The 60948-nt window shown below is 35.7% G+C and overlaps 1 pseudogene; it reads right to left on the bottom strand.

Moving 5' to 3' along the window:
• Window positions 1-33878: 33878 nt before the first annotated feature.
• LOC101322266 (large ribosomal subunit protein uL6 pseudogene) lies at window positions 33879-55663 on the bottom strand (annotated as a pseudogene).
• Between the last annotated feature and the right edge of the window lie 5285 nt (window positions 55664-60948).

Here is a 60948-nt window from a genome sequence, read left to right on the forward strand (position 1 = left end):
TGAGAACAGCAATAGCTTGAGGTTCACTTTGCCTCACGCTGTTAGTTGTGACTTTGAGACTTTGCCCCATGCTGTCACTTTCCTGATTCTCTCAATCTGGTTGTTAGCTTTAATTTCTAAAATCAAGATTGGATGGCAACAAGGGGCTTTAATGAAGAGTGAAAAAGTCATTTGTTAAACAGCATTAAGAATTCTTATTTGCACTGCTGTATAGTGTGGTCAAGCTGAACACTTTCTGTGTTTATGAATCATTCAATTTTCCTTAACACATAATTAATGTTAATAAGGAGAAGGCATTGTACAGGAACTTAATTCATCATCATAAATGCTGACTCTAGGTGTAGGTTCCTGGGGTGCCACCATTTTCATTGTAAGGTATTGTGAGTACCATGTATTATAAGGAAGGACATGAAGAACAAATCACATATGGTCATTTGATTGTTGACCAAGTTCACACAATGGAAGTACTTAGTTTCCCTTAAAAGTTGCATTTTGCAGTGAAAAGATAGTAAAAAGATAACTAGTAATGCCATATTAGTGAACCTTTCTGAAGACTATCATTTCTAAAGAACATTTTTAAGCTACTCTGTGCCTTGGACCATTGAATGTAATAAAGGGAGATTGCCCATGCAATTCTCTTCAGTGCATCAAGTCAATTGACAGGAGCTTTATTCCCCTTTCATAAAATGTAAAGGTACAGATTTCACAAAACATCTTGAACCAATCAAGATGGCAGCAGCCAAGTGTTGCAGGAAAGATATAAAAGTGGTTATAGCATCTCTGTTAAACTCATGTTTCATATTCAAAAGTGAATCATTTGCAGGATTCAACAAATTTCCTTTAAAGATAATGTGGCTACAATTTTTACTTCAAACTCATAATTTAGAACAGTCAAATTTACTTGTTATGAACAAGTAAATATTTCAATTTAACAAGAACTTACTGAGGACTTATTAAATTGGTAACACTATACTAAGAAGTAGAAATACACAGTCATATAGACACAAAAATACCACATAATGCCCAATTTGTGGAAATTATTTATCCTTGATAAAGAAAATTCTTTTGAAAACTTAAATAAAAATGCAGGCTACATATATGTGCTAAATTTTAAGCAATGTAGACAATAAATTGGCATAATATTACAGAAGGGGAAATGTGGATAGAACAGCACGCCAGGCTATGTTCCTCTTAGCTTCTGTAATCCTGCTAGCTCGTGCAATAACAGGAGTCCTAGACCCATTCAAAACTTAAGTAAGAATCAAGTCCACTTTCACTATAGTCACACTCTGATGGGTTCCTTGGTATTTTCTTTTGTATCTGAGTCCCTGCCTTGATGAACTGCCATTTACTTGAGTTCTGAAATTTCTTTCCTACCATAGTCTCAGTCTTGCCTTTAATCCTGTTCTTAAGGCATACATGTTTCTGTCTCTTGAACAACCGTATTAATAGCAAACACCTGTCTGCTTCAGCATTCTTTTCACTTGTCAAGATTCCTGTCTGCTTTCTTGCCATACTGCCTTCTGCCCTCCATCCAGTTGACTGTCTTTCATTGCTTATAAATGCCATTTCCTGGTTAAGCATCAAACCTATCTGACTTACTACCAATAAAAATCTGTAATGAATATGACCCACTCCCCACAGTACATGTATGTTCTGGCTATTACACTATCAACTTACCTGAAAAGGTCAATCTATGGTATATTTCTTCTAATATATTATTCCTCAGTGTTTTCCCTCTAAGACAGGACATGAGGAAGAACCACTTGGGATAAAGGGAGTTTCAATGAGAGCACCTCACTTGACATTATTCTATTTTTTTCTCCAAGAAAATAGATTTCTCTGTGGCTTACCCACTTCAATACCAGTCTCTGTGTAATGACCACTGTTTTTGACATCTATTCCATTATCTAGCTTCTCATCTACACTTACTTAATTTTTGGTATTAAACTATCCATTTGGAATTTCAGTACAATTCATCAAACACTGAGTGAACACCTACCATTCGCAGGCACCGGGCTAAGTGCTGGAAATACAAAGGTAAAAACACTGTTCCTGATTCTGCAAAAGTTGTCATCTAATGAATACAACTCTGTCACTACCTCAAAACTGGAATTAACTCACTTTCTACAGTCAAAAGTGATCTCAACAATCACTTTTGTTCTACTTACTAGTAGCAAATTGCCACCTTCACTGGTAGATAACGCAAGATTCAACTTCCAGGAAGGCAATTCCAGACTACTGTCTTGAGTATTTCCAGGACTAACTCCCTGAGTTGGAGCTTGAAAGATTAAGATTCATTTTAACCAACTAGTGGGTGTGATATTTAGAGATTATAAAAATGATACAAAAACTAAGGACAGCATAATACTCACCCATCTTAAAAATTTTTTTTTTCTATACAATGCAGGATTTTACTTCCCAAATGTACCCAACTGAAGTAAGACATGGTAGCTGAAATCTAGTCTGTATTCTCCTCTCCAATATATACACCCTGGCTTGTAACTGCATATGACCACACAGGACATTTTTTCTAATTTATCTACCAAAAACTTGTTTCCCAATTTGTCCAAAGGGGCATAAAAGCAAGCAGCAGACTGAGCCTACTGACTACTCTTTAATTCTTTAGTATTCTTAACAATCAAAATTCTCAAAAAGGTGTATGACACCTACTATATCCATTTTCTCACTTCCTATTTATTTATAACCCATTCCACCTGGGGTTTTATGCCCATCTTTTTGCAAGACCCATCACTGATTTTCATGTTGCAAGATTTAATGGACACTCTTCTATGTGCATCTAACTTAAAATTCTTAGCAATGGGCACAGTTGGCCATTCTCTTAAAAAAAAAAAAAAGTATTCTCTCTAATCTTCTGGGAGATCATATTTTCCTGGTTTTCCTTCTACCTCCCTGAATCCCCTTTCTTAGTCTCCTTGTTGGCTATTTTTCCCTGTACTTATCTTCAAAATATTTTATTTATTTAGTGAGCATCTCAGGAGCTGTTCTTTTTTCCATTTACACATCCTCTTTAGGCAATAAAATTTTGTGGCTTTTAAGCAGCATCTATATGTTCTATATGTTCCAAATTTATAACTGTAGTTGTACAGCTCCAAATTTAACTTTATAACTCTAGTTACAAAGCTCCAAATTTATATCTCTAGGTAAGGCCTCTCTTCGCTCCATTCTCCCATCTTCAACTAATTAGGATTATGGCAAGTGAAGATGGTTTCTGTCTTCCATGCTTGTCAGCGCTACAACCCAAGGGAAGAGAGTTTTTTCTCCCTCTGTGCTGACACAATGTAAGGTTTCAAAAAGATCAGCAATACACTTATACAGAAACTGCTGAGGACTGTGCTAAATTAAAATATATCACCCAGATTTGCACTTTATTACCCAGCCAATTGTTTTCAAAGTGACTTTTTTACAAAGAGGCTTTGAGTGTAGTTAACGTTCTGCATTTAACTACTTTTCTTGAAGGTCCAAAATATCAGGGAATATTTGTTGTCCACATTTATGTTTTCTATATTCTCTACAATACCTAGAATAGTGGTTCTCAATCGTTACTGAACATTAGAAATTCTGTGAAGCTTTAAAAAAATCAGAACCTAATATCACCCCTAAAACTCTGATGTAATAGAAACGAAATGGCACCCAAGAATGTCTATTTTTAAAGTTTCCTCCTAAATGTCAACTGACAGATGAATGGATTAAGAAAATAATGAAATAGTATTTAGCCTTAAAAAAGAAGAAAATCTTGCCATTTGTGACAACATGGATGAACCCGGAGGACATTATGTTAAGTGAAATAAGCTATACACAGAAAGACAAATACTGCCTGATTTCACTTATATGAGGTATATAAATTAGTCAGAGAAGCAGAGATTAGAATGGTGGTAGCCAGGTGCTGGGGTGAAGTGGGAAGATGTTGGTTAATGGGAAGAAAGTTTAAGTTATGCAAGATGAGTAAGTTCTGGAGATCTAATGTAATATGACTATAGTTAAAAATACTATATTTTATACTTGAAGTTTACTAAGAGGGTAGATCTTAAATATTCTCACCACACAAACAAAAAAATAAAGAAAGAAAATGCTAACTATGTAAGGTGATGGATATGTTCATTTACTTGATTGTTCACTATGTATATAGTAGAATACATACCACCACTTAATCACCATATCTGGTTTCCTAGATGAATCAGGATATAGTCAGCTTTGCTAAGCACTGGAATATAACAGTAGATGCTCAAAAACATTTGTTCAATAAATCAACCAATATATCTCAGTAATCACAGTAAAAAAAAATAATCACATTATTATTATTTAAAGTGTTTCCTTTCTTCTACAGTACAAAATAAACAGCTATTGATGGACTTGGCAAGAGATCAGAGACCTCAGTTTTATTTTGAAAAAAATCTAGAAAAGGCTTTGTGGATTTCTTTCCAACAAATCTAAACAGGCAGTGATTGCAGTATCCACAATTAATAGCAGGTACACGACCATTTAATAAGACAGCAATTGATTTGGGGTCCTTTTCATTTAGAAGCAGGCATAAATTAGCTTACATAATGTTGTACCAGCAAATAAGGTTGCTATTTTGATCCAAAAGGTGATTACTTTACCCTAGGAAAGCCTACCTTAAAAAGGAGATCAAAAGGGTTTGGATGGAAGAAAGGATAAATTATATTTTAATTCATTTACTTGATGTATTCATTCTTCTAAAATATTTAACATGAATTTTGTAAACTTTTTAATCAGGTAGAGAAAATTTCAGAAGACATGGGAATAATTTGATGGAAAAAAATTGATTTTACTCAGCTACCTATGAACTCTGTCATTGTTAACTCTGTTGCTTTCAACTCTAATTGAAGAGATCTATGTAAATTGCCTGTATGAAGTGATTTTTTTTCATTCAATACTGACATACATCACCTATCCTGAAGAATTAACCCCAAAAGGTACAGATGGAAAAGAACCCACCATAATTTACATATGTAATGTAATTCCCTAGGATGTAATTTTGTACCAGAAAATAGGTAATTTCTCTATTGTTGTGAGAATTTTAATAGCTAAAAAGAAATAATGGTTTGTTTTGCATCTTATTTGGAAGACAGCTCCCTAGGACTAACTAAAACTCTGCCATATGCCAAATATCACCCCATTTCCCTATGTACAAAATGAATGCTTTACTATTGTTAACAGTGTTGTTCCTAATAGTTCAAAATGATCCTAATATATCAAAAAGGATACAGAGACAAGAACTTCTGAGCATTCCTTGATGAATGCTGCGGCCAGAGTGTGAGGATATGAGTGCCCATTGCTCCCTGCATCCACCTTGTAGATTTCCTCTCTAAACTACCCAGAACTGGTGCTACCAAAACAAGAACATCTACTTCAAGCAAAAAGGTATATGAAGGCCTTTTTTATTATCCTGCCCTTCAAAATGTCTGAAATATATTCATTGTAGGAATAATAAGTCTAAATTTATTATTTTAAATTACTCCCTGGGTTTTTTTTTTTCTTTCTTTCTTTTCATGTCTACTGTTTGGTTATCATGATTTCTTCACCTGAAATTATATTCGAATTTTTTTTAAATTTTTAATGCTTAATAGATTAAATTGGTCAATAAAAATAGAAAAGTACCAACATATAAAAATATGCATTTTAAAATACAGGTCACGCTATCCAGTTGCATATGCATGCATGTGCATACACACACACACACACACACTCATGCCCTGCAAGAGCCCCAAAATATTCAAAGTGTTTGCATTTCTCAGGACCATATTTTCCTTGATTGTGTGCTCTAACAATCTTAGTGTCAGCAATTTTAAATTCCAGTCATATATCAGATTTGTTAAAATAGCTTTTGCTTTCTAATATTTTCCTCTAAAAGAGGTTTTATTTTTAAGGTTTGGAAATAGATTCCTGTGCCCACAATGAGTACATAGGGCACACTGAAAAGCATATCTCAGTTGAAGTCCCTTTGCCTGATAGGGACTGCCTAAATGTTTAAAGACATTAGCTCCCTGCAAATGACATTCATTTCCTGCATATGCAAATTTTCTTAATGTGAAACCCCCCATAACAGGTAGAATGTATAAAGTTAATGAAGCCATGTAATTACAATCACTATGGTGACTGCAATCCCCTGAGAACAATAATGTGATAATATACATCAGTTCTGAATTTCTTTGGAAACAACAGCTTATAATTTAAAAATAGATAGTAAAATATTTTCATTATCTCCCTCTTAACTCCTAAGGCAGAAGCAGGTACAAACAGATTATGCTCTTTACTAACTGAAAATAAGATGATAAGAGAAAGCAAAAATACAATGTTAGTAATTGTTTATTTTCAACTTTCAATGCCTTCATTTGGCCTCATTTTAAAGGCTTTTTCCCATTTAATCAGAAAAACACCAGGGTCTTTGGAGCCAGATTTTGTTTTTCTTAAATCCTGATCTTGTTAATCTCAGGGAGGCTACATAACTAGCATTTACTGCTGTTGTGCTAAAATGACATGACTTGTAATTGTAAACTGGGTAACAAAGTCCTCAAATATTTGTCAGTGATGTGAGAGGCCAGGGAGTAGGAGTGAAAGGATGATTCTTAGGAATCGTTGCTGTGTTGATTTTTTAAAATTATAATTATTTTGTGTTTTCTGAAAGAACAGGAAGCAAATAAACAACACAGGTGAAAGTCTACAATTTTGTAGGGTTATCCTGACAGTTGCTAAGCCCATATTTAGCCAACGTCAAGATAAGCATAAAGTATATTTATTCCAGGAGATTTTTTGGGAGTATTAGATACATTCAGTCCTAATTCTCCCATTATTTCACATCCCTATGCATTTATTTCCCTGAATACCAAAGAAAGTGCAACCCCTGTTCTTTTATATCACTCAGGAAAAAAGAACGTTACATTCCCCTATGAAGACAATGAATCAAACTATTTACGCCTGGAGCATCACAATGTTGATGAGTATAGCCCACAACTGAACTTCCCTTTAAACACCTACCAGTTGATTCCACTTAGTGCAACTTCCACTCACTTACTCAAAATGGAGGGCCTTTCTTAATCAAGCAGCAGGTTTTGTGTAAGAGTTGGTGGCAAACAAATATACACTGAGAATTCTGTGTTCCTAAAATAGCTGAGAAATACAGTCCCCTGAAAATTGAAAACTTTTTCATTCAGCTTTATGCAATTACATGTTTTAAAAATTAACCACTTGAAACTGTTTTGAGAACACTGATTAGTTTTCTTAATCTTCCAAATGAAATTCAATACAACCCATTAGAGATGGAACTAGTTATGGTTAAGCACTGAAAATAATGTATGTATTTATTGTTGTTTTAATTTAAAAAACTAATATTTCTTAGAGCAGTTTTAGGTTCACTGCAAAATTTAGCAGAAGTACAGACAGCTCCCACCTACCTCCTGTCCCACACACTTACAACCTCCCAGACTATTAACATTCCACACCACAGTGGTACATTTGTTACAATCAAAGAATTTACCTTGACACATCATTATCATCCACAGTCTGAAATTTACATTACAGTTGTACATTTTTGGTGATGTACATTTTTTGGTTTTGACAAATGTACCACAACATTTGTACACCATTGTATTATTATACAGATTAGTTTCATTGCCCCAAATATCATCTGTGCTCCACCTATTCATCCCTCCGTCCCCCTAACACCTGGTAACCCTTGGTCTTTTTGCTGTCTCCATAGTTTTGCCTTTTCTGGAACGTCATATAGTTGGAATTATACAGTGTGTAGCCTTTTCAGATCGGCTTCTTTCACGTAGCAATAGTAATATGCATAAGTTTCCTCCATATCTTTTGATGACTTCATTATTTCGTTTTTAAGCACTGAATAATATTCCATTGTTTGGATGTACCGCAGTTTATCTATGGATTCACCTACTGAAGGGCTTTTTGATTGTTCCCAGTTTGGCGATTATGAGTAAAGCTGCTAGAAAAATCTGGGCGCAGGATTTTGTGTGGACATAATTTTTCAATTTACTTGGCTAAATACCAAGGAACAAATAACGTGTATTTTGACTTGACTAGCATATTTTTGTGATGGTAAGCTTTCATAAATTGGCCTCTGGGTCAGAACAACAAACAGAGTTGGGTGATGAAATGTGTGGATTTAGGCCAATGTTTAAAAACTAAAACTAAAAACCTTAAAACTTCCTTTTTGTCTGATTCACTAATTATTCAAAGAAAACACATGGAAAATATAAGAAAACAAAGTAGCTACAGAGATGGTATTTGGACATACAATTAGTGCATTTATTTGAAGAGTCTGTACCATATTCCCATGGAAAGTAAATACAAAGCCCCTTTGAATTTTCATGAAATCTGCCCTTAAGGTTAAAAATGAAATAACTAAAGAATACAAGATGTTTTATATTAAGCCAGTCAATTCAATACGAGATCCTTTCTGAACAGTGATGCTAAAGGAAGTGTGTGTGTATATCTATCTATATCTCATGGTGTTTATTTATCGTTTGAACTCTGAAAATTAGAGAAATTCCTTGGGTAGTCTTGGCTTGACCCTAACACTAGATGGCTGCTGTGTTTATACAGATGGCAAAAAGCAATGAAAGGGTGTTCAACATCATCAGGCGTGTATTTGGTCTTTATACCACCTCTCCATCTCCTTTGTTTAAAACCTACTCTAATCAGTTTTTGCCTCCAAAATTCCATCAGATTTGTTCTTGGAAATGTTACCAGTCACCTCCACATTACTAAATCTAATGTTGATTTCTCAGTTTTCATTCTATTTCATCTACTGCTGCATGCGAAGCAGTTATTCACATGTGTCATCATGTTTACTTTCTTTTAGGACAGCATACTTTCGTAGCTTTCCTTCTACTTCACGTTCCTCCTTCTCAGGATTCTTGGCAGGATCCTCCTCATCTACCTCATATTTTTGTGATGGTGTAGCACAGAAATGTCTTTGGTCATCTTTTTTATTTGCACTCACTTTCCTGGTGATGTCATCCTGTCTCAAGCTTCATCACCACAGATGAGCTATCTGCAATAACCTAAGCTTATTATTCCTTACTAACATCCAACACTGGGAAAAGCTTATCTTTCCTCAACTTTCTGACCGAAAGAACCAGACACCTTTCTGAGTAGGTCATCTTAAATCATGTGCTTATGTCTGAACCAATTGCTAGGGCAACTGTGACATAATTAATAGTGTTCCAATTAGAGTCCACACCTAGCACCAAGGTTGAGAGTTTCATAAACAGAGGAGCATGCAAAAAGTAAAGGAATAGCATGAAGCTTGAAAGTGTTTATGTTTTGAGGGAATGGTTAATGATCAGTGTAGTTGGATCATTAAACTGCATGGAAGTTTCTGGTAGGTAATGAAGTTGAAAATATAGTTTAGGACTAGCATGGAAAGGAATAAAAGCATATTATTTTGAAAAACCAAGTTAATATGCTCCAAGTATCATCCCTTTATTTGTCTTAAAACTCAAAATCACTAAGCTTAAAGATGTGAAGATTAAACATTCTACGATGCCGCCTCAAGTAGGTATGTGTGCTAACATTGGTTTGTCAAAGACTATTGGTTTTGTAATAATCATTTAAGAAAGGTTTTAAGCCCATTAAGAATACATGTTTAATTTTGTTTGAAATTTTGACATTTTAAAATAATTATTTAACCCATTAAATTCTGACTGAATAAAATTTAAATAAGATATTTTTATTGGGAGGTATAAAGGCCTTTGGAACCTTGCTATGCTCAAAAAATTAGAGATCCTATTTATTAGTATTTCATAAGCCAATATTTCCATGAGGTAATGATGCCAATGTCTTCCTAATAGAATTATGATTGGTTTGAAGCTTTGCATTTTATTCGAAACTTTCAATAAAAGTTGCAAATTAAGTACTATATGTTTGCTTTTAGTAAAACTGGAAATTATCCTAATACTTGTCAAGATTATACTAGTATTGACCTGGATTTCATTCACTTATAGACTAAATGGTCAACAAACTTGCATTTTTGCTAATCCTGAACTATGAGAGAGAAATAACCCAAAAGCCACCAATAACATTAAACCATAATATTATTAATAACTATGCATTGTTTGAATGATAAACATATATCATTCATTGTTTCCTTTTCAAAAGGGCTGCTACAGATTTGACTCCAGCATCTTGTTTCACTATACTCCATTAAAAGGAAATCCACAAGGATTCATTTTATATTGACCCTTTCCTCTGCATTTCCTGTTTCCTCATTACAGCTACAATTAAAAATACTGACAGCAGCTACAACCATGACCCCCATACCCTCAAACATGATGAACTAAATGTGTACTGCTTCAGCATATGAAAAAACAAAACAGAACAAAAAAGGGCTCCTCATTGTTTCAGGTCTCTGGGATTTGGTTGCGTCACATTTGTAATTGAAGAGGCTGAATTATATCCAGACAGCCAAGCAGCATGAAGCACCCCTCAATAATTGATAAAACATTCAGATGCCATACTTTCTTTATTTTAGTCATTCAATGTTAAACCACAGCTATAAATTTCATCACAGGATCTCTCATTCCTTGTACTATGATTACATAGGAAGTAGCTCTGAGATTCCCCTGTCAAATTTATCTCTGAGTAAGTGATCCTATTCTATTTTATTTCAGTGTATGACTCCCCAGCCACTTAAGGCATATCAATAATATTTATCTTACTCTCTCAGTAGCAGACTAGCTCTATGATGTCTCTGGCTGTTCACAATCTGAATAGCATTGAAAACACTATAATGTTACTATTTGCCATTTATAAGCTAACTATCATTTGTACAACAGTACTATGACATGATAAAATTGGTTTTTAGAAAATTGTTAGACACCTGAGAGCAAGCTAATATTGTCTGGAATAGGGATTGGATTGTTCTCTGGAATGGAGTACATTAAGAGTTAAATGACCAAGAACTACTTGGAAAGAGAATTCCCTGACTCTGCCTTATTGAAGGGGAGGATCAGGTGCACATGCCAGAAAGAATGATCAGCTAAGAAAAGCCTGCAATATAAATTCAAATTTTATATGTAGACACCAACTAAAAGTACAGGAGGAAACACTGAAGTTGAGTGAAAATTTAGTTCTCTCTATATTTCAGTTACCCAATAAAGCTCTTAGTTGGGTTTCAAAAAGTTAGGCAAAATATTTGGCTTTGTTTCCTTCCTCCCTGCCACTCTTTTTTCATTCTTTCCTCCCTCTCTGCTTACCTTCCCTACTCTCTTCCTTCTTTGATTACTATATTAGAAAAGCCATTAGCAAAACTCAGGCGCTTTATTTTTCAAGGTAAAATTCATGTTTTGTATTTCAAACGTATAGAATATGTTCATTTCACCTTGATGCTTTCCATCCACTTGTCAAAATCCTACCTGGTCTATTTGAAAAAGTAGAACTTAGGTTAACTATAAAATTAACATATTTTCATAGGAAAATTAGAACAGAAAACAAACAGCATGCTACCTATTCCAAGGAATTTTCCAGCAATTTCTTGGGCAGAACAAATTTCATTTTCCTCTGAAATTCCACAACCCATTCTTGGAACTCTTTTATGACCCTCTTTACATTCAACTCACATAATAATCACATAAATTTCTATCTACTATTCTAGAATGCAGGCTAAGACCATGTCTTAGGAGCCACTGATGGTCCACAGTACTGAACATATAAATTCTGATTTTAAAAAGAATGCAGTGGCTTTATATATTCCTTAATATGATTTACAATCATGTCTCCAAAGTTACAGAAAGATTCCTCTAGAAATAATAGAGGCGGAAGCTGAAAAAGAAAAACCCTCCTCCAAATAACTAGATAGTAGTATGAACAAGAAAATAAGGCTAAATTAACCAAGAAAAGAAAAATGTGATAATGCCAAATTCAAGCATTTTGAAACAAGAGACTTGCCAACATGTAAAATCTCCAACTAGCTTTCAGTTTTCACAACACAGAGCACTTCATTAAAAATGAACAACCTTAGTCTGCTCCCCAAATGGAAATCTAAGTAAAAATAAAGACTTGAAAATAAAAACCAATACTAGAATCTTGCATTTAAAGTTGGAAAGGAGAGCTTCCCTGGTGGCGCAGTGGTTGAGAGTCCGCCTGCCGATTCAGGGAACACGGGCTCGAGCCCCGGTCCGCGAAGATCCCACATGCCGTGGAGCGGCTGGGCCCGTGAGCCATGGCCGCTGAGCCTGCGCGTCCGGAGCCTGTGCTCCGCAACGGGAGAGGCCACAGCAGTGAGAGGCCCGTGTACCGCAAATAAATAAATAAATTAATTAATTAATTACATAAAATAAAATTGGAAAGGAGTCTTGGGAAAAAAAAAGAAACAGACTAACGCCTGATGGTGGTAAAACCCGTATGGTTGTAGTGTATGTTGTAGGTCCAATTAACTGTCAGCATCATCAAGTAAGAACCCAAAAGATAGTCAGCATTTGGTATTGCTACTTGGAGAAGAGTACTGCCATACACCATAAACAAATAACAGCCAATGTCTCCATGGGCAGAATTAAAAGAATGAGAAGAGAAGGTTGTTTATATCATCATGGTTTACATAATTGAAAATTTATTGTTGGGGGTCAGCAGAATGGAGTGCTAAAAAGCATGGGTTTTGAAGTCAAATAGACCTTGATAACAAATCCCGGTACTACCTATGTAACTTTGGACAACCTACTTAACCTAAATGTTTTTATCTTTAAAATCAAAATACTGATACATTTGTATCAGGAGAGTATGTATGCTTACCACAGGGGTTACATAGACAATCATTAAATAAACGGTCACTATTATCAGGAGAAACATGACTTTGATACTCCACAAAGTAGCAAATAAAAATAGGCTCATGCTATTACACCAAAGAAGAAAGGAAGGAAGAACTTTCTGATCATGTGGTTAATGAAACACTTCAGGACACTAAAATGAGAGGTATAACTTCATACCTAAAGATCACCTCCCACACCTCCATTTCTGTAACTGGCAGTCATCCCAGATTCTCTTGGGTGCACTGAGTTTCCAAAAAAAAAAAAAAAAAAAACAATTTCCATCAATTTTTAGTGCTGTCAACTAGAAAATAAGAACAAAAACAAAGTGTCAGCATCAAACTAAGTTGAAGATCAAAATGCTAAGGCTGACTTTAAGAATGCTTTCTACTATATGAATGATTAATTTTATAAAAAAAAAGAAAAATTTCTGCCCTGAGTGCAAAAGAATGTAACCATTACTGAGCTATAAATACCCCAGGCTGAATGGCGTGGGGGCGGGGGGGGGGGGGGGGGAGGATAGAGAAGAAAAGGACAGTGAAACCCATGACATCTTTCAAAAGCCCTTTTCTAAATCAAAAACAGATTATTCACCAAAGGCTTTTTGATACCTTGAAGGGTTTCTTGGCTGTTTCTTTGGAAGCTATCATTCACTAGTTCACACTGACGCAACATTAGCTGTCACTCAGAGATGAACTTAAAATTGCTGCCACATGGATGGAAAATCAGTACCAGGAAGAAAGTGCCTTTTGTAAACTCAGAAAACATATTTTTTTTAAAATGGAAAGGCTGACCATATGATAAATGCTTTTCGTATAATGGATAAAACCACTCTCTACTTGAAGAAGCATGCACAAGCCCTCTGAGACCTGCAGCTCTCAGATATTTTTCTTCAGATCACATGCAACATTTAACTTTACTGGATGCCTTCATAGCATCTACATCTTGCATTTCTCTCCTTCATCTCCCCACTTCCTTTATTTTTCTGCTTCAAGAAAGAGCAATTAAAGTAACTTGTAAGTTAGAAAATAAGGCTTTGAATAGAGATTTAAAAGGAGCTAGGGGTTATTTGGCAGGCACTAGATAAATAACGTTTTTAAAAGTATAAAGCATTTTATGGTTGATTCCATTTAATTCAACAAATGTTTGTTGAACATCAAACATATGCATGGCTTTGTGCTAAGGATCATAAAGAATATGAAAAAGGAACAGACAAGAAATTGACCTTCAAGGGGCTTTAATGTAGAAGGCACATATTTTAAAGTGCAAAAATGATTTGCAGTTTGTTGTTAATGCCTCAATAGATCTAAAAACAATTCAGACAGATCACTGTCAGGGGGAGGAGTGGGTGTTGTAAAAAATGAACAAATACTTCAATGGTTTTCAGAGAAAGCTGAATGGAGCTTTCTCTGATAAAACCACTATAGTAGTGGACCTCAAGTGGCAAAAAAGACATTCTAAGTTGAGAGAACAATCACAGGTGATGGATTCTGATGCTACTGAAACTTCAAGACGAGTTGTAATATAAGATAAATGAGAAGTTATGGGAAAGATCTAAAAAGGGAAATTTGGCATTAAATCCTAGATTTACATGCTTGGCTAGAAAATTTGGATTATAAGAAGCCTTTACAATTTTGGAGCAGTGAATTTACATGATCAGATTTATAGCTTATGAAGATAAATAGACTGTCATATAAGGAATGACTGGAGGTACAAGATACTGGCAAGGCCAATTTGAAGATTATTTGCAGTAGGGAATGTAAAAAGACAGGACTGAAGCATGCAGTGGGGATGGACTGGAGGGGACATATTTTGAAATGCCTTTTGCGGGTATAATTGACATATCTTGGTCCCATAGGGAGACTGACTTGAGGATGATTCCAAAATGTTAAGGCTAGTTTCCTGCAAGAGAAGTAATTTCTAATAAATAATTACGGAAGAAAGTAGGAATAACAGGCCCAGTTTTTGACAGATTGAGATTGATGGCAACAAGAGATTATGAATTAGTAGGTTGTTCACTCATTCAGCAAAATTCTGGGAGAGATTCCTATGTATCGTACCAGTACCAGGCATTAGGTATACGAAAAGGAATGGACATAAAGAAAAGTACTGGGCTTCCCTAGTGGTGCAGTGGTTGAAAGTCCGCCTGCTGATGCAGGGGACACGGGAACACGGGTTCGTGCCCCGGTTCGGGAAGCCATGGCCGCTGAGCCTGCGCGTCCGGAGCCTGTGCTCCGCAACGGGAGACGCCACAGCAGTGAGAGGCCCGCGTACCGGTAAAAAAAAAAAAAAAAAAGAAAAGAAAAGTATTTTAGGTTACTTTATCGAACTATATCACACAATAATCCCATTTATTGGCTGTCATAATTATTCTAGCATATAGTTTAATTAATTAGACATTGAAAGCTTCTGTTTTCACCCAGTCTAGAATTTCAATAATTCTATAAAAATATTTGCTTTTGCCTCAAGCTCAAATGGTCACAGAAATGTAAACATTGAGGACAAAAGTTTGAAGTGATTGCTTTAGGTCTTCATAAATCAATAAAATGCACAATGAACTTTGGGTGTAAAAGAAAAGCTAATAATTCAGGCATGCATTTTTTAAAATTATGTAATAAGAATATATGGCTAACATGTTAGATCCTGGACGTCCCTAAACTTAAAATTTTGATGAACTAAAATTAAGGACAATGAAGAGAAAAACATATAGTGTTGATCTTCAGTAAGTGGATTATATTTATATATTTGACTAAACATGGAACTTGTTTTACAGCCTTCATTGTGAACTTTCCCAGCATGATTTAATAAAACTGTAGTCTGTGAATATACAAACTAGTGTAAGAGTCATTACTTTCATTAAGAATATTACAGTGAATAAATTAACCCAAAACAATAAAACCTGAGCTGTTGATCTATGTTAAGTCATTTACATCTTGTAGACTCATTTTGGGTAGGGAAGAATAAATGTGTTACGGTGGATGTTTCATTAGCCCTTGCATTTCAATTGACTTTGAAAGCACAGAATAAGAATACAAAAGCAATAAATATCATCCATAAACAAGAATATCATACAGGGTTGTGGCTTTTTTTAAACAAGATGTTCTGTGCTATTACACTTTAATAGTCCTGCTGAATATGAAAAAAACTAAAGAGGACTGCTGTAGTGCCATCACTGTATTCTGCAGCCATATTTTATCCTGCTTTATTACATCACTCTGCATTCAAAGCTACATACAGATGTCTCATGGGAAATGCCAAAGATGCTGCAGGAAACCTTAAATGTAATATATTAGCATCTTTCAGCATTCTGTACCTGATGCTAAGGAGCTTGGCTTAGGCAATGCAAAATAAATACTCAGTGTAAGTCACATAATAACAGCACATCACATCCACTGGATTTATAAGCCTGATTATTTGACAGATACAGATATTTTAAAGATGTTTTCATTTAGCATCTTATTAGTATCCTGGTAGATACATACTAAAAGGACCAGCTCACTGCACTCTTGCGGGGAGAATAAAGCCAAAGAGATTTCCTTTCACAGCTGGCCATGCGCTGCTCTATTTACACTACATCCCTTGGGGGATAAGATTTCTTTTTACTACTGTCTAAATCAGTGTTATTTTTCAAAAGATGTATATCTCCTATACCAGATCAGAATGAGAATTCCAGATTTTAGTGTAGACAATGCTGAATTAGAATCTCATTGGTGGTTCAACAAAGAGCTCTAGAGATCAAAGCAGCAAAAAACAAAATAAAAAAACTCTTTGTAACAAATATTAAGAAAAATTTTAAACGCTCCTTGAATATAGCAGTTACAAGAAAGGGCCTTTTAAGACACATTTGGGAATGGGCTGAATTAATACATGGTAGGCCCCATTTGTCATAGTTGATGATGCCTCCAGAACAGAAACTCTGTGCTAGCCTTCTAGAATCATGTAATAAAGTACTAGCAGACATTCAGGATAAGACTGATGAGAACAACCCTGAAAATCTCTCAGCTACCTGAAGAGTTTGTAATCCAGATTCAATTCAGGTACTTCAACATGAAAGACCTCAGGGGCTAAAACAACTTATGCCTGTCTCTCTGTAAAACACCTGTATACTTCACTTAGGCCCCTCACTTGACAAACTCTCCTCTTCCTTCAGCTCTCTGATTTGCCACTTCCTCAGAGAAGTGTATCTGGACCATTCTGTCTAAAGCAGCCCCCACTCCCAACTCATTTTCTTTCTTTCTTTCTTTTTTTTTTTTTTTTGCGGTACGCGGGCATCTCACTGTTGTGGCCTCTCCCGTTGCGGAGCACAGGCTCCGGACGCGCAGGCTCAGCGGCCATGGCTCACAGGCCCAGCCGCTCCGCGGCATGTGGGATCTTCCTGGACCAGGACACGAACCCGTGTGCCCTGCATTGGCAGGCGGACTCTCAACCACTGCACCACCAGGGAAGCTCCCCAACTCATTTTCTTTTAATCACACTGCCTCATCTGCTTCTCTATAGTATCAAAATCTGCAGTCATTAGGTTTGTGGATTTGTTTCCTTGCTTACTTGTTTATGACTCTGACACTAGACTATTTTCTCCAAAGAGGGAGGGATCATGTCTGCATTTCATGACTTCATACCAGCATCTTGCACAGTGCACAGCATATGGTCAGGTTTAATCCATATTTTGTAAAGGAGTAAAAAAGGAAAGATCGAAAAAAGGGAGAAGGAAGGAAGAAAAGAATGGAGAAACGAAGGGAGGGAGCGAGGGAGCGAAGGGGAGGGAGGGGGAGGGGGAGGGGAGGGAGGGAGGGAGAGGGGAGGGGGAGGGAGGGAGAGGGGAGGGGGAGGGAGGGAGGGGATGGGATGGAGGGAGGGGGAGGGAGGGAGGGAGGGGGAGGGAGGAAGGGAGGGAGGGAGAGGGGAGGGGGAGGGGGGAGGGAGGGAGGAAGGGAGGGAGGGAGAGGGGAGGGGGAGGGGGGAGGGAGGGAGGGAGGGTTCCCCCTCTATCCTTAAGCATACCTGATATAAGGAAGTTGAGGATCATTCTTAAACATATTATACTGCCTTTATTCAATTAACTGGTTGTTAATATAGTGCTTGAGTATACCCTACCACAGGGCAACATAATAACAATAATAACAACTTACATTTCTGAAGTTATTATGAGCCTGAAACCATTCCACTATTCTAAGCTCACTGTATCTTTTATCTCATTTAATCTTTATAAAATCCTAGATGGTAACAATGAATTATTCTTATCTTTGTTTTACAGTGAGTAAACTGAGGCACAGAGAGGTTAAGTAACTTGCTCAAGGACCCAGTTCAGTAAGAGACAAGACCTGGTTTTGAAGAGGGTTTCTGGTTCCAAGTAAGGCCTCTCAACATAGGCTCTGCAGGTCTCTTAACAGGCAATCTACATATGATTCTGCAATTATAAGGCTTGTGGAATTGTTCCTGGAAATGGATATTGAATATACGACTGTGTTCAGTCAATAGGCATTAGAATGTTTCTCTTTTGCCTATTCAGTAAGAACATAAAACAGCAACAGGGAGATACCAGAAGTGAAAAATGTTTGAAAAGTTTTTAAAGGATATTCAAAATGTTTTTTAAAACTTGGCCTTGAGTTTAGTCCTGAGATTATTTTTACTCTCCCAAAGTCCTCATTTTCTGTTGGTTCACAAACTGGCCCCTGTACATGGAGGGCAAGGAGAGACTGAAGAAAATGGCAGACCACTCTAGATTGGTAGGTGGCAATTTTAACAAGCAAGGGAACTTACATATGAGGCTTGTCTTGGGCAGCTGCACCATGAGTAGATTTCCATTCCACTTACCAGTATCTTCAAAGTTTATAGAGGCCTTAATTGGGTCCAATCACATATTCAGTTAGGATGGTCTCAACAATGCCTTGCTCTGTCAAGGCTGTGTCCTTAAAATGGGAATGGTGGATGGAATGTACATTCCAAGGACAGGGCCAGGAGAGAGGAGCCCCCAGTTCTCTGGGTTCAGCTTGCAGGTCAGCTGGCAGTCATGCCATCTCAACAACCTCCTCCAACAATACTGTGCTTATAGTTTCACAGAGCAATGAATGACTATCAGAAATCCTAAGAGGTTTCTGCACACTACTCAGGTCTCGATAACTTACCCCACCTTCTCCTACCCACCTCAAAGAAGGTTCTCCCCTTAGTATTGGTTGGTGAGTCCAATTACTAAAAGGTTTCCTCTTTTGGTGTGGGGAGGATGAAGAAGGCAGAGAGAGTGGATTTTGTTCTATGCTGCTCAAATATAAACCAATCATTGTTTTCAAGGCTATTACTAGAACTACTGTGCTAACAAAGATGGTAATAATAATAATAAGGGCTAAAATGTATTAAGTTTTTACTCTGTGCTTACCAGACACTCTGTTAATCATTTTAACAAGATTTTTCCAACAACTAATCCGTGTAATATATATTCCAGTTACCTCCATTTTACACAAGAAATGGTTTCAGAGTTATTTGGCCAAGGTCTCTATGTGAGTGGTGGATCTGAGATTAAAAATCCAGTCAGCCTGAGTTCAGACTCAAAGGTCTCATAGCCACCTGCAGTACTGCCTTTCCATGGACCAAAAAGCATCCTCCACCACTACCTCAAAACACCTCCCTCCTCACATGAATATGGGCAAGACACACACACACACACACACACACACACACACACACACACACGCACACACTTTCTCTTCCTCAGGTTTCTGCTTAGGTGTTGGGACTCATTGGCTCTACAGAACTGGAGAGGAACCACTCATGGGCACTCTCTAATGCTTAGGTTTGGTTTATCGTAGGAATACTCTAAAAAATACTTTGCTATTTCTGTACTAACATAATGAACTACAGAGTTCTTTTCCAGCATATTTTATGTACAACAGAGTCTCATGATATGTAGCATCATAAAACAAAAAGTTATTCCATATTCAAAATAGTTAAAGGTTGTGTGAAGTGTGAGGGGAGACGTGACTAAGAATAAAGAGGGGAAACCCAGTAAAATTAATCCAGGTGTTTTTTGAAAAGGTTAAACTTCTAAATGGAATTTAATAAATGCATTTCTATGATGATTAATGATGCTGAGCATTTTTCATGTGCCTATCTGTATGTATTCTTTGGAAGAAATGTCTATTCTGCTCTTCTGCTCATTTTTTAATCAGGTTCTTTGTGTTTTGATTTTGAGTTATATGAGCTGCTTATATATTTTGCATACTAACCCCTTCTAGGTCATATCATTTTGCAAATATTTTCTCCCTTTTGGTAGGCTGTCTTTTCATTTTGTTGATGGTTTCCTTTGCTGTGCAAAACCTTGTAATTAGGTCCCATTTGTTTATTTTTGTTTTGGTTTCCTTTGCCTTAGGAAAGGGATCCAAACAAATATTGTGATAATTTATGCCAAAGAGTATTATGTCTATGTTCTCTTCTAGGAGTTTTATGGTTTCCAGTCTTAGTTTTAGATCTTTAATCCATTTTGTGTTTATTTTTTATATGTTGTGAGAAAATGTTCTAATTTCATTCTTTTACATGTAGCTGTCCAGTTTTCCCAGCACCACTTACTGAAGAGACTATCCTTTCTCGATGGTATATTCTTGCCTCCTTTGCTGTAGATTAATTGACCGTAAGTATGTAGGTTTATTTCTGGGCTTTCTATTCTGTCCCACTAACCTATGTGTCTGTTCCTGTACCAGTACCGTATGGTTTTGATTACTGTAATTTTGTAGTATAGTCTTAAATCAAGGAGCATGATACCTCCAGCTACGTTCTTTTTTTCTCAAGATTGTTTTAGCCAATTAAAAGTTCTTATTTTTACATTGCTATGTATTTGTGTGAAGTACTGCCATTATTCAGCAGAATTTTAAAATTAATTAGTAGGTCTCCTGAAACTTACCACCAAGTGTCCTGCTTACAAGGTCTACTCTCCCTTGCAAGTTGTAATGCCTTTTCTTTTCAAGATAAAATCGAAGCAACCTAAATGTCCATCAACAGAGGGATGGATAAAGAAGATGTGGTACATAAATACAATGGAATATTACTCAGCCATTAAAAAAATGAAATAATGCCATTTACAGCAACATGGATGGACCTAGAAATTGTCATACTGAGTGAAGTGAGTCAGAGAAAGACGAATATCATATGATATTGCTTATATGTGGAATCTTAAAAAAAAATGGTACAAATGAACTAACCTACAAAACAGAAAGAAAGTTATGGATGCAGAAAACAAACGTATGGTTACCAGGGTGTAAGGGGTGGGGACGGATAAATTGGAAGACTGGGAATGACATGTACACACTACTGTATATAAAATAGAAAATTAATAAGGACCTACTGTATAGCACAGGGAACTCTACTCAGTACTGTTTAATGGCCTATATGGGAAAAGAATCTAAAATAGAGTGGATATATATACATATATATATATATGCATAACTGATTCACTTTGCTGTACACCTGAAACTAACACAACATTGTAAATCAACTATACTCCATGAAAAATTTAAAAATAGCCCATCATATTTTAATTTCTAAAATCAAACCATGTTGTATATATTCTGCTGGCATATGAGGTAGAATTGCCACTGAACAAAAAATCTCACTCTTAGACATAACCTGATATATATTGATACATTTGTTTAATCAAAGAGGAAAAACAGGAAGCTATTCCCAGAAACTGTATGGTAGCTATAGCATGACTACTGCATCCCATAATAATAGTTCTTACATTTTGTTTCTTTTCTGAAGAGTGAAGAAGCAGGCTCAAGCTTTTGATAACCACCACAGCAAAAGACTGAAAGCATTCTCTCTGTAACCCTTGTTAGGTATGTTTGGAAGGGGAGAGAAGAGGTGAAGTAGAATTCAGCTTCTCATGACCCCATATTCTTCTCCCATAGTACTTCCTCCAGGAAACTGTGACTTATGAAATTGAAGGGCAAATGGCATCAACTTTGTGCACATTCAGAGTCCTCATGCCCACGGCAAACTGTGCTTGAATTGAGGTCCTACTGTGTCCCTATTGTGAGCAGAGCAGAAGAGTGACAAGTGACAGGACATGGGTCCCCATGGACAATAGGAATCGTTAAAAGTAAGTTTGTTTTCCTCTGTCTCCACTGAGCATAGTCTATTCAGTGAAAGCCCAAAGTATTAAATGGAAATTTCATTTTTATGTAACAGAAGCTTTAGATATATTAAAAAAGAAAAAAGTGTTCTTCAAAGGCTCCCTTTCTTTGAAATAGACAAAAAGGAAAGGTGAAATTCATCTGAGAACTGTTCAAAGTCGCCATAATCTCAGTAAAAGGGGAAAAAAATGAAAATAAGTTCAAAACCACCTTTGTTTCTTCAGAAATATTTTACAAATAAAATCAGGGAATATTTGCTTAGAGCAATAAAGCCAGCCTCAGCAGAGAATGAAAGTGATACACATGGATGTTTATAGAAAAGTGTTCTTCATTTGAAGTAAATTTACTTTACAGAACATTGAATTTACACGATTAAGGTGAATAACTATTAAATTTCAGGAAACAGGCAGCCATGAATGCAAGAACCTTCTACCTAAAATACATTATAAGGCATATTTCTGAAATATCTAAGAAAATGTGACTTTATTTAGTACAATAATGTAATAATTCATGGATGATCGAGAAAAGCACACTTCTAAAATACTGAGAGTATCATGGGCCAGAGGAACGAATTGGGTCATCAACTTTCCTAATTAATTTGTGATCATTTGTGGTCATTTGGCATACTGGTGCCAATTTTATGTTGTAATACAAAAAGATAACAGAATTTCACCAATTTTGTTAAAACATTTTTAAACTGATACGAAGGGATTCTTGCATTCTCAAGAAGTATCTTCTTGACTCAAATCACAAAGGAATAAACTTACTGTAAGCTAATAATGCTTGGGTCGGGTGAAGGGTGTTTCAAAGACGTTTGATCACTAGACTTAAGGTAGGAGAAGTCACGTACGTTTTTAGAGTGGAGAATGGAATTGGCCATACTCTGCTCAAGTTTCCAAAGTGGGGAAATGATGTCTCATCCAACCCAAATAGTTGATGAAGGAACTCCTCTCAGGCTTGGGCACGGGAAAGGAGACTAGAATGCAGGAGGCTATTCTAAATTACAACTCTATCATCTTTGGCTAAAACAGTGTCTGACAATTAGATGAAGTGGTGTAAGCAGCATTTACTTATAAGAGAAGAACCTGTGTTTGGAATCTTGTTCTGCACTATTAAGCTAAGTAGTTCCAAGAAAGTTATAACATCTTGAAGCCACTGTTTTCTCCTCTGTGAAATGAGGGTTGTAACATCTACCTCTCAGAGTTCCTTTGAATAGTAATTAGTACTTAGTACTACTTACTGGAAAGTAAGAAATTGAACAAAATATGCATTAATACTATATATATACACATACATATGGAAATACACACATATACATATATACATGTGTATATAATACTTATGAGCACAGACAAATATTTTAGCTATCTGGTATTCAGTGTATTCAAAGGATAAATACTATGTACATAGGTAGAAAATGACTTTAGTGTTAAATACTGCAGGGAATATAGAAGTATACCTGAAATACCATATGCTCCTTTCTTCAAAGAATTTATGTGTATATTATTTTTTATTTGCTAACTTAACCCAAATAAAAATTCTAGGTACTGGTTTTACCATCCCTTTTTTATACAGGAGAAAACAAGGCACTGAGTAGTAAAAAAAGTAGTAACGGTAGCAGTAGTAGTAGCTGTTGTTGTAGTCCAGTAAACAAAATGTGATGCTATATAAAGTTTGTGATCATGAAAACAGGAGCTATTACAAGGAAGAAATGGGCCTATCTAATGGATGGTTTGAGTGAAAAATTAAAGGAGCTTAAAAAAAAAAGGATATTTTTGCATAGGGAATGAGTATTGGGCTTGAGCCTAATGGATCACAAGCTTAAAAAGGGCTATTCTGAGATATATCTGGGTTAAGATACAGTGGAATTGGGTATGAGTATCTTGACATCAACAGTCAAGCAGTTTTGTTATTATTGTTTATTGGTGACACTATCATTTAAGATTTTTTAAAGTGGCATGAGACATTTGATACAAAATCTGACCCAAAAAAATCAATAGATAAAAGTAGAGAGAGCCTGGAATTGTGGGGAGCCATGAGGAGTTTTCAACTGTTTATATTCTTTCCAAAGTGGGAGCAATTTTTTTGTTTTTTGTTTTTTTTTTTGGTGGAAGGGAAGAGAAAGCTGATTCTTTAGTGGTATATAGATAGGAATTCAAAGTTTTAAAGGATGTTTGAAGACAATACTTTAAAATATTTCATCTTTTGAAAGCACTTTCACACACATTATCAATAAACTCTCAAATAACATAAAAGGTGGAACAAGACAGATATTTCTTTCATTGCTGGGTATGAAAACTAAAAAACATAAGAACCATAGAATTTGCTCAGTCACAAATGTACAAGTGACAGACACCAAAGTGCAACCCATATTGCCTATCTCCTAGTTAATTACTTTTACCCCACTGTATCACACAATCTCTCAGATATATGTGTCACTGTTCCCTTTCCCGTATCAGGTAATTTTCTAACTTGCAGTATACTTTCTCTGAGGGGGCTTTTGGAAATTATAGAAATAATAATCATAGAATATTTAAGCTTCATGAAAGGTAGAAATGTGCTTTATAAATATTAAATGGTAGGTGACTAGGAGTATAAAATAATTTTGCTCTAAGCTGCTAACAATGATTAAACATACTTCTTTAAGAGCTGCTCTTTTGAAATTCTACTATTTAAATCCAGTGCTTACTTGGCAATGCCCTCCTTTAATGTTGCCTTTTGTAATGCCTGCTTCCTCCTACCCATAAAGTCTGTTAGATTATATTGACATAAATAAATGTAGGCGATATTATGCTTTAAAAAAAAAAGATGGTGTTAATTGGGGACCACAGAAAAGAAAAACACTGAGAATGAATGTCGCGAGGATATTTTAAATCCAAGAGAAGAACTGGCTTTGCTGATTGTTGAGAATAGTCTGTCCATAAGGAAGAGTGATTCCTAATGAGGATGGATGTACCACCTAAGTGTATACGAAACAGCAGCAGCAAGGAAGAAATTGTGATGCATGTAGAGAGCCTTTTCTTTGAACCATGCCTGTTATAAGGCTACGTTTGAAGCCAGTAGAAAGCATTCTCCTATGTATTGTACAATAAGTAAAATGGCATGATGGAAACAAATATCATCAAGCTCTAAGAGCCTACAAATTGTGAGTTCTTTGTTTTCTGAACAAGAGAATTTTCCACTATCCAAAAGTCTGACAAGCAGACACTGAATTCTTTACTCAGTTGAGAATTTGTTTTAGTTTCATAATAAAGATGAATTGATACAGGATGAAAAGCTTATTTTGTAGGGGGATAAAACACATTTATGGGGCCGAGTATATTAATAACTAATGATTTTAGTTCTAATTTTATTGAAAATAATTGAGGCAGATAAAACAACAAACGTAAGAAAAGCATGATCTCTATCTACCTGATAGAAGCCTATAAATAATTATGTGTATTTGTTTTTACTTTCCAGTGATTTCAAAGAAAATTTAAATATATATAGATAGATAGATAGATAGATATAGGAAATATTCATTCTCAAAACTGCACTCAAAATTTGCAGAGAAAAAAATTACAATATACAAGTTTTTTTGTCTGTCATCCTATTATAAAAGGATAAGAAGTTCTATTTCATTTCCAAATAACAATAATACCACCTTATGGTTATATGGCACATTTTGTCTGAGAGCATAAAAGGTCAACTCAATGCAAGGTATAACAGGATTTTATCATTAAAATTAATGACATTTCTGGTGGTGAAAATTCAAAAGTGATAAATAGCATCTGATTTTTGCTAGGCTGGCACAACGCAGACACTGAGAAAAATTTAAAAATTTGTGACTTTGTATTTTCAGATATATAAAGAGATAAGGAGAATCATCTGGAAACTTCTACAAATTTTACATAAATTTTTCAGGAGTCCAGTTTGAATCCTAAAGGTTAAAAATATGTCATACATAAAAGGTTCATTTCAATTTGAAGTACTCATTTGAGACCATTTAAAATCTTTTCTTGGATTTGGAAATCTGTGAGATGGATACATTTCTAGGAATATCAAAGATGAAAATACTGTAGTATAATCTGAAATTCTCACACATCTCATCTGTCATAACATATTTCATATATATTTCAATATATTCTCAATATATTGGTGACAGCAGTAAACTCAAAATTATACTTTGGTCCCAAATTGGTGCAGCCACTATGGAGAACAGTATGGAGGGTCCTTAAAATAATACTAGAGTTACCATATGATCCAGCAATCCCACTCCTGGGCATATATCTGGAGAAAACTATAATTCAAAAAGATAAATGCACCCCAGTGTTCATTGCTGCACTATTTACAATAGCCAAGACATGGAAGCAACCTAAATGTCCACTGACATATGAACCAATAAAGAAGATGTGGTATAGATATGCAATGGAATATTACTCAGCCATAAAAAGGATGAAATAATGCCATTAACAGTAACATGGATGGACCTAGAGATTATCATACTAAGTAAGCCAGACAGAGGAAGACAAATATCATATAATATCGCTTATATGTGGAATCTAAAAAAAATGATATAAATGAACTTATTCATAAAACAGAAATAGACGAACAGACAGAAAATAAATTTATGGTTACCAAAGGGGAAAGTGGGGGGAGGAATAAATACGGAGTTTGGGATGAAAATATACACAATAATATATATAAAATAGATAAACAATAAGGACCTATTATATAGCACAGGGAACTATACTCAATATCTTGTAATAATTTATAAGGGAAAAGAGTCTGGAAAAGAATATATACACACATATATATATATATATATATATATATAACTGAATCAGTTTTGTACACTTGAAACTAACACAACGTTGTAAATCAACTATACTTCAATTTAAAAACATTATACTTCTGTCTCAATCAATGGATTATCTGTGGTCAGTAGTCCCCTGATTATTTTATCCATTGTTATTCTCCAGAAAAAGACATAGTGATATATTGTTAGTAAAGAAGATGAAAGACAAATGTAATGTTATATGTGCTTCCTGTAGTTGTCACTTATTAGTGATCCTTACACTGATTGATTACATTGATTACACTATAATTTCAGATGACACTTTAAAATATATAAACATATTCTCAAAAGGTATATTATATAACCACCACCTCTTAGAATTTCAGGGGAATAATGGACCCTAAGAATCATCTAATCTTTTGCCTAATTTTATAGCTAAGGAAACTGGAGTGCATAGAAATTAAAGTGACTTTGCCTTAGGTTTTGCAATATAAGTTGCTAGCAGAGCTAGTTCAAAAATTTAGGCCTGCTGATTCACTTTACTTACGTTATTCTATTGATTTAAGAGTAAATTAAGATGTGTAATTTATTTATTTGTGTACATTAAACAGATGTAAGTCTCAGAGAGCAATGAAATTTTTAGCATAGAACTGTTTTAATAATTTCTTACATGACTGATTTAATTAATTAAATCAGTTCTAACACTGCAACTAAAGTCACTGTGACCTGAATAAAATGTGACTGACCTTCAGTGAGTAATATGTACCCACTCACTCATTAAGTCACTATATAGTGTGTTTCTACTAAGTGCCAGGCAGTGTTTGAGGCATTCAGAGTATAGGGGTAAACAGAAATAAACCAGTTTTTATGCAAGTAATTTTTTTTTTTAATGAAGACATGGCATAAAATAAGTATGCTAGTTCATGATAAGCACTTTGGAGGAAAAAAAAGAAAAATACTATGTAAGCAAGCCTAAGGCAAGATGAAGTTTCATTTGAATAGGGTGTACAGAAAGGTCTCAATTTAGAAGCTAAACCCATGAGGAAGAACATTAACGGCAGCAGGAATACCAAATGTGCTGATCCTTAATAGGAAGCGTGGCTGGTGTGCTCAAGAAACAATGAAAGGTCTAGAGCAGTGGTATATGGGAGCACGTTACTAGTAGAGGAGATCAGAGAAGGGAGGTAAGCAAGCCATGGATTGGGGAAGATTATTAGGGTCCTGAGGCCATGGAGATGTCTTGGACTTTTAGATTTAAAGCCTTCAAAGAGCTTTGAGCAGAGAAATGATTTGATCTTTCTTTTTTTTTTTTTTTTTTTGCGGTACGCAGGCCTCTCACTGTTGTGGCCTCTCCCGTTGCAGAGCACAGGCTCCGGATGCACAGGCTCAGCGGCCATGGCTCACGGGTCCAGCCGCTCCGCGGCAGGCAGACTCTCAACCACTGCGCCACCAGGGAAGCCCTGATCTTTCTTACATTAACAAGATCACTCTGGTTGCTGTGTAGGAGATAGACTTTAGTGGAACAAGAGTATATGCAGCAGGAAGAACAACAGGAAGCTACTGCAACAAAGCAGACAAGAGATGATGCTGGCACCGAAGATTATTACACCACAACTAAGTACTCTGGGAAATCCATTTCCTATAGTGTAACAGCTCAGTCAGGAAACAGGTGGATCATTCAAATGTTATTTGAGGAGATTTTAATAAAGAGATTATTTCCAAGGGTGGACCAAGGTCATTAATAAATAGTGTAATACACTGAGGCTAGTTATAACAGGGAAAAAGTACTACCCTCTAGGTCTAATGGGAGCAAGCTAGTACTGGAACCTAAAGAGGATAGCTATACGGAGAAGGCTTCTCAATGGAAGTAACAGCCAAAAGGGACACTGGTCACAAACTGGCAGAGAGACATCCAGGGGAATTAATACCCCTATATCAGTCTCCTCTCTCCTTTGATCTCCTATTGGTACAGCCTGTTGACCAAACCCAAGCAGAAACCAGAGGGTAAGGAAATGCTTTGATGAGTCCCCCACAGGTTAGACTTTTGAGAATGGAACAAGGTGAAGAGTAAACTGGAAGCATAAACAGAAGATTGTCCTAACTCACACCAAGTACACTCACACACTAAACTGTTAAGAACTTACTATATCTTGTTTAAACACATACATGCAGAAATTTGAAATATATATATTCCAGGTAATAATTCATGAACACAACTAATTCATTAAAGTCATTAATGTGTTCTTACTCTTGAGCAATGATGTGTAAAGTTTAAATATTATGGCTTTTTAATGAAATTATTCTATTCAGGATGTCAGTGAAAAAATGATGTATGTGTGCTCATCTCTGTACTGTCAAATCAGACATTCAGGAATTATTATTAGGAGTTATTGAACATGTGTCAGGCATTTAAGAGATTTTCCAGAATATAAAAACACTGAATTCACTCAAAGTTCTACTTATTTTCTTAACCAGTTCCTCTTCTCTCTCTCTTGACCCTTATAGTTCCTGCAGTCTGAACAGATATTTCAGATGCCAGAAAACCATCTCATTTTCCAAGATTAGGTAATATCCCAAGGTGTTTCCTACTTTCAGATTAATTCATAGTAAAATTAGTACCTCTTGGACCAGTAGAGTTCCTAAAGAGAAAATAACAGTACAACAAAAATAAATATTATGTTTTATGTTTTTTAATTTTCTAAGTATTTCTGCATATAAGAACTCAGCTGGTAAGGAAAACATGAATAGTAAAAAGTACTTACAAACTTGGCCGAGGAGGCAGAATCTTTGGGTTTTATGAAAAATATATGTTGTCAGCAGTCCAAACAAAGATAACAGGCAAAAACAAGAGTCTAACACAAGTTCAAATTATTTCAGTTACTCAGAAATCACCTCCTGTCCCTATAATTCAGTGATGATTATAGTGTAAAGTTTCATGGCAGAAGGGCAATTTTCTCTGCCCTCTCACTCGACTATTCAGATGCTCTTCTGCTGTGGTTTGTAGGTGTATTTCCAGTTATTTAGCAATTAAACTGAACCAGGTAAATAGGAATGGAGAACCCATTTCACTGATAACTCACTGGAAGGTGTTATCTTTCTTCCATTTCCTGTTTTTAATCAACAAGCCATCTCCAACCTATATCACAAGAAATATTTGATACTTGTTTTTGCTTCTATAAGAAAATATATTCCAGGTTCTACTATGATGCATGGTCATTACTTTCTTTAATAGTCCACAAAATTCTATTTATTTGACTTATAGCATTACAAGAATTATAATTGCTTATTTTGCCCTGGGAAAATATATTATCACTTCCAAAAGGGGAGTCAGCAAACTGATATGTAGTTTGGACTGGTGGAGTGGAAAGAATATGTGCTTTAAAATCAGAGATTTATTTTATTTTACAAACACCTTATATATTGCTCACCATGGGATTCTAAACACTTTATAAACGTTAACTTATAACAACCTTATGAAGAAGACTTTATCCCCCAAGGATCATCATTCTCAATCAAATTTCATGAATAAGGATACTGAGGCTCAAGTGGTTAAACAATTGACCAGGGCTTCCCTGGTGGCACAGTGGTTGGGAGTCCACCTGCCGATGCAGGGGACACGGGTTCGTGCCCCGGTCCGGGAAGATCCCACATGCCACAGAGCGGCTGGGCCCGTGAGCCATGGCCGCTGAGCCTGCGCGTCCGGAGCCGTGCTCCGCAGTGGGAGAGGCCACAGCGGTAAGAGGCCCGCGTACCGCAAAAAAACCAACAATTGATCAAAAGTCACATAGCTTATAAGTGGTAGAATGAGGATTTTAAATCAATCAGTCTCTATTCCCAATATGGGGGAAACATATTCTACCTCAGTAAATTGTAAGGATTCAATGAGATGTTTAAGGGCTACCTCCTCTCCCTATGTTCTGCTTCCTTCCCTAGACAATGAAACATGCTGATTTAACAAACAAATGATTTAACAAATGATTTAACAAACAAAAAACAACATTGTCTTACTCCACTTTCTTCTCTAAGTTTACCTGATTTCTCTGCTATTCATTGTCAAATTTATTGAAAGGACTACAGCTGATACCTCTATTTCCTCATCCACCCTTTACTCTCACTTACCAGCTCCTCCACTCTGTCTTTGAGTCTTCTCCTCTTCACAGAATCTGTTTCTATTAATGGTCACTAATGACTTTCAAATTTCAAGTTCAATGGAGATTTTTAATCATTAGTTGGTCGCAGTCAACACATCTGATCACTCCTTATTCAGATTACTCTTTTCTTTTGGTGCCCTTGATTCAAAATTCAGAGTTCTGTCCTATGCTTCAATTTTCTCATACTACATACTCTGCTGACATGATAATATCCACTACTCTGACTTCAGTTTCCTTGTATGTAGGTTCTTGTGAAATACCGTGGGTTCCAGTGTTAGTATCTCTTGCCCTAATGCCCAGCTGCCATCAGCTGCTGACATCTATAGCAAATAAAGCCTATGACTTGTTTCTGGATTTATCAGGCTAATAGCGCTCTTACCTAGTCTGACTAGGGAGACTACTATTTTGCCATGTGATATATTCAGTGGTCTTCAGATACCCACCTGGGCACCCTCTCTTCAGTCTCACAGCATTGTGGATACTGCAGAGGCATAACTGCTCCCTTTCCTCCCCATTTTCTGGGACTATTTTACCCAACTGGATAGACTTTGTTGTGGGGTGCTAAGCCAGATCACATCCCAGATATCTGCTTCCTCCTTCTCCAGGCTTAAAGGAAAACTAGAAAGCCCTGCAGAAAATTGCAAGTATGCCTTTGTCCTTTTTCAACTGGTCATGTTACTGCCTAACATACCAGCTGGGTGGCCACATGTTACACTGGCATTCCCTCTAAGGGAAACTTGATTTTTTTTCTAATATGTAGGTAAGAAAGTGAGAAACAAACACGCTTGCTCAGAACTCCTGAAAAATTACCTGGTTGTTTCTATTGCTGGAATTATGATGTTGTGGACTGAATAAGAGAGGAGGGGAGGAGTAAAAGGACTGTTTTATCCTCCACTTTCTGTCTTTGCAGAGCCGGCTCCCCTCTGGCAATGGGAATAGCTACTTTCATTTTTCTAATACATTTCTGAACTTACAATTTGTTCTTCCCTATCCTGTGGCTAAGATATAGACATAGCTGATATAGATTTGTGACAAATACAAGTTCTATAGGTCCTTTAGAGCCTGTTGATGGATAAAAGAAGGTTAAATGAGATAGAGAATTAAACATGTTTCTAACTCTGGGGAAGTGCTCCATGGGGTAATACGGGCCAGTATACTGACCAGCATTAGCTGGTCACTCTGACCCTGTCCACTTGGCCCACCAGACTCTAGGGGAGAAACTGAAAGGAAACACTGCTAGTGCTCTCTATGACACAAAAGGATAACCAAGTAGAGGTTTTATGCATAAATTCACTAAATCTCCAAAGACAATTTTAATGACTTCTATTTCAGAAGTTGGAGATATGACATGATATGATTTCTGATTATGCCTTTCTGTGGGATTCTGGAACCTGTGGTAAAGATCACTGAAAGTTTGAAAACGGCATCTCTAAAATAAAATTGAGTAGCCTATGGTCATGTTTATTTGCCAAAGGCATGGTTGATGATATAAAAATATGATCTATCTCAGCTGGCTAGGCAGCATCTTAATAAATGCACTGACTCATGCTGTGATTTCAGTCACCTGAGATGAGTTTTTTGGATTAAACCCTTTTCCCCCTGATTCCAACTTATGTTTTGTCTTATCTTTACTACCTTCAGCAAATTTATGTAGACAGCCTGTGCAAATGGTGGAAGGAGGATAAAGAAACCTCTTTTGCTTTGTAAATTTGCATTTTGATTTGTGTGATATTAAAATTGTTCATAGGTGGTTAAAATAGGGAAACATTTACCCAGAGGTAAGAAGCTGAGTGAAAATGAGAAACAGCTGGGGATATCCAGCTAAATGGGTTTCTTATAAATATCCATTGGAATTATCTGCGACAAAAGAAGACAAAGATTTAGAAGTGTGATATACCAAAGGGCTCTAGAAATTGCTTAAAACAGATCTTTTCAGGCTAAAAGTAGAAAATAGGGAAGTGTTAAGAAGGCAATTATCACCTGTAATCTAAATATCAATTGATTACACATGTGGTAACTAATGGACTCAAACTATGAAAGTGAACTAAAGCTTCTGCAAGGAGTGAAAATAGCATATTCACTCATTTATTCAAAAATTATTTATTAAGAATCTGATATGTGACAGACACTGGGGCTTCAGTGACAAACTATAAATTGGTGAGACACAAAATAAGCAATGAAATACATGAATAAGCAAAACACCCAAAGGTTATATAGTAGGTTCTGTAGGAGAAGTAAGCAGATGTTTTGACAGAAAAAAGTTCAAAGTGGGGAATGTATTCCAGATAGGATGGTCAAGAAACACCTCTCTCAGGGTGTGACATTTCATCTGAGATCTAAGGAATAAGAAGAGCCATGGGAAAGTGGTCCAGATAGAGGTGAGAGTGGATGTAAGGATCTAAGGCTAGAAAGGCTCCATGTCTTCAAAGAAGACAAAGAACAATGCAACTGAAGAAAAAGCTAGGGGGAGTACAATGGGTGAAAACCCAGACAAGAGTTAAAGCATGCAGTATCTTATAAATCAGGATAAGGAGTTTCAATTTTATTTGAGCACAACAGAAAACCATTAAGAGGTTTTAAGTAGGGAAGTGATGTGATCTGAATGGTTTTTCAAAAATATTTGTTTTGTGGAGAACTTAGAAGGAAGAAATGAGAAAGTCCTCAGACTAATTAGAATACTAACAGTAACACAGGCTAGAGATGATTGGGGCTTGGACTAGAGAGGGGCAGGGGAGGGAAAGAAGAGTGGATTGAATAGACATGTATTTCAGAGGTAGAACTAACAAACTTGAAACTGAGCAAAAACAGTTTACAGAGAAAGATGAATTAAGGATGATTCTTGGCTTGAGCAAGTGATGGTTCCATTGTAAAAACAAACAACAGCTTGTGGATAGAGTATTCAGATGATCTGGGTTTTTTGTTGTTGTTTTTTCAACAGAGGCTTTTATCGCATCTTTAAAATATCACAAGAAGGTCTTAGGAGTCATCGGGCATCTTACTGTTTCCATAGATAGACAACTCTTAGACTTTATTCATCAGCCTGCTGGACTTTTCCTTTTTCAGAAACATAGACACCATCTCCAAATTTTCTGATATTCTCATTTATAACTGTTCTGGCTTGCTGAGTCAAAATAGCTGAATTTGATACATGTTTAGTACCGTTTCCTTCAAGATTAACTCATCATTCTGGACTCAAGATAGTGAACAAAGAATACCTTGTCTCATGCAAGCCCTGCAGATGTAGTTTTCAACCAAGAAATTTCTAATTGCAACAAGAGACCCGTTCTACATAATGAGGTTGATGGGCAAGTGGCACAAATCTCATCTTGTAACAGAAGCCCAGTGTGACACCCTTGATCATGTTCTATGCATGACTATAGATAGTGTGAACAGTAACCACTTCCTTTCTATTTCCCTACTATTTGTCAATGCTGGGGTCTCTTCACTCCAAGGAGACTGAATTCTACATTGATGTGCCTGAAGTTCCTCCACAGAGTTTCTCTGGGGTCCTTGAAAATAACTGTGCGTCCTTTCAGAGTGATGTCAACATTTCCTGGAATGTCAACAGTCTGATGAGAATCATCTTTGTTCTCACAGTAGAGGTAGCAAAAATCGTAAGTGATCTGTTTTGAATGTATTATGTTTGAATTACCCTAGGAGTGATGTCAGGAAGACAGCTGAATATATGTGACTGAAGCTTATAGAAGAGATCTGGACAAAAGATACAAATTTGGGAGTCATCAGCATGGAGGTAAACATTATTTATGGTCATAGGACTAGGTAAGATCATCTAAGTGCCATTTGTTACGATGAGTAACATATGTGTAGAAAACCTGAAAGTCTTTTGAGAATAAAATCTGAAACTTAAAACCATTTTTGCTAAAGAAATCATCACAGAGGAGTGACCCACACTAAATTTGGGTTTTGTTTCTTGATTCACCTATGCCTAAAATTTATTCTGTTTAGTTGTACAGGCTTCTTGCATTCAAAGAAACTCCCGTAATTCTATCACTTTATATACTATTTTCAAAGAATAAATTAGCATGTTAAAGACGTTGGTGATTTACATGAAGACTTCGTCAGAATAGTTAAATCTACAAAAGACAAAGAGCTGGCTGATGAAAGTGTTGACAAAGGTAAGGGTTATGTGTTGAATGACAGAAATAGCTTTCACAAAAATGCAGTTCAGAGTGATGACTTGGAATGTTAGAAATAAATGATATTAGTTACATTAAAAGTTATATATTTCTGTTGAAACAATTATTGAAACAATCTGTTGAAACAATTATTCAAGAAGATTGGGGATACATATCTATGTAATAGTTTATTTTTTTTTTAATTTGTAGGTTAAAAAAAATAAAGGCTAAACTTCAATTAACCATGTGAGGTAGGTACTTAAAATAAAATGTGAATTTAAGCTGTGTGGTAATCAGTTAAAATCAGATAGACCTGAAGTGTAATCCATGCCATCACGTCCCAGCAATGTGTCTTTGGAGTCTTACTATCTATGCCATTTGTCAAATTCTCATAATAACAGTCTAGAACATAAAGAGCTTTCCTCAAACATTGTTTGAAGGGATTTTTCCCTGTTACTAAGCATATTACAAAATTATTTTAATAGTTGTACAAGGGTCCATTTACTGAAAGTTCTAAGCCATCATTTATCTATTATCCTTCTGTTGGATGTTTAGAATATTTTTCATTTTACATTATTATCATAACTTTTTATTTGTTTTGAATCTCAGCCCTTGGTATTCTGCAGAAGCTCTGCTATACATGCCCCCACCCAAGTCTATTCACTTGACCCTCTTTTACAAGATGTTTAGATAGCCTCTACTCCTTCACTCTCCTCTCATACCTCCAAGACCTCTTCTCTATTTTCCCCCTCAGCTTGTTGATCTTGCTTCCTACGCTAAAAAAAGAAAAGAAAAGAGAAAAAGAAGCAAACAGAAGAAAACATTCCAAGCTGCTACAATCAAGTCACCTATTTGTATCTGTGCCTATACATTCTGTCTTCCCTTCTGTTACTTTGAATGAACAGCCTGTGTTTTCACTGAAGGACATTTCTTCCACTTGTACACCTGCTCCAACACATTGCTCCAGGAATTTTTGTCTTGGACATTATAACTTTCCCTCTTGACTAAATTATTCCAAGGGCATACAAGCATTCTGCTATTTCTCCCATCTTAAAAAAAAAATCAGAAAACAAAATTCAGTTCCACATCCTTTTTCTACCTTATCTGCTCTCCTTTAGAGGAAAACGACTAAAAGTTTTCTTTATAAGCTGTCCTCAGTTCCTTTCTTTCCATTCTCTTGAATCCTGTCCAATTAGCATTTCACCCCATAGGCCATCAAAACTTCCCTCAAGGTTATCACTACCTCCATATTTTAAGCCAATAATAAATGCTCCATCCTCATCTTATCTAAAAGACCAGCAGTACTAATAAGGCTGAGGATGGTCTCCTTAATATACTCTCTTCACTCAGCATCCAGGTTTTCATGTGCTCTTCTTTCTCTCCCAATTTTTATAGCTTCTCCTTCTCATTCAGTTTTGCTGAGTTTACAGTATCTCATGACCTCCAAACACTGGAAAAGCTCGAGCCTCAGTTCTACTCTTAAAACCTCTTGATTTTATACCATCACTGCCCTGTGATCTCATCCATGACTTTTTTATGCTGAAAACTTTCAAATTTATATCACCAGCTCAGACCCCTCTGAACTCTACACTTAGATGTACAACTTTCTAGTAAGATATACCTGTTGGATGTAAGAATTTCAAAGACTAAACTCATGATCTGCACCTCCAAACCTGCCCTTCCCACAATTTTTCTAAAAATCAATAAAATCAATCTTCTTAAAATCAATCAGTATATCAATACTCTGGTCTTTCCCACTTCTCAGGCCAAAAAAAAAAAAAAGTTATTCATGATTTGATTGTTCTTTTTGCCTTTTATACTTTTCCTCTGTCAACACGTTCTTTCCTTTCTACCTTCAAAATGCAGGCAGTGTCTGAACATTTTTCATTATTTCCATTACTCCTTTCCTAATACAAGCTATCACTATCACTCACTCAGATTACCATAATAACCTTCTGGTTCAGCGGTGTGCACTTTTACCCACAAGGATCAGATAGTGAGTGTTTTAGTTACTGCAGGCCATAAGGTCCTGTTGTAGCTACTTACCTCTGCCACAATGTGAAAACAGCTATCTACAGTATGCAATTTAATGAATGTAGCTGTGTTCCAATAAAACTATTTACTAAAACAGGAAGCTGGCCAGATGTGAACTATGGGCTGTAGTTTTCCAACACCTATTCTAGTTTGTCTCTCTGACTCATCTTTCTTTCCTAATATCTATTCTCAACACAAGGGCCACAGTGATCCCTTTGAAATGAAAATCAAAGCACATGATACATCTACTTAAAACTGCTTGTGCTCCCCATTTCACTCACAGGAAAAGCCAAAATTCTTAGTATAGCATACAAATTTCTAAACAATGTTTCCTCAATTTTGCTCCCTGTGATCCAGCCACATTGATCTTTCTGCTGGTCCTTGAACTTGCCACATGCATGACGGCATCTGTCCTTTCTATGTCCTGTCTGAGAACCCATGGAACTGCGAAGCTCACTTTCCACCTTCTTTAGGTCCCTGATCAAACGTCACATTTTCAAGGAAGCCTTTCCTCCCTAAGAAATTACCATCACCCTCCTCCCAACATGCCCCATTCTCTTTTCCTGCTTTATTCTTTTTCCACCATTACCAGCTGGTATGCTAAAAAGTTTAATTTTTATTTGTTCCCTCCTCAGAATACGTCCCACTACAATATTGGGATATACTTGAGGATAAGTTTGTTTTAATGGTTTTCTATTTTATCCCCAGAATCTAGAACAGTTTCTGGTATATGATTTGGGACCAGTAAATAAATATTTGTTGAATGAAGCAACGTAAATGAACATGTGGAGGGCAAGAGAGAGTTCCTGGCCTAGATGTACCGAAGAGAAATTACTGCATCACATGGTAGAAGTTATTTAAAACTTCAAATGTAATATGCCAAGGTTTATCTCTAATTTTTTTACATAACGTTTTGATGTCCTTTCTTCCCTCTGTCTCTGTGATGCTTAATTTTTTGTGTCAATATGATTGAACTAAGGGATGCACTGATAGCTGGTAAAACATTATTTCTGGATGTTTCAATGAGGGAGTTTCTAGAAGAGGTTAGCATTTGAATTGAACTGAACAAAGCAGATGTCCCTCCCCAATGTGGAAAGGCATCAGCCAATCCCACTGGAGGCCCATACAGGGCAAAAAGGTGGAAGAAGGGTGAACTTCCTCTCTCTCTGGTTGATCTGAGACATCCATCTTCTCTTGCCCTCCTGATTCTCAGACTTTCTGACTCAGACCACTACTTACACCATTGGTCTCCTAATTCTAAGGCTTTCAGACTCAGACTGAATTCCACCACTGCCTTTCCTGGGTCTCCTGTTTGCAGACAGCACATCCTGGGACCTCTTGGCCTCCTTAACTATGTGATCCAATTCCTATAATAAATCTCCTTTTATCTCTATCTACATCTATATTTACTATTGGCTCTGTTTCTCTGGAGAACCTTGACTAATATAGCCTCCAAAATGAAAATGACTGTTTATTTAACATGCTTTCAGTATCACCCAACTGAACTACATGTACACGGTCATATCTATACTATTTCTAGTTATACTAATCTCATATTTTTCTCCTATTATGCTCACAAACGAAACAGACAGGTCCAATATTTTACTTAGGAGCAAAGAACTTCAGAGACAACTTTAAAGCATTCTGTGTATTATAGTACTTACCCCTCTAAACTCTAATCATTATTTTCATTGTTGACAACTCCTATTAGATCAGCATGCTGTTGAGTATATCTAACTAATTTAACTAGTAATTTAGTAACTAACTTAACTGGTAAGACCCAAGATCTCCCAATTTCAGGTGTGAGAAAAGCACAGAATGAATGAATGAATGAATAAACAGATGAATCAATGTTTAGCAGTACTGGCATCAGGGCTTGGGCTCTCTTACTTCTAGTATGGTCTTCTCTCCACTACAGCATGCTACTTTTACAGTGACTTCACAAATACTTGTTAAGAGGTAGAAAGTCCCCTAAACTTCGACTTCTAAAAACAATGACAGAAAACCAAAAGCCCTACACACCCAACTGCCATTCTAACTAGACAACAGATAATTCATGAAATGAAAAGACTAATAAAAGCAAACCACAGAATTGGTTTCACAAAGTTATTCTGAAAACAAATGCAGCAATAAATTAGTCAGTGGCTGGGTTTGAAAAGAGAACCTGGACAGAATTAAAAGGGCTGCTCCTGCATAGCACAGGGATATCAGCTCAGTGCTTTGTGACCGCCTGGAGGGGTGGGATAGGGAGGGTGGGAGGGAGGGAGACGCAAGAGGGAAGAGATATGGGGATATAAGTATACGTATAGCTGATTCACTTTGTTACACAGCAGAAACTAACACAACAATGTAAAGCAATTATACTCCAATAAAGATGCTAAAAAAAAAAACAAAGAAGGGCTGGTAGATAAATCCCTTCCATGATTCTATAATAGTAATTCTTAAATGTATTTTAGTTTTGGTTTCTGAACCCCTGGCATCAGTATCACACAGCATGCTTGTTAAGAATTCAGAGTTTGTGACCCCCAACCCAATCTCTGAATTTCTGGAGAGCTAATCCTGGAATCTGAATTTTAACTACCCCTCAGATTCTTATATACACTTTAGATTTACAGGCAGAGCCTTGCTACTCAATGTGCTCTGGAACCAGCCACAAGGACACCACTGTGGAAGGTGCTAGTGATGATGCATATTCTCAGGCCTCTCCTCAATCCTACCCAAGTCTTCATTTTAACGAGATCCCTGGGTGATATGAATGCAAATTAAAATTTAAGAAGCACTACTCTTGAGATCACCTTTCCATACGCAATGAAACATAAAGGAACTATTATTTCCCCTATTAGCTAGTCTTTCTTTACACTTTCCATTAATCGCTCTCCAATGTTACTTTAGAGCCCTACATGGAAACCAGACCATTAATTTACATAAGATAGAATTATGTAATACATAAAAACAGAATGGTCGAAGAGGAAAGGACCTTAGAGAGCACCTCTTTGAACTCCTTCATTTTACAAATGCAGAGAAATCAGACCCAGAGAAGTCATCTGGGCTCATGAAGATAACTGATGGTTAAGCCAAGAATATATTTCAGGCCCCCTGATTCTGATTTCCTGGCTAATTATATGCTGCTTCCTTCCAGAAGAATTTTACTCATAATTGGGGTTTTATTAAAAATTTGGCCTTTAACTTATACAGTTTTTTTCAAAGCAAAGTCAAATAGTTAGCAAGTAAGAAATCCACTGTTAGTCAAATGTGACATCATCAGTCATCCTAAAAAGGGGACTAATTTAAAAAAAAGGACTAGGCTCCTCTATAATCAAGAAGATTATTTTTTAATCTAATTCATTTTTCAGAATAATTACTCAAAATGAATCACTGTCAGTTTATAATAATAATCAGAGAGGAGTTAGAAAATATTGGTGATATTGCAGGGTTCAATTTCTTCCCAAGATAAGAAGATCAAATCAATCCAACAACTGGGAATTGCATTACAGCTATTTCTAAATGGAGTTTAGCTGCATCATTTTACATTCCAGGTCCTTTGGTCTCCAATGTTCAATTTTCTTGTGTGAAAAATATATGCACAGTGGATATAAGATGGTATTTTGGAACTAATTACAGCCTCTTTCAGCTTCCTAAAGGAGGCTTTCTTAGCACAAGCAAATGCCTTCCTTTATTTCTTTCTTTGCTTTTTGTCTAGTCAAAAAGGAATGACAAACAACTCAGTCCTGAATGATTCTCTTTTGAGTTGTGAAAGGGACAAATAAGAAAGGAATGTGCCAGTAAAGCAATAATACAGTGAATTTACATATTAATGATGATCCACTCACACAGGATTTGTTTCTCAAATAAACAGCCTAAGCTATTCTGCCTCTCCTAACATGTGAAATCATTTAGTATAGTGCCTAACACAGGGGTTCTAAATAAATATTACTGTTGTTTTTTATAAACCCCAGACCATAACATAAGCATTTCCCCCAAGTATTAAAGCAGATTTTTAAGGTCCAGTTAACTCTTTCAGAAGAGAGAACATTACATAACTCAAAATGTAACTGTTTGTACTTAGAAATTGTGAAATAATGTCGCTCAGGACGCAGTTTTAACAGAGGAACCCAATTGAGTGGATTCAGAGTGTGTGCTGGGGGAAGAAAACTGTGCTGACTCATGGTCCATCTGATATTGTTTTTCTGACCAAATGCTTCATTATATAAGAATTTCTTCTTTGATATGGCCACTTGCTGTTAAAACTGCTCACCGTGACCTCAAATGTCACAAGAAGCAATGCAAGCACATTGGGTTACTATTTGTGAGACAGATGACTCAGTTAGTCTAAAATGGTTTTAGAGGAATTGATCTTGAGATAGGATTAGATAGCCAGTTGTTAATTTTTTTTAGCCTAAGCCTCAGTTTCTTCTCTAAATTGAGGATACAAATATCTACTTTAGAAGGTTTTTACAGAAAGGATTAATGTAATGCTGTAGGAAAGGTTTATATCAACTGCCTGACCTAAGTGAGACACTCAATATTACTGATCTCCTTCTCCCTTTATACACGCCGGTCTGGTGACTTCTTGTCTATGTTTGTAAAGACAGTAAAAACTATTGAAGTTGGCAACCTCTGTTCAATCCAAGCCAATTTATACATACAAGAGTAGACCAGCCCTATAATGGGCAGAACTGCCACAAAGGATAGTCAGCAATCAGGATAGTACCCCCTTGATTATGTCTAGCTCTATGTATGCAAACACATTTGGAATTCAGTCAAAACAACTGACACAAGAACTTTGAATTTAAGAGTCTTAATTTCAAAGAGTAAATGAATACCAGAGCTTCTATCTTGCCCAGCAATTTTTCACATGAAAGCAATAGCTAATTACTTTCTCAGTAGAAAATATCAGACTTTGGAAGTGCAAACTACTTGTAATTTTTCAGTGGTCACCAACAGTCTCAAGTAAAACCTAGTAAAAGCAGATAAATAAAAGGAAATCCTACAAGACTGAATTTAGCCATATTTCTATTTTATACACATGTATTTCACTTAATTGAGCTAAGAGGATACAGTATTCAATTGATGGTTTTAGTCAATTCAGGCTTTACAACAATGATTCAGTCAAAGGTTCATACTGGCAAACTCTGTAGCCTACCAACCCAGTGAAATATTGAAATCTTTGGGAGTATGTTCTCAGGCTGTGTAAGCATCATGAATTTAATTCAATAAAACTTTTTTTGCTAGATTTTTCTCTGCTAATAAAAGAGCTTCAACAGGAGACACTTGATGTTTTAGCATACCACAAAAATCAAAGTATATGTTGTAGAATTAAGGACTGGGCTCTTAAGAAACACAGCAAATAGTTAAGCCACTTCATGAATGTAGTATGCATATCTATACTACACTGGACAGTCAGAAGCTTGAAAAATTAGCTACATTGTAAATAGTGGTTTGACTGTACTGTGAAAATGATCTAATTCAAACTAAGAGGATAAAAAAATATATTATTATGAAAGAGAAAATCTTGGGAAGATGGGAATTGTGTCAGTTTGCTAGGGCTGTCATGACAAAATACCACAGACTGGGTGGCTTAAACAACAGAAATTTATTTCTCACAGTTTTGGAGACTGAAGTCCAAGATCAAGGTGTCAGCAGATTTGGTTTCTCCTGAGACTTCTTTTCTTGCCTTACAGATGGCAGGCCTCTTGGTGTGTCCTCACACAGCCTTTCTCTATATGTGTGCATCCCTGGTTCTCTTTCTCCTCTTATAAAGGATATCAATCATGTTGGATTAGGACTCTACTGGTCTCATTTTAACTTAATCACCTTTGAAGGTCCTATAGCCACATATAATCACATGAATTAAGATCACCCAAACAACCTCATTTAATTTAATTACCACTTAAAAGGCCCTATTGCTGAATATACTTACATTCTGTGGTACTGAGGGTTAGAATTTCAATATAAGAATTTGGTTGGCATGGGAAGGGGATGGGGATAAGGGACACAATTCAGCCCACAATAGAAATATATCTGCATGTGGCCAGGTCATGGTTCCTGCTGTGAATTTTCTACTGTTAAACTGATTTCCTTTTATGAAACAGTGAATTAGGAAATTCTTGCATGTTTTGTTACATATCTATCATTCTTATTATCACTCTTGTAGGTCTTTAGGTTAGCTATTGATAGGACACAGATGGTATATATTGTCAGACCTTTTTACTATGACTAAGAGTTTTGTAAAAATCTTTTACTTGGAATGAAGTTAATAGACGAGCATAAAACTAAACAACACATTTGGCATCCAAGCTTCCTTCAAAATTCTCATTGGAACAAACTGCCAGGTTCAAACAATACAGTAACTTTCTCTTTTCCCCAAGTCAAAGGATAGGATTAGAAGTGTTGTCAGAGAAAATGTAAATGTCAGTGTTATGTAAATATAGACTTTGGAGGATTCTCAGAAAGAACCTTTGGTTGGTATTTCTGTATAGATTTAACTTCTAGTAAATTGTAAGTCATATTGTGAAATGTGAAACTAATGTAGAGAACAGTAAATTCATTCAATGCTCCATAATTTTGGAGCCCTAAAAGGTGAATTTCTCTAATTTCTTTTGCTACAAAGTAAAGAGTAAGCTTTAACAAACTTTTTCGGTATTTGTTTCCTTTGGAGAAAAAGTAATTTGGATGTTAGATATAACACAAACTATTTTAAATATCTGCATTATCTTGGCTGAGCAGAGCCGTAAGCCTAGTTTCATAGGAACTGATGGTCTTTCTCTAATCTTCTGTCTGATGCACTAGTTTCAGCCTGACACTATGTCTATGACTTCCTCCTATAGCCTATTAGGATGGTACAAGACACCATCTGCCCTTCTGGGTTTCCCTTCATACAAATCTGGGTTCTACCCTCTCAAAGACAAGAAGGGGGTTTCTTTGCCTTTCCCAAGACATGCTGAAAAACGTTTACTTTAATACTGCTATGTTTTACCACATATTTCATTTTCATTTCATCTCTATTTCATTCTTTTCCTAACTAGTAACAGTATTTTTTACTAAAAAAAATTAATACGAGAAAATGTTTCATTCTGAGAACACATTAAGTAACAGTAGAGATCAAGGTTAGAAGGTTTATAAAATGATCACAAATATTTCAAGACAGATAATTCATGCTGAGCATAACTGTAAACATCCAAATTTTTTTTTGGCCAAGGATCAGGGTAGGGAGAATCATTTTATTCTCTTATTTGTAAGTGGTCATTTAGTTGTAAGCAATAAAAACCAACCCTCCCTCCCCAAAAAAGAAAAGAAAATATTTTAGGATTCTTAGTTCACAGAATTGAAGTTTAACATTCAGTTATAAGAAGAACAGAAATCATCAAAGCAGCTCTAGAGAGTTTTATCTCTTATAAATTGAGATACACAGAGACTGGAAATGCTACTAAAATAGGAATTTGCTAGAGATTACCAGATAATAAAGATACTGCAAAGATTTATGGCAAAAGAATGAGAAAACAAACATCCCTTAACTAAAATGCCATAAAATAATTCATTGTTTAGATCACTGGAAGCAAAAGATGGAAGAGAAGAGAAGAGATTTATCCCATAGAAATAGTCCTAAAATAAGCATGTATCACCAAGATGGCACAAAGTTCTAAGATTTTCTTCTAACTTTCAAATCATACTGAATAGAAAGAAAGCTTTGGAAAAGTTAGTGGCTAAAATGGACTAACCCAGAGCTTTATCAGCATTTTTAAAAGATATGCTTTTATAAAAAAAAGAAACCACGCAATAAAACATGACAAAATACAAGAAACAACATGGCCCTCAACTTGGCTTATGCCATTAAGATCCTATACATTATTCTGTATAAAGCAAAAGATGTTTTACCCAACCAACACTAATCTATTCATGTAGGAACACTGACATTAGCCAAGTATTCAAGTCCACCTACAAACTTTCACCTAATTTATTATATTTAATATTTATACAATATTGTCTAACTCTATATCATATAAAAGTATACATTTATGAAAAAATATTACATAGATATATTTTATTTACAAGAAAAAGTACATAAAGTGTGACTCTGGAGAAAAATATAGAAAGGTAGAATAAATGGGCCAAAATAATTTAAAAATATAATTGAAGAACATTTCTGAAACTAGAGTTGAAATTGAATACTTAAAAGATAAAGCAAATTATATACAAATATGTTTTTATATGTTTTCTTTAGCCTCTTCCATAATAATACTCAACTTTAGAATATAGTAGAGAAATATCTAAAAAAATTTGAAAGGATGGTGGCACATCCTTTATGTATAGGCAATTTGTCTTTCAAAAATACAGTAACAAACAGGCATTCTTTAGCAAGCCTGACACTGGGAATATAGCATATATGAAAATTATATTTGATGGTAAGCTAAAAGATTAATCAAACTGAGGAATCCTAGAATGGAGATATGTGATGAACAGATTTCAGAACTATAAAGCTAATACTCAATAAAGGAGAGAATTAAGGTTTCATAACTGTAAATAAGCAGTAGGTACCTTGACAATATAAAAATAAAAGTATAATGAAACAATATACTATAGAGAAGGAGGAGAAAGAAATAAGTGAGATAATGTCCTTATAATTTTTGTCAAGAATTCAATACAGACTAAAACTGAAATATTAAGAGAAACACAATAATGAATTCATAACCTTAAGTGTCTTCATAATATTCTTTTACAAGTTGAGAAATTTCTTTAGATACTTATGTCATTTATTATAGAGAAATATTTATCAGAAATTAAGCAATTCCCTCAGTTTCATCTTATTTTCTTTTTGTAAGTACATTTACTTAATGGTTTATATAGAATCAGGAATAATGAAATCCCAGGTTTTAAAATTATTTCTATTTATATGCTTTTATATTTTCATAGAGATAAGTCTGGAACAATGTTACCCAGTTGTTAACAAATGATTATATCTCAAATACTTTGTTTTCTTTTTTTTTCGTTATCCAATGCATGGTTTGGACTGCTTTTATACAACAGTTGCATATAATCTTAACAGAAAAGTCGCCATTCTTTCCAAAAAGTGTACTTCATATGATAGCATATATAGAGTATTTAAAATATCAACTCATAAAATTATAAATTGGAGGGACTCATAGTATCTATCTTAGAGGTCATATGAAGATTTATTGTAAAAACTTAGAACAGTCCCTAGCACATAGTAATCATGCAATATGCATTAGCTACACCTTCAGCTAACCACATCTATGCTAGTAGAGCTATTATTTTTACTTAAGTGAGAATCTGATAAATTATAACTTGCAAATACTACTCATATTTTTTTTCTCTTGAAAAATAGAACAATAACTACTAAGCATTATTATGGGGGTTAAAAAAATCATTACTTAAAGGCAGATGCTGGGTAGTTGTCTAGGCTAACTCTCTAAGTGATTCACTCTTTCATACCACCTCATTGTACCCATTTATAATTAAATACCTGCTATGACTAAAATATTCTGTGAGGTACTCTAGACACAGTAGTGAACAAGAGAGATTGCAGGTAGGCATTCATTTCTCATCAATAGTAAAAATTCTGTATGGTAAATCTTATAATATAAAATTTCTAATGTCCTGATTAGCATAGTCAATATATTTCAATGTTGACTATGAAAGAATTCAAACGTTTAAACTACATTGTTATTAAGCTTATTTGCATCCATGTATAAATTAATTCTGATATAATATTCAGTCATAATTTTTTGAAAGCATCAATAAGCTTTTAATATTTAATACTGATTCAAATGAGGTTTTGACTTACATCCTCATATGTTCCATATCATTTCTTTCAGAAGACTATGAGGCTATGCTAAAGAAAAATGAGTTGTAAGGTCAAGAGATCCCCATTTCCCAACAACCAATGACTTCCCAGTAGAAACCACTACGTGTTCTTACTACAACTTAATTAGTTTTTGACAAATTCTCTTAGTGTTTCATAAATTAATAAATTATTTTAATTAAGGCAATGCATTTTTTAATAAAAGGGCTTTATAATATACTGGCTCTGAAAATAATAAATTACCAAATATATAATGTCAAACACAAAAAATTCCAATAATGGACACATTCCCTATAAGTTATCTCTGTTTAATAATGAGTACACGGCTTCCCTGGTGGCGCAGTGGTTGAGAGTCCGCCTGCCGATGCAGGGGACATGGGTTCGTGCCCCGGTCCGGGAGGATACCACATGCCACGAAGCGGCTGGGCCCGTGAGCCATGGGCGCTGAGCCTGCGCGTCCGGAGCCTGTGCCCCACAACGGGAGAGGCCACAGCAGTGAGAGGCCCGCGTACCACACACACACAAAAAAAGATGAGTACAAACCACTACCTAATACAGTCGTTAAGGGCCAAATTTTAAATTAGCTTAAAAATAGGGAATTTTTTAGATTAAAAGTTGAATACTTAAGCTAAATATTTGCAAATCCTCACACTTATAGTAAGAAAATTATGTTTTAGATGTTCAAGTCTTAAATATTTAATAATAGTAATTTGCCAGCTTGATACATGATTCACATAAATACTTTATTACTAGCAGTTTAGAGAAATGATGTTACTTTTGTAATTACAATTCACTTCTTTATCTTTTGATAGTGAGTGAGTTTTATTGAGTATGCTTGAAAATGTAAAATTCATAGACTAATTCTGAAATGTTATTCCAATAAAGTAAGTTCACTCTTGAGAGGAATTTTATCAGAATGATAAAGTGGTTTTAGTCAAGATGTGAATCCAAGTCATTACGGGAAAGCGATAGTCTCCTTGGTTAGCAAGGAAGGTGTTGGAATTGGGTAAACAAATAAAAACTAAAATATTAAGTGAACAGAGAATCAGGAGCATGAAAAGCCTATAGTAGAATGTCTTATCACACCAGCTAGGTAAGAATTATAAAAACTAAACCAGGAATAAGATTGCTAAAGAGAAGTCTTAACAAAATATTCCAGCTGAGAAAAAGATGCAGCAACTAGAAAGGGAAGCAGGCAGTAGAAATTGCCTTTGAAGCAACTTTACTGCCTCCAGAAGGAAATGTTTTCATGGGTATGGCATTTTTTTTACCAAAAGCATAATGTTCAGACTGGAAGAGGCTTGGCACTCTCAAACGCCTCTGCTGGGAAAACAAATAGGTAAAATTTTTCTAAGTTTCAAATACATAGCACATAAAAAATTTTCAAGCAAACATGCCAATATCATATGATCACCACAGATGTAATATTTACAATTTAATATGAATATGCAAAAAAGATTTTCCTCCAACAGTATTTTTTGAGAGAACTGATCAGAGATTATTTTAATAGAAAACCTAAATAGTCAACAAAAGGCAGTTGGCTAAATTAATTATGATAATGCTACGTAATCATAAAAGCTCTTTTGAAAAACTCCGTAAATTGATATATATAGGGACATAGATGGCTGTCATGTATGGTGAAAAACGCAAATTGCACAACTATATGTATAATGTGAATATGTTATATATTCATATAATTATACATATGCTTATACACATGTGCTTGCATATATTTGTATGCATAAATTATAGATTTTGTGTATAGATACATGTGTAGAATAGAATAAATAGCTAGATATTATCTATATGAGGGATTTTTTTTTGCATAATCAGTTTCTGTCTCAGTCAAGGTTGAGACAAGATCCAAAAGTTTTACCATTCCCCTCCAAATCATATTTATTTCATAAAGCTTCAGATAACTTTTTACTCAAGATACTGTAGAGAAAAAGAAGGGAAAACATTATGTAGAGCATAGAAAAATAATTTAATAACCCTCATGGGACATTTCTGTTCTCTTGCCAAATTCTCTTGTCATTTGTCTTCTCTCCCTCATCCTCATCTTCAATCCAGCTCTCTCTCTTTCCCTCATATTTCCTCCCTCTCTCTCTCTCTCTCTCTCTCTCTCACACTCTCACTCTCACACACACACACACACACACACACACACACACACACACACTTTCCTCCCAAGGCTCCTTATTCATCCCCTCATGTTAGTCTCTAAACCATTATTTTTTAAGCAGTTTTGCTTTTTTGCATTCTCACATTTCTAGCAACAGTGGATATAAAGAGTTCCTATTTCATAAATGGTTATCTCTCTGGGAAAAATAAAATTGCAATATAGTCTTTTGTGTATGAATACACATGTTTTAAAAAATTATTGCATGGTATTCACCAAGCTGTTGATAATAGTTACAGTAAATTTCAGGGAGTTAGGTTGAGAACAGTTAGACTCACAATCTGTATATTCATACACGCCTGGCTTGTTCAAATACTTTGCAATAAAAATAAACTATTTTGTATATTTTGTGTAAAATGAATATTTCATTCCAATGTTTTCACTCATCTGTGTTATTCTTACAAGCTCCTATCTTGTCTTCTACCTCTAATCTTACCTCTTTCAATATACTGTTAATAGTGAAACCAGCATGATTATTTTTAAATGCAAAATTTATACTATTGCTCATTTTATACTCCTAAATGAATTGGTTTGATCTTAGGATAAAGGTCACCTTTCTTAACAGAACTTATAGGCTTCTTATGAACTATTGTTACCTTTTTCCTCTTTAACCTCATCTATTGTCATTCTTTTGTCATATTTTTCTCTTTAGGTCTTTTAAAGGTCAATTCTTTCTTCTATGATATTTAATAATTTTTTTCATTGCTAAAATTTCTCTTTCCCTTTTCTTCCAAATCCCCCTATTCCCCACCTAACTCCTATTCAGTCTTCAGGATTATACTTAAATGTCCTTTCTTTCATTAATTCTTCCCTGAATTCACAAGTCCCAGTAAGTGCTCCTCATATATTCTTACAGCGCAATGAATCTTTGCTCTTAACACACTTGTAACACAATACTTTTTAAAACTTCTCTATATTCTTCATTAGATACTAAGTTCCCTGAGAAAAGCCATTATATGCACTTTATTCAATGCTACATCCCAAGTGCTTGGCATGTAGGAGGTGTTAAAACAGATGTTTCAATAATAATCATTAAACCATGTGGTAAGTGAACTGAATGTCTATTCACTATTCATGTAATAAATAATATATCAGACTGGCTCTATCAGCCAAAATGGGATAGCTTGTATCAGACTAACCTTCCCATCAAAAGCAAAGGTAAACTTTGAAAAATACAAAAAAAAAAAAATCCTTTCAAAGCACAGAAGAGCAACTAAGATGCTCAGGATTTGAGAGACAAAGGTCTTAGAGGAAAAAAAGAAAAAATGTATTGAAGAGAGCTCTATGTTCACCACTGCTTTTTCCTCAGGGCATTTTTTTTCTCTAATTTGCATTGCAGGGCACAGAGGGCAAACAGAAAGTTGTGGCTTGGAGGGTGCAGGAGTCTTACTCAGTAAGGAAGTCAAATTTGGAGTTTGAAGCTCCAATGAAGCAAGAAGGAAGGCAGGAGCTCTTGGAGGTAAGGAGACAATAAAAATGAGGGTCCATTATTTTACACGGTCTCCCTCAAGGCATTTGGGCATTCCTCAACTGTACCTGCACTGAGTAAATATTTAAAAGGTAGCTGCTATGAGGATAAAATGAGTTTCTGAAAATATTAGTGTTAATGAGACAAAAGTAGAAGTTTAAAGTCCAGCAAAGAAGAAGAGTAGACCAGACACAGCAGAAGAGAGAATTAGATAACTGAAAAAGTGGTGAGTAGGTGAGTAGAAAAGTATCTAGATTGAAGCAAACACATGAATAAAAAGAATGGAAAATACAGAAAAAAAGTGAGATACATGGGGCATAATAAAAATTCTTTTGAAAATTAAAAATAAGATGAAAATTTTAAAAAAGAAATATAAATATATTAATAATTGGAGTATAAAAATGGTAAGAGAGAATATGAGGCAGAATAAATATTAAAGTAGGTATTGGTCAAAATTGTAAGTACTGGCCAAATTGATAAGTCATATCGTGTCACACATAACACAAGCTCTTTGAATTCCAAAAATGATTAGTTTTGTAATTTTTCTGTAACAAAAAAATTACACTCAGGTACATACATCATGGTAAAACTGCTATAAACCAGTGACAAGGAGAAAAATGAGAGAGGCAAAATCAAGAAGAAGGGATTATTGTCAAAGGGCTAACAGTGAGATGGACAGCTGGATTTTTAAAGAAAACACTGAAAGCCAAAAGACTATAGAATGACAGCTTTAAAGGACAGAAAGTAAAGAACTGTCAACCTAGATCTGTATTCAGTAAAAATATCCTTTTGAAATGAATGAAATAAAAAGTTTTAAAATAAAAACTTTTTCCATTAAAAAAACAGAAATTTGTATAGATGAAACTCATGAGAGGAAAAAACCTCAAAACAATTCTTCAGGGAGAAGAAATACAATTCTAGATAAAGGTATTATAACATACAAATAAACAAAGGCTACCCAAAAGGATACATTTCCATATAAATCTAAATAAATATTGACTGTTTAAAGCAGTAATAATGATTTCAAATATATGTGGGAATGAAATGCATGAAAACAACAAAACCAAAGCAGAAAGGTATGAAGGAAAAGAAATTGCTAGAGATATTTATAACTATCATAGAAGAGGTAAAAGTATTTAAAATGTATTCTTATAAGTATGGATGTTATAATCTCTACATTTAGTAATTCATTTCTGATAAATAATACACAGTGAAATTGACACTGTTGGAGATCTGAGCCTAGGTCATAACAGTTGATACAGTTTTTGCTGGTTTCTCTCTCTCTCATTTCTATCTCTATCCTCTCTATCTCTATTTCTCTAGGTGCTTCCCCCAGAAATCCATGCATCATGCTGTGGGGAAGCCACATAGCCACATACCAATTCCCAATATATGTGTTTCTGTCATATTTCCAGTTGGGGTTCTAGCCGATGGGATCCCGGCATCAGTCACCAAACATATAAATCAGTGAAACTTCAGATGATTCCAGTCATCAGCATTCAAGTTGGGTCGAGTGGAGCAAAGACAATTTATCCCACCTAGCCTTACCTAAATGGCTAATTTCTAAGGAAAATTAATGTTGTTTTTGTTTTAAGGCAATAGATGTAAATAACAGAATACCAAGTGTTGGGAAGAATGTGAAAGAGCTGGAACTCTCATACACTTTTAGTGAAAATATGAATTGGTACATCCACTATGAAAACTATTTGTAATATATGCCGAAGAGTAACATAAAAAATATCCATGACCCAGTATTTCAATTTTAGCTGAATATCCGAATGAAATATATATGTATAGATATAACATACATCATGCATATATACACTGAAAGACATATTCATAGCAAAATTTTCATAATATCTAGAAACTGGCAACAATCTAAAAGTTAGAATGAATAAATAAATTGGGGTTTATTCATACAACGTAATACATTGTAATTTATATAATACAATGCAATGTTACTATACCATAATATAAAGAACTAATGATACATTCATCAACACGATTATCTTTACAATCATAAAAATGGAAGCTTGACATAAAGAAGTATATATGGCATGATTTAAATGTGGAAAAAAAGTGTCTGGTTAGAATCCAGTTTAAAAAAAGAAAACAGAAACCATTTTAGTTATTTCATACGAAGAGCATTTAATATAGGGAATTAGATACAAAAGTAATGTAAAGCCTTAGAAAGAAATAAAAGGAAACTAGGATACTCAAAGAACAGCAAATGAAGGAAGGTGACATAAACTACTTAGACTAGAAAAAGAAAAAGAAAATTAATGTAACTGAGAGTCCAGGACTGCTATGCTGCTGGGCCTGCCTAAGGAACCACCACCATGGCTGCTACAACAGAAGCCGAAATGCTAAACAACCACTGGCACTACGGAAGCCTGCAGAAGCCCATCCATGTTGCTGCTCCGGACAGAACCAGAACCTCGAATACCCTGCCACTGAGACTGAGAGAGCGCTCACCGCTGCTGTGTGCTCAGTGACTATCTGTGTCAAGCTGCTGAGGCTGCTGGAGTGACCAAGGTCATGATTTCTCATACTACTGCTGCCCAAGCAGATAGCCAGGTACCTGTACTTGCCTATCTCAGTTACTGTTTCCTGAGACTCTACCAGGAGCAAATAAAAAGTGGTTCTCCCTTTCTTCCCTGTTTTAATAACATGTCTGATCTTCCCGTTTGAAGAATTTAACCAGAAACCTACTACTGTCAGCGAGGCCTGTTTAATCTTGCTTCTAGTTCCCTGCAGTATACATACCAGAGAGGATACAGTGCAGAATAACCATCAGAGTCCATCCTGCTACACCCATTTAACCAGGGAATTTAATATAGCATTAAAGTATTGAAAAAGCCAGGAAACAAATAAAATGTGTAAAAAAACGACTACTCAGACATTAACATTAATAACTCAGGAAACTACTTACTACCCCTAGGTCAGGAGAAGCGAAAGGGAAAATCGTGTTACCCAGTGCCCACAAGCACCATGCTCTTGAGACTGCTGGAGCTGGCAGACTGCATGTGGGGATTAAGGAAAGGGAGGATTCTGGCTCACCCAACCAAGAGGATAGAGGTGCTATTCACTGAAATATGCAACGTTAGAGAAATATAATCAAGTCTTCTTTGCAGAAAGGTAAAAGTCTATGTACCAATCCCATTGGTGCTGCAGTGGACCAGGAACCCACAAACATAGCAGAGGGGAGCATGAACAGGCAGAAAAGTTGAAGAAGGCCAACTAACAAATAACCGACACAAGGAAAATGTTTTGTTATTAAAAATATAAAAAATATTAAGCAATTAACATAAATTAGATTACTAGCAAGTCAATATTTTTGTGTTAATTTAAAATCTACAGTTATTAAAGTTTTCAGGAATATTAACAAGCATTTAAAATTATTCCAATGGCAATGTACATTTATGTACACAATAATACCAAATTCCATGCAGATTGATGAGACTAGTGTTTGCCCTAGAAATTATAAACAGAACTAATGTGGAAATTTAAATATAAACATTGCAGGTCAAGAGGTAATATGAGATACTAAATGCTTTCACTAGTTAATCTCCATGAGAGAGTAAATATCTTCAGATAATGATTTCAATCATGCTCCTGAACAAGCAGCTCTGTGATTTAAATATCTAAACTCAGCAGTTTTCCTGTTCATTTGCATTATCCAAAAAGACTTCTTCCTGCTCATAAAAGACACTTTGAAAGTAGGTCTTACTGATCTTGAATGTTTTCTAAAACTCATATTCTATGATATTGGACTCTATCTCCATCATAAGAGGTGATGAACCATGTCACCTGTATGTTCTCCACAAGCATTCATTGAAAACCTACTACCTTACTATGCTCTATGTGTTGAGGGAGGAAAAAAGGAAAAAGTGAAATTGATAAATCTTTCTGCCCAATAGGTATTTCAGTCCAGTAGATAACTGACTACTATATTTGAAAAACTCAAAGGAGACGGAATTGTAATGTTTGTTTGTTTGTTTGTTTAAAGAAGCTGGACTTCTGGGGGGGTAGGAGTTTATTAATTTATTTTATTTATTTTTGCTGTTTTGGGTCTTCGTTTCTGTGCGAGGGCTTTCTCTAGTTGTGGCAACCGGGGGCTACTCTTCATCATGGTGCGCTGGCCTCTCACTATTGCGGCTCTCTTGCTGTGGAGCACAGGCTCCAAACGCGCAGGCTCAGTAGTTGTGGCTCATGGGCCTAGTTGCTCTGCGGCATGTGGGATCCTCCCAGACCAGGGCTCGAACCCGTGTCCCCTGCATTAGCAGGCAGATTCTCAACCACTGCGCCACTAGGGAAGCCCCAGGAATTGTAATGTTTAAAGAAGAGTAATGCTAAATGAGCCTGGGGAGATATATCACACCCAGTCATTCACGGCTAAGGGAGCAATATCAAAGAGTTTGGTCTTTATCTTAAGAAAGATAGGATGATATTAAAGAATATTTAATGACGTAGTGTCAAGATCAAATAAGTGTGCTTTGAAGGATCACTTTAGCTGCTATGCAGAGAATGGATTCAATGATGTTACTGCAGTGGTTAAGCAGAGAGACACTGGTGGAACTGACATGGACAAAGTGTTATGGGAAAGGAGAGTGGTAGGCAGATTTGAGACATTTAGTGAGTAAAATCAATATAAAGTGTTTACGGATTGGATGTGGAGAGTGGTGAAAAGGAAAGGAGGCACTGACTATAATGCCAAGGAATAAGACTGGCAAGAATGAATGAACACTGATACCAAACACTAGAGCAAAACACCTCATATCCTTTTATATTTGACTCTCATCCTCACTGCGACACCAGAAGGGGTTTCTCAAAGGCCCTTAATCATATTCTGTCTCCAAAACCAACAGTTATTTCTTGGTTTTCTTTCTTGGTGTTCTCTGAGCTATTAATAGGTACTCTTGGTTTCTCATATTTCTTTGGTCTGATTGTTCCCAATATTGAGTTTTCTTGGAGGATTTACTCTTAGCCAAATCTTTGGCCATGTTTCCTGTTTTCATTGATGGTAACACTAACCCCCCGCCCCAAGTACTGTAGTCAAAACCTTAGACTTGTTTTAACTCCTTTCTCTCCTGTCAAATTGGCTGACAAGTCCTATTGATTTTTACATCTAAAGTATCTCTCTAATTTTCTCATACTCTTCATTACATACCTCCATGTCTATAGCACTTTTCTCCTCACAGTTCCCACCAACTCAAAATCTATCCCTCTCCATTTCAGTTTATACATGGTTGACATATTAACTGTAGATATCGTCTTAATTTTCTGTTCAAAAAGATTTAGTTTCTCTGAGAACAAATTCTCTACACCATCACCTACTATACAATGTTCTTTTTTCATCAGCTACTAACTTACATTCCAATCTCGATGGCAACTACCCACTATACTAGCCATTCTAAGATTTACCAGTCCATATAAGACAGTATTATTTATGTTTTAACAAGTACATACACATATACCCATGAAAATACTAGTTCCATCCATGAACTGAAATCTATGACTTAGGAAGAGAGGTGAAAGGGAGACATATTTTGTTGTTGAATCATTCATGTTTTGTACTGTGTAGTATGTAATACGTCTTAAAAATATTCAAGTCATCTTTTCAGAATATAAAAATGCAATGGTGTCATTTTATTTCAATAGGCATAATATTTAAAGGACAAATTTAACCTTCAACAATATTCATACAGTGAAATTATACCTGCCTTTGCAAATAAAATCAAGTTACCTTAAACCCAAAGAATTTTGTGCTAAGCAGTCTTGGGAACCACAGAGAAAATATGTGATCTTGGCATTTCTTGGAAATATTCCACCTTAGAAAAGCTAAGCCAATATCATCCATTTAGTTTACTCCTAAATTTTAAACTGGACCCAAGATTTATATTTATATGTAATTAGTGTACACTTAACATAAAAAGTGAGCAGTAGAGTGAGATAACTACCTGCCATGCCAACCTATTTCCTTTTTGCTCTTTCAACATTTCTTCTGTTTTATTTTTTTAGATAACATTTCAGTTTTCCTCTGGAAAATCAACTGTTTTCTTTTTTAGTCTGTGTAGTCTGAGATGAGTTGATCCTAGCTGTCTCGGGTGTATGAGTTTACCCAACAGGGAAACCAAGAATCAGTCAGTGAACTTGACTGTGATCAATTCACAGACGGGCAGAATGTGCCAACGAATCCGTTCCTGGGCTTTTGCTGCAATGTTTAAGAAGCACTCCTTCTGTGTTATTAAGTAGACTATAAGCTTAGAATTGCCCATTTCTTAACTGGGTTGTTTGGGGTTTTTTTTTTTTTGAGATTCAACTGTATGAGCTGCTTATATATTTTGGATATTAGCCCCTTGTTGGTCATACCATTTGCAGATATTTTCTCCCATTCTGTAGGTTGTACTTTAGTTTTATTAGGTTTTTGTTTGTTTGTTTGTTTGTTTTCCGCGGTACGCGGGCCTCTCACTGTTGTGACCTCTCCCGTTGCGGAGCACAGGCTCCGGACACGCAGGCTCAGTGGCCATGGCTCACGGGTCCAGCCACTCCACGGCACGTGGGATCTTCCCAGACCGGGGCACGAACCCGTGTCCCCTGCATCGGCAGGCAGACTCTCAACCACTGAGCCACCAGGGAAGCCCTGTGTTTTAGTTTTGTTGATGGCTTCCTTTGCTTTGCAAAAGCTTTGAGGTTTAATCAGGTCCCATTTGCTTATTTTTGCTTTTATGTGTTGCCTTAGGAGACATATCTAAAAAAATCTTTCTACAATTTATGTCAAAGAGTGCTCTGCCAATGTTCTCTTCTAGGAGTTTTATGGTTTCAGGTTTTACATTTAGGTCTTTAAACCGTTTTGAGACATTGCTTTTTGTTTTGGTATATGGTGTGAGGAAATGTTCTAATTCTTTTTCATGAAGCTGTCCAGTTTTCCCAGCACCACTTACAAAAGAAACTGTCTTTTATCCATTATATATTCTTGCCTCCTTTGTCATAGATTAATTCACTGTAAGTGCATGGACTCTCAGCATATATGTAGGGTGCACTGTGGTGGCGTGACCGCAATCAGAGATCCAGGCAGTTTCTGAGGTGCTGCCTGATTATATACCAACAATGGCCGCTGCCACCCTACTCAGGCTCCACCTCGGGACCAGGTTGCCTCTGCATCCCATGGTTGAGGCTTTTTCCTGGTCACGGCTGCCCCAGATCCAGTACCACACTGTGATACTGGGGTGTGCAGCAAGGTGGTCTTGGGACACCCAGCAGCCACTAGAGCAGACCTCTCCTCCTCCTTGCCTCTGGGACTAGCCTGCACAGGCGTGAGCATGTGCTCCTCCCAAGCAGAGTCCCAGCTTTCCACAGCCCTTCCATTTGTCCCAGCAGTCCTCCAACCAGCTGAGGCAGCTTCTCTTCTCTGTGTAGGACCCCAGGACTGAGGTGTCCAACTTGTGGCTCGAAATGCTCATTCCCCAGGGCCAATCTCCACCCACGTAATCATCATTTTCCTCTGAGTCCCCTCCCAGAGGCCCAGGTCCCGATCAGGCACAGGCACACTTTTCTTCCCTTCCTGTCTGACTATGTGTATATCTTCCATACAGCCCTGGTTGTATAGGAGTCCTGCTGGTTTCCAGTTAGCTTCCAGTGAGAACTGTTCCACATGTAGATGTATTTTTGACGTGTTCATGGTGGGAGGTGAGCTCCACATCCTCTTAGTCCACCATCTTTATCCTGCCTCCTACAGTGCACTATTTTTCATTACATTTCTTACAATTGTAACAAAATATTTCATTATTATTTATTGAAAAAAATATTATTTACAATTATTAACTCTACATTTGTTACTCTTACTAGGTTATAAACTCAAACGACAGCAGTTTACTCCTCTCCCCAGTCCTAGCAGACAGACAAAATGAACTAGAGTCAATTTCCAATAAACATTAAAATGCTTGGAAAATTGTATTTCAAATTCTGTTGTACTAAACACTTCAAGTAATGTTGATGGTAAACTGCCTCTTATTTTGTTGTTGTTGTTATAAATTAGCTCAATATAGAGACCAGCACCTAAAACAGAATGTCAAGCCTTGATTACATTTTCTGACCAAGCCAACTTGTTTGAGTCTCAGTTTTGGTAAGAATAATCTCAAGATTAAAAGTCACAAATGAGCTTTTAAAACTATTCTGAAAGTATATTGTCCAGAGAGAGGTCACATTTTCAAAAGAAATATTATATATGCTTCTATAACATGTTTTGAAATGTAAGTTTGAAGAATGTGCAATTTCTGGTATTGTTTTCTGTAAACGTTTAGATATTTTGCCCCTTCAAAATATATCCATAAGATTACATTCATCCCTTAATGCTTGTCTAAACGCCACTTACATGAATAACTTTACCTTTTGGTTTTCAAATACCAAGTTTTTTTCAATTATGTCCATATTGGATTTGATTTTTTTAATTGTGAATTTTAGCAATGGAAATAAGTGCCACGTTTCATGTGATAGCATTTTCATCATTATTTCAGATAAATTTTGCCTGAACTTATATCTATTGTGGGAGGTGGGGAAGGAGAGCAGATGAATATTAAACATATTCAACATAGGTACGTCAGAAAGATTTCTATGCAATTTGTTTGCATACTTTTAAAATTTTCAATATACAATCTTACATTCTCCATGGCTGACCTTTTGTTTCTTAAGTGAATTTTATTAAAAGAACTACTTCTATCTCATTATTCTTTATGCTATCCACCACCTGCTAGGATGAAGCTACAGAGCAAAAGCTTATTACCATTAAAATATGTCAGCATTAGTAAGTACCACTAGAATTTTACAACTTTTATAACATACAGCCATTTATTTAAAGTTGCAAGCAGATTTTCTTTCCTTATTCACATTTGGCACCCTTGTAAAAAAACACTGTCCATAGAAGTAGATGTTTATTTCTGGACTCTCAATTCTCTTCCATTGGTCTATTTGTCTATAAAGACCAATATAGAGACATATGCCCATGTCACACTGTTTTGGTTACTGTAGCTTCGTAGTAAATTTTAAAATTGGGAAGTGTGAGTCCTCCAACTTTGTTCCTTGTAAATATTGTTTTGGTTATTTGGGCTCCTTAAGTTCCATATGAATTTGAGAATCAGCTTTTCCACTTAAATAAAAAAAAAAGCTTATCCCTAAGCTTAAACATTTTCAGTGTTTCATAATTGAGTGTGATGTTAGCTGTAGGTTTTCCATAAATGCTCTTTAACCTGTTGAGGAAATTTTCTTCTATTCCTAGTTTATTGAGTGTTTTTACATGAAAGGGTATTGGACTATCTTAAGTGTCTTTTTTTCAATCAATTGAGTTTTTTTTTTTCCTTCTTACTAGTAATGTGGTGTATTACATTGACTGATTTTCTTATGCTGAATCACTCTTTAAATCCTGGGATAAAGCCCACTTGGTTAGATTATATAATCCTTTTAATATGCTGTTGGATTTGGTTTGCCAGTATTTTGTAACTGTATTTATAAGGGAAATTGGTCTGTAATTTTCTTTCTGATTATGTCTTTAACTGGCTTGATATCACAGTAATTTTGGCCTCATGGAATGAATTAGGAAGCGTTACCTTCTTTTCTATTAAACATTTTGTAGAATTCACCAGTGAAACCATCTGGTCCTGGACTTTTCTTTGTTTAGATGCTTTTGATTACTATACCAATCTCTTTGTTATAGCTCTGCTGAGATTTCTTTTTCTTCTTAAGTCAGTTTAGATTTAATCTGTCAGTTTAATTTGTTTTTAAGAATCTGTCCATTTCATCTACGTTCCCTAATTTGTTGACATACAGTGTTCAGAAAATTCTCTTATCATCCTTTTTACTTTTGGAAGGTTGGTAGTAATGTCCCCACTTTCATTTCTTATATTAGTTATTTGTGTCTCACAAGAGCTTCTGAAGTAACATTCAATGAAGTCTCAATTTTATGTCGTCCTATCCAGTAAATATTAATGCAATTAAGAACATGTATTTTATCGTTCAGTGATGTAAAAATGTGTGACATTTTTACCTCACTATGCCTAAGGAAATCATCAGAAATTCATATATTTAGTGAAAAAGATGTTTGTTTTAGAATCTTTACAATAGTAAACACAATCTAAATTACCAGCATTAGGAATTAAATAATACTAACTATGGTATCTCTTTGCAATTAAATATTATACAGATAACAAAAATGTAACATTATATTTAATGTATTTATTGAAATGGAAAACCTCAAAATATAAAAAAAATTTAAAGGGATATAAAATGTTGAAATGTTGTGGAAAGTACAAAGGTACCCCTAAGTTTTGAAAGATGACACAGGACATAGTTTTTGCTCTGATTTTCCTTGGTCTTACTGTCAAAGAGGATTCTGGACTACGGATAAGCTAAATATCTGACTTCAAATTCTCTACCTTAGGGAAAATAATTGAGTCAAATGAAAAATAC

Source organism: Tursiops truncatus, chromosome 9, assembly GCF_011762595.2.
Source record: "Tursiops truncatus isolate mTurTru1 chromosome 9, mTurTru1.mat.Y, whole genome shotgun sequence".
Classification (NCBI taxonomy): Eukaryota; Metazoa; Chordata; class Mammalia; order Artiodactyla; family Delphinidae; genus Tursiops; species Tursiops truncatus.